At 42.7% G+C, this 60,948-nt stretch overlaps 2 protein-coding genes across 2 annotated transcripts in view; one reads left to right on the top strand and one right to left on the bottom strand.

Moving 5' to 3' along the window:
- Positions 1–9,744: 9,744 nt before the first annotated feature.
- On the bottom strand, positions 9,745–30,127 carry stard10.L (StAR related lipid transfer domain containing 10 L homeolog). Its single transcript, NM_001094732.2, is given in 6 exon segments — positions 9,745–10,259; positions 10,875–10,927; positions 11,340–11,457; positions 12,783–12,886; positions 15,193–15,340; positions 29,653–30,127. Coding segments are annotated over 6 exon segments (810 nt in total). The 5' UTR covers positions 29,812–30,127; the 3' UTR covers positions 9,745–10,031.
- Positions 30,128–50,188: 20,061 nt separating this feature from the next.
- The window catches only part of LOC108708782 (zinc finger protein 569-like), a 16,001-nt gene continuing 5,241 nt past the window's right edge, over positions 50,189–60,948 (top strand). Inside the window, exons 1-8 of the mRNA XM_041582760.1 lie at positions 50,189–50,345; positions 52,068–52,710; positions 54,742–54,868; positions 55,879–56,444; positions 56,798–56,873; positions 58,821–59,260; positions 60,685–60,718; positions 60,858–60,948. The exon at positions 60,858–60,948 is cut by the window's right edge and continues 361 nt beyond it. Coding sequence (XP_041438694.1) covers positions 52,081–52,710; positions 54,742–54,868; positions 55,879–56,444; positions 56,798–56,873; positions 58,821–59,260; positions 60,685–60,718; positions 60,858–60,948 — 1,964 coding nt within the window. The 5' untranslated portion in view covers positions 50,189–50,345; positions 52,068–52,080. The remainder of the gene's footprint in view (positions 50,346–52,067; positions 52,711–54,741; positions 54,869–55,878; positions 56,445–56,797; positions 56,874–58,820; positions 59,261–60,684; positions 60,719–60,857) is intronic.

Genomic DNA, 60,948 nt, shown 5'->3' with positions numbered 1-60,948 from the left:
ACCAATGGCCCATTCTCCAAGCTAATTTTCTTCCACTTCTCTCTCTTTCTTAGTACTTTTCTTTACATGATAAACTCTATTCTCCATCTATCTGGCCCCTTTCTTTCCATAAACAATTACAGAATGAAAATGAAATTGTTACAAATGCTTCGAAGCAGGAGGGCCCACTGTGCCAACCGGGAGTTTCCTTGGTATCCTGGTGGGCCAGTCCAACACTGAGGGGAAGATTTACATAGGGTCGAATATCGAGGGTTAATTAACCCTCGATATTCGACTGCCGAATGTAAATCCTTCGACTTCGAATATCAAAGTCGAAGGATTTACCGCAAATAGTTTGATCGAACGAAAAATTGTTCGATCGACCGATTAAATCCTTCAAAACATTTGATTCGAAGGATTTTAACCCATCGATCGAATGATTTTTCTTCAAACTAAAAATTGTTAGAAAGCCTATGGGGACCTTCCCCATAGGCTAACATGGCACCTCGGTAGGTTTTAGGTGGCGAAGTAGGGGGGGGATCGAAGTTTTTTTTAAAGAGACAATACTTCGACTATCGAATGGTCGAATAGTCAAATGATTTTTAGTTCGAATCGTTCGATTCGAAGTCGTAGTCGAAGGTCGAAGTAGCCAATTCGATGGTTGAAGTAGTCAAAAAAAACATTAGAAATTCAAAGCTTTTTTTATTCTATTCCTTCACTCTAGCTAAGTAAATGGGCCCCTGAATGTTAATATGAACCAATTCAGGCCTTTCCTATTCATATTCCAGTCTCTTATTCAAATCAATGCATGGTTGCTAGGGGAATTTGGACCCTAGCAACCAGATGGCTGAAATTGCAAACTGGAGAGCTGCTGAATATAAAGCTAAATAAGTCAAAAACTACAAATAATGAAAACCAATTGCAAATTGTCTCAGAATATCACTCTCTGCATCATACTAACAGTTAATTTAAAGGTGAACAACCCCTTTAACTACCATTAGTGATGGATGAATTTCTCCCATTTCGCTTCACCGAAAAATTAGCGAAACTAGAATTTTGACGCCGGTGTGAAAGTCAATGGGCGTCCGAATAGTGTTGACGTGCAACTGTTTTGAAGCGCGTCTAAATTTTTTTGACGCCGGCGAATTTTCGTGGAATCTAAAAAAAATCTAAAAAAAAAGTGTCAAAAAGTGGAAAATCGCCACAAATTTGCGTCTGGCTAATATTTTCGCCCATCACTAACTACCATATAATTATAGAACTACAGATTCTTGTTATTGGGTCAGATGCCCAGTGAGACCTGTTAAACCCTCTAAGGCACCCAGAGAAATTCAGCAAATGTAATTGTTTTCTATCAATCAGTGTGAAATGTACAAATAGATTCATAACTGATCCATTGTTTCTGCTGCATGAATAACTGGTTCCTCTAATTCACCACAGGAGGGCGCACTTGTCCCATCACTGCATTTCCCAGTTTGGAGCCATCACGGAGTTAAAAGCGACTGAATCATTGGTCCAAATGATTGGACTGAGATGAAATAACTGACTGATCCCATTTATAAATGATCTGTTACAGCTGTCAGCAAAGTTCTAGTTAGTTTAGTTAGTTGGCTCTGGTTTGAACTTATATAACATCCCATAGTAACCCACATACAGACAATACAGGGAGTTTGCTCTTCTGTTGCCTATAGCAGAATTTATTCCTTATTCTTTTAACTTCTGAATATTGTTTCTATATATCTGTAACCTTGTTATGAGCTAAGGGGCCCAGTCTGAAGGTCAGTTAGGGGGAGATTTGGGGTGAGTGTTTATTTGTGCCCTGGGTACCCCTGGAACTATAGCAGGGTGACTGTTACCCCAATGTTTCTATATATCTGTAACCTTGTTATGAGCTAAGGGGGCCCAGTCTGAAGGTCAGTTAGGGGGAGATTTGGGGTGAGGGCTTATTTGTACCCTGGGTCCCCTGGAACTATAGCAGGGTGACACCCCAATGTTTCTATATATCTGTAACCTTGTTATGAGCTAAGGGGGCCCAGTCTGAAGGTCAGTTAGGGGGAGATTTGGGGTGAGTGATTATTTGTACCCTGGGTACCCCTGGAACTATAGCAGGGTGACACCCCAATGTTTCTATATCTGTAACCTTGTTATGAGCTAAGGGGGCCCAGTCTGAAGGTCAGTTAGGGGGAGATTTGGGGTGAGTGCTTATTTGTGCCCTGGGTACGCCTGGAACTATAGCAGGGTGACACCCCAATGTTTCTATATATCTGTAACCTTGTTATGAGCTAAGGGGCCCAGTCTGAAGGTCAGTTAGGGGGAGATTTGGGGTGAGTGTTTATTTGTACCCTGGGTACCCCTGGAACTATAGCAGGGTGACTGTTACCTAATGTTTCTATATATCTGTAACCTTGTTATGAGCTAAGGGGGCCCAGTCTGAAGGTCAGTTAGGGGGAGATTTGGGGTGAGTGTTTATTTGTGCCCTGGGTACCTCTGGAACTATAGCAGGGTGACACCCCAATGTTTCTATATATGTGTAACCTTGTTACATATAAAGCAGTATGGTAGTACCGGTTGCCCAATGAGTTATATTTACTACTCTGTGTATCTTAATCTTTGGGATTTGGGTTTTATTGGACAGAACATTTAGTTGGTGACTAGTGAATCAATGTGACTCAGCAGCTGTAGCCTTGGGCTCTGTTTCTTGGAATTACAGGATCAGCCTGTGACTGATGCGCTGATTATAAATATACAACGTGTTTGGGTCAGGGACTCCCTGTTCCCAATATATTTCAGAATTTATTAATGGCTGCCCTTAAGAAGAATGAACATTTAAAGGGGAACTCTGCCCAATGAAAGTATAATTGTAAGCAACTTCTCAATATCCATTCATTACAGATTCCAAAGTTAGTTATTGAAAGCAGTGTCGGCCTGGTTATTTAGAAACTCTGCACTGCTGGTTCTTACTCCTGAAGCAATCTAGCAGATGTCAGCCCTGCATGCTTCTTCACCAGTCTGGCTCTTGTGCTACATTGTTTCAAGATTCAGAAGCACCAGTTGGACAGACAGTGAGGTTTGAGCAGGAGAAATCTCTGCAGAGGGACCTACGTCAGGGACCAGAACACCCGTCTCCACTCTGCTCACGTTTCCATGGGAACATGTTGTGACGCAGTTGCACACACTCTCCTTCTGGGCTCAAGGTCATATTTGATGTTTCCTTCTTTTCCCAAACATGGATCTTTTTAAATTCTCATTTAAAGCAGTTTTGGCGATGTGGCCCTAGGGTCCAATTGAGCTGAGCCTGTGGCTCTCACTCCTTGGGCTCAAATAATTCCAATGTAGATAAAGCTCCTGTGAATCAAGAGAGGCAAATAAAAAATTCATTTTGGGGAGGGGTGCTTATTATATGCAAAAACATGGAGGTAGTGGAGGCAGGGAAGGGCCTCCCAGTAGATATGTGCAGAGTTGTGGAGGCGGGGAAGGGCCTCCCAGTAGATAAGTGCAGAGTAATGGAGGCGGGGAAGGGCTTCTCAGTAGATAAAAGCAGAGTAGTGGAGGTGGGGAAGGGCCTCCCAGTAGATAAATGCAGAGTAGTGGAGGCAGTGAAGGGCCTCCCAGTAGACAAGTGCAGAGTAGTGGAGGTAGGGAAGGGCCTCCCAGCAGATAAGTGCAGAATAGTGGAGGAAGGGAAGGGCCTCCCAGTAGATAAATACAGAATAGTGGAGGCAGGGAAGGGCCTCCCAGTAGATAAGTGCAGAGTAGTGGAGGCGGGGAAGGGCCTCCCAGTAGATAAGTGCAGAGTAGTGGAGGCGGGGAAGGGCTTCTCAGTAGATAAGTGCAGAGTAGTGGAGGAAGGGAAGCGCATCCCAGTAGAAAAGTGCACAGTAGTGGAGGCGGGGTAGGACCTACCTCCCAGTAGATAAGTGCAGAGTAGTGGAGGAAGGGAAGCGCATCCCAGCAGAAAAGTACAGAGTAGTGGAGGTGGGGAAGGGCCTCCCAGTAGATAAGTGTAGAGTAGTGGAGGCAGTGAAGGGCCTCCCAGTAGACAAGTGCAGAGTAGTGGAGGTAGGGAAGGGCCTCCCAGTAGATAAGTGCAGAATAGTGGAGGAAGGGAAGGGCCTCCCAGTAGATAAATACAGAATAGTGGAGGCAGGGAAGGGCCTCCCAGTAGATAAGTGCAGAGTAGTGGAGGAAGGGAAGCGCATCCCAGTAGAAAAGTGCACAGTAGTGGAGGCGGGGTAGGACCTACCTCCCAGTAGATAAGTGCAGAGTAGTGGAGGAAGGGAAGCGCATCCCAGCAGAAAAGTACAGAGTAGTGGAGGTGGGGAAGGGCCTCCCAGTAGATAAGTGTAGAGTAGTGGAGGCAGTGAAGGGCCTCCCAGTAGACAAGTGCAGAGTAGTGGAGGTAGGGAAGGGCCTCCCAGTAGATAAGTGCAGAATAGTGGAGGAAGGGAAGGGCCTCCCAGTAGATAAATACAGAATAGTGGAGGCAGGGAAGGGCCTCCCAGTAGATAAGTGCAGAGTAGTGGAGGCGGGGAAGGGCTTCTCAGTAGATAAGTGCAGAGTAGTGGAGTAAGGGAAGCGCATCCCAGTAGATAAGTGCACAGTAGTGGAGGCGGGGTAGGACCTACCTCCCAGTAGATAAGTGCAGAGTAGTGGAGGAAGGGAAGGGCCTCCCAGTAGATAAGTGCAGAGTAGTGGAGTAAGGGAAGCGCATCCCAGTAGAAAAGTACAGAGTAGTGGAGGTGGGGAAGGGCCTCCCAGTAGATAAGTGTAGAGTAGTGGAGGCAGTGAAGGGCCTCCCAGTAGATAAGTGCAGAATAGTGGAGGAAGGGAAGGGCCTCCCAGTAGATAAGTGCAGAATAGTGGAGGAAGGGAAGGGCCTCCCAGTAGATAAGTGCAGAATAGTGGAGGAAGGGAAGGGCTTCTCAGTAGATAAGTGCAGAGTAGTGGAGTAAGGGAAGCGCATCCCAGTAGATAAGTGCACAGTAGTGGAGGCGGGGTAGGACCTACCTCCCAGTAGATAAGTGCAGAGTCGTGGAGGAAGGGAAGGGCCTCCCAGTAGATAAATGCAGAGTAGTGGAGGTGGGGAAGGGCATCCCAGTAGAAAAGTGCAGAGTAGTGGAGGCAGGGAAGGGCCTCCCAGTAGATAAATGCAGAGTAGTGGAGGTGGGGAAGGGCCTCCCAGTAGATAAGTGCAGAGTAGTGGAGGCAGGGAAGGGCCTCCCAGTAGATAAGTGCAGAGAAGTGGAGGAAGGGAAGGGCCTCCCAGTAGATAAATGCAGAATAGTGGAGGTGGGGGAAGGGCCTCCCAGTAGATAAGTGCAGCAGGTAATTACCTGGAGTGACCTGTGATGTCATGCCTGTAGACAAACAGGTGAATAACTGGCATCATAACTGGTCCTTCTACAAAATCACATTCTCTCGTTTCTATAGAAACCGCTCTCTCTCGGATCACGTTCATTGCAGACAAAAAATTTTTATTTGGCTCTGGCTCCGCCCAGCAACCAACCCAGTGCAACAAGGAGAAGAGATAACTTGCTGTGCACATTGCTTCCCAACAGGTATCAGTCTCCAGCCTGAGATCAACTACAAATCCCAGCATCCCCTTTATCTTCCTGCGCTTGTAATGCAGAGTGGTGTAAACTTCAGCTCCTGAGCTTCTCAAACTCACCTGATTGTCTGCTTACGATACATAGTAACAAAGTAACATATAGAGAACACAAGGAACAGCTGCTTTATACTGGGGTGTTGGGAGCCAATCAGAAACCGACAGTCCCTCTATTCATTCCTCCTGTTTCTTTTATATTCTGTCTCTTGTCTCATCCCTTCCTCTCTCCCTTCTGCGCCCCCTTTATCCTCCGTTTCTATTCTCACCCCTCATCCTCCCACCTCGTTCCCCCGTAAACCAGTCTGATCCCCTCTCCTGCTCCCCAAACCCCTCAGGAGAAACCATAAGGGTAGATAAGTGCAGAGTAGTGGAGGCAGGGAAGGCCTACAGTTGTGTATTTAGAAGTTATGGGGCTGAACGGCAATTTAAGATCTTCTAAACATTTTCCATAAATATAAACTGAAAGTGCTTATTGGTCATTACCCCACTTGGCCCCCCAAGCTCTGCCTCCTCTATAATTAGACCCAGCAGTCAGGCTGCAGGATTCTAACATTAGGGGAAACAATAAAACATAACGATCTACACTAGTAATTGACAGGCAAGGGGTTAGTTTGCCTTTGTGAAAAATCCAGTATCTGAGTGACCCCCCTCCCATCATGTGACAAACCTGCTGCTCCCCTCAAGAAATGTGGCTGCAGAGCTTTGGGTCCCTGAACCTGCAATACAGAGTCTCAGTCAGAAGGAGGAGCCCCTGTCCCATTGCACTGCTCTAGTTCTCTGTACTCATTACCACTATACTGTATCCCTCATGAATTCCTACTGCTGAGGTGACAGTGGGCAGAGCTAAGCCCACAAGCAGGAAGCAGACCAGTAACCGTTGCAGCTTTTAACTTGGATTCTATGTAATGGGGTCCTACATACAACATCAAACTCTGGGCCCTGAGAGTGCTAAGGAGAAATCTGCACTTTGGGGGCCAAATAAAATTTCCAGAGGCACCAAGTGAAGACATTACCTTGTTTGCAGTTGGTCTGCATGAGATGTAAAGTCAGCGTATAGAGAAGGCTGGTCCTTAACTGGATGATTTATTGACTGTGGCATTTTCTGCACTGGCACAAACACCACAGGAGATAAATATCCCCTATAATCTGTACAGAGAGAGGCACCGGCTGTGCCAAGTCTAAATGGAATATGAATAAGGGAGAGACTGATAACAACCCCCATCATTCTACTTCCCATGATCTGATTAACTGTAGCGCCGAGTCTGTCTGTATAACTGATCTGCTCCTCTACTGGCGCCAACTGGGCATCCATATAGGGGCCCTAATTATGCACCCCCATTTATCTGCCTGCAAAGGTCACCTGTCTGAACTAAGCCTATGAGTAAGTGTCCATGGTAGACACGAAACGCGTCAGGCCTGTTTTCTTAATTATGGACAATAAAATGTAAGCTTTTTTAACTCTTTTACAACCTGACTCTGGCATTACTAATTTGTGGGTCTAGGCTTGTGGCAGCCTCTTTTGAAGTTTTCCTGGTGTTTGACTCCCCTTGCTGAAGGTCTGGGGCGTGGGCAACCGGGTCCAACGATGATAGAGGAAAGCTCGTATAGAACGTTCTTAAATGTAGCAGATCCTGGTTAAATCATTGTGGTCATAAACTAACAGTTACACAAGCCTTTCATTATAATATCATATCTAACATACAGAAATAATGTCATTTATACAGGGAATAATATATAAGTAATAAGGTACCCACTGACTGCCAGCTGGTTCTGTGTTCTGTTCTGTGACCATATAAAGGCACAAGGCTGCAGGCAGTTATACAGAGAACTCTGAGTATCACTCATGTATTATAAGGGATAATGTACCCCCTACTGTAAATGATAAGGATATTAGAAGTCACTGAGGGGTTGTTCTGTGACCATATAAAGGCACAAGGCTGCAGGCTGAGTTATACAGGGAACTCTTGAGTATCACTCATGTATTATAAGGGATAATGTACCCCCTACTGTAAATGATAAGGATATTAGAAGTCACTGAGGGGTTGTTCTGTGACCATATAAAGGCACAAGGCTGCAGGCTGAGTTATACAGGGAACTCTTGAGTATCACTCATGTATTATAAGGGATAATGTACCCCCTACTGTAAATGATAAGGATATTAGAAGTCACTCAGGGGTTGTTCTGTGACCATATAAAGCCACAAGGCTGCAGGCTGAGTTATACAGTGAACTCTGAGTATCACTGGTATTATAAGGGATAATGTACCCCCTACTGTAAATGATAAGGATATTAGAAGTCAATGAGGGGTTCTGTGACCATATAAAGGCACAAGGCTGCAGGCTGAGTTATACAGGGAACTCTGAGTATCACTCATGTATTATAAGGGATAATGTACCCCCTACTCTAAATGATAAGGATATTAGAAGTCACTGAGGGGTTGTTCTGTGACCATATAAAGGCACAAGGCTGCAGGCTGAGTTATACAGGGAACTCTGAGTATCACTCATGTATTATAAGGGATAATGTACCCCTACTGTAAATGATAAGGATATTAGAAGTCACTGAGGGGTTGTTCTGTGACCATATAAAGGCACAAGGCTGTGACTCAAATCGATATTTTACAAGCAAAAAAAATACTAAACAGTGTTAGTGAAACAAGTTTATTAAACATCTTACTATGACAATGGTGGATTCACATATATATGAGAGTTCCTCATTAATGGCAGTATCATCTGACAGTGTAACCCTTCAAAACACGGTGCTTAAGAAATATCCATTGTTCCCCACGAATGGCAGTATTTAGTAGCAACAGAAGCGTCGCTGCTTAAAGAGATATGGCAATATAATCCAGTGACCTATGCAGGGCAAACATAAAATACACGTTTTCAATATTTTATACCAAAATAACTCCTTTTGTTCATTATATGGATGGGGGACATTATGATGGGTATGAGCTAAAATAACATGCGGCAGAGAAATGAGGGACTACAAAAAGGGAAAGTATCACTGTTTCACAGTCATAAAGAAAAAATGTAGCAGAGCTTCTCCAACAAGCGAAAATGAATAGAAATGATCGGTTATTGTGATTCTGATAACAGTATGTGACGTGTAGTACCAGCCTCCACCTGTAGTTGGCAGCTATTGCTTCTCCTAAATGCCACAAAACAACAGCTCTGCCTTCTTTTTTCATAAGATACTTTCCCTTTCAGTGGATCGAATTGTAGAGAAGGGGTGGCCCCAGCTGAAGCAGATACTTCTTATATGTTACAGGATTCACATTTTATTCACATGGAACATAAACCTTCTAGAAGCAACGTGTAGAGCTGGGCATTCTATTTATTGAAAGGCACCATTAGTTGAACAGAGAGTAGCAGAAAACTTAGTGTCCTGCCCTTCAGATCAGAGTAACAATGGACAATTAGCCCCTAGGGACAGCAGGTTGTTTTGGGTTGACCATAACTTTCAGTTGAGGGTCATCAAAGCTTCGATGAAATTATTATTATTATTATTAACATGTATTTATATAGCAATGATCCTTATTAATGACCTGTTTGGCCTTTAAACCATACATGTAGCAGTGATTCATGAAAACTGGATTATCAGGGCAATTATGGACTAAGCACCTCACTACATTTAACTGCAGGAAAAGCTGATGGGTAGGTAGGTCATCCTTGCTCTATAGGGTCTCCACCAATGCAATTAGCTTGCTAGTACTTTGAATCTTGTTGGGTGTTCATTCTTTTAATAACTGGCCTTAATGGACCCTGGACAAGTAGGAACCATCCAACTCAATTTTGGTGCCCCCTGACCAGTGCGTGTAACATTGACCAATTTAACACCCACAATGGAAAGCCAAGCTGCCAGAAGATCCAAACGGGACCTTTTGGTAGTTGACTTAAGAAGCAGCTATGAAGGATTCATCAACTCACCCAAGAGGGAACTCCAGCAATTCCATATGGAATCTAATACCAGAAGGTCAGCTAATTTTGGGCCCAAATAATGTCACATAGTGGTACATTTGATCTTTATTGCCCAAGGGTGACCAACTATGGGTACCAGAGCTGCCCTAATGTAAGACAGTACTCAAACACACCCCATGTGCTCATTCCCACTTCCCCAAGTATAAACATTTATAACTATTTCTATTAAGTTTTTTTTTCTGAAAAGATTGGACATACTTAACATACATTTTTTAAAAAATAGGCGGGAGGGTAGACATTCTTGGAGACCATAAAAGCCGCAAGGCAAAAGAGATTCATCACCTGTTCCCACCTTTCCCATTAAAGCAGCAGTGAGTGCAACAAATCCCGAATCCCAGTCCCCCTGCGCTGCATTGGGTCGTATCTTCCCCCCCTTTACAGTGTCCCTTTTTTATCATTGATCCCATTGTTTTCCAACTATAATGATCAGGACGACACCAACAAGAAGTTGAGAGTTGAGTGGACTTTCAGTTGACACTGTCCTCATCACTAGCATCTCCCCGGTCGTCTTTGGTCTCTGTGGCACTGCTCTCATCAATGTTCTCCAGAGAGTCGGCATGTTGTATGGTCACGTCCGCGAGGCTGATGGTGGGCAAGTTGCTCTGCTCTGGGTAAAGCCATGGCTTGTGGTGGGGATTATGTTTCTTCTTCCAATCAGGATACTTCACACATGCTTTGTACATTTTTTTCATGGCCTGCAGACAGAAAAATGTTTAGTTGAGTTTCCACAGGGGTCATTGTTAACTTGCCCTAAACTGCGCTTGCCCCAAGATAATATGCAGAACTGCAGCCATCTTCTTCATCTGGTTGAGGATGATAGTTCCTCCAGTTCTCCACCAGTCAATTGGGTTTATAGCTACACAAAAATTTCCTATATTTACTATAATTTCCTATATTTTACTGGTGGATTGTAAAGCACAAAAAGTTCAGGTCTGGCCTACCTTGATCTTAGGCGCATAAGAAAGGTGCCACATAGTTGAGCTTGAAGCCAACAGACTCTGGGTACCAAGACACTGCATGTTCTGTACATGCCAAGGTCATGAAATCTTTGTTATTACTGTACGGGTGGAACAACTACATGAGTAGAGATCATGAGGATACTTAAAGGGGAAATATATCCTCCAGTGGCCAAGCTTCTCAGCAGTGCCCATTTTCCCTATAGAGCTATGCAATACAGCTCCACAGTGGTGTTTGCTCTGGCTTGCTCTAATCTAATGTCCATATTATCACCAAACTGCTCTCTAAGCATAAAAAAGACCCTGGAGGTAGTGGGAGCTGCCATGTTGCTTATAGGAAAGTACGGTACTTACCTTGGGAGCTAAAAACTGTGACGACTTATTGACAACCCACTTGGGCAAGGATCCTAAAAATGGAGAAAGAAGAAGCATAAAATGATTTGGTTTCCTTTATAGAAATGCAATGACACACATACTACCACAACCTGATCACGTTGCTACTCGGGGTTCTGGTTCAACAAGGGCAGAGCACATACATTGTTGGATTCTAATTGGACCAGGAAAGCTGCTTGTAAACAGTTTTTTTTGCCTTTAATCAATGATACATTAACTGAAATACACTGCCCAGAGATCTGATATTTGTAGATTGCAAGATCTATTGACCAGGGCACTCTTTATAATCTCTATTAATCAGTATCTGTGTGTAATTCAGTTGTTTGATGTATATGATCTCCCCCTTTAAATCACTATTAAATCACTAGCTCACCTTTTAACACTTTGCAGCCCGTGTTTCTGAAGTCTACTAAGTATTTCACTTACCTCTGGGATCAACCTGTGCCAGGTAGATCAGGGTGGAGCTTTTTGGGCCTCCGCTCTGGATTAGGTACCCAGTCTGGATCGACACAGCTCTGACCAAGTCCTTTCTTGGAGGGTATTTCTATACAGAGAGCAATGGACAAATCAATACAGGATAACCAGTTACCTCTCTAGTATGTTATCCTTGGCTCTGAAATGCTGAGCTGTGATAGTGACTAGAACTGCCATAAAGCAAGGTATGATTGCAGTTCTAATGTGATGCACATTTGACTGTAATCTCACTGGAGCAGGAACTGATGAGAATGTGAGTGGGAGCTTAAATTGCAAGATAACTGGGGCAGGGGCTGATGGGAATGTGATAGGGAGCTTAGATTGTAAGCTCAATGGGGCAGGGACTGATGGGAATGTGATAGGGAACTTAGATTGTAAACTCACTGGGGCAGTGGCTGATGGGAACGTTATAGGGAGCTTAGATTGTAAACTCACTGGAGCAGGCACTGATATGAATTTGATAGGGAGCTTAGATTGCAAGCTCACTGTGGCAGGGGCTGATGGGAATGTGATAGGGACCTTAGTTTGTAAGCTCACTGGGACAGGGGCTGATGGGAATATTTACTGTATTGGAGGGTATTTCTATACAGAGAGCAATGGACAAATCAATACAGGATAACCAGTTACCTCTCTAGTATGTTATCCTTGGCTCTGAAATGCTGAGCTGTGATAGTGACTAGAACTGCCATAAAGCAAGGTAAGATTGCAGTTCTAATGTGATAGGCACTTTTGACTGTAATCTCACTGGAGCAGGGACTGATGAGAATGTGACAGGGACCTTAGATTGTAAACTCACTGGGGCAGGGACTAAGTAAATGATGTCTAATATCTGGTGCTATATAAATAAGGGATAATGATAATTCTGATGACAGTATCCATTAGTGCAACTGTAGTGCTACCCCCCCCCAAACACACACACGCTAATCTCATTGCACACGATTTCACTGCGTTGCAAAAAGATATTTTATATGATTTATTCTTGAGTCTGCCAGTTGGTGCCATGCTGTGAGTGTGCCCACGAGTATAAATCTGCATTATGGGCTGACCCACTTTTATTAATGGAGCTGCGGAGGCAGAATAATCTCAGCACCAGGCAAGGAATCTGGCAAGGAGCAGGGCATTGGGGCTACCTATTACGGCTCTGATTGTGCCTCTGCCCCTCACTGCTGGCGGGTTATTCAAACTGGCACCAAGTGGCACAGTAAGGGGGTAATTCATTACAAAGTGTTGCAGTGAGTTTAATGAAAGATCAATTAACTAAAGATAATTAGACATACAGGTTCATGGGGAGTGTGGGCACCCAGTCTGATGCCCAGGGGAGGGGGGTGCTGAATGCCCAGGGGAGGGGGTGCTGAATGCCCAGGGTACACACTGGCCCCTCGCTGGGTTACTCACCGCGTGCTTCACGGAATAGTTCATGATGATGTAATCGTTCCCGAATGGCAGCCAGGAGCGCAGTGTGATGACATCACGGTTCTTCAGGGGTTTGGGGCACTTCCCTGTTGGCAGAGACAAAGCTGTTGAAGTTCTGTATCGTTACAACTAAATGGTATAACTAGAAGGTACAGGGGCCCCAGCCAAGTATTTCTGATGTGGCCCCCATCCCCAATTTAGGAAGGACTATAGTGTTTCATCGTTCTTCATTCTGCTTGTGTCCTATTGGTCCTGCCAATGATTGACCTGGGAAGCCTGGAATTGTAGTTCAGCAGCATCACAGACTGAGCACCTTCTTTATTGTTATTCACTTGCTGGGGCACCAGGTGGGTTTGCAAATGGGAGTTATTTATAAATACGGGGCAAATGTGAACCTGGGCAGTAACCCATGGCAACCAATCAGATGATTGCTTTTAGTGTTCAACCTACAGCTGGCTGAAAAAAGCTAATCACTGATTGGTTGCTATGGATTATTGCCCAGGTGCAATTTTGCCCAGTGTTTATAAATGAGACCCACAAATCACAGTGAACCTTCCCAGTGTCGGACTGGGATACCAGGGGCCCACCAGAAAACCTTAGATTGTGGGCCCACGTTCCAAACTATTATACCTCCTCTCCTCACTCAACCTCTTTATTCTCCTAGTCTCCTTTCTCTACTAGGGATGTAGCGAACTGCCGATTTGGTGTTCGCGAACACCGGCAAAAAAAGCGAATGTTCGCGAACAGTTCGCGAAATTCGAACACCCGCTAAAATCGTTCGATCGAACGATCGAAGGATTTTAATCGTTCGATCGAAGGATTTTCATTCGAATCGAACGATCGAAGCCATTCGATCGAATGCTTTTCATTGGATCGAATGCTTACAATCGTTCGAACGAATGGAAATCGTTCGATTTTTAGCGGTCGAAGGAATTCGAATGGTCGAATGGTCGAACGATCGAACGCGAACTCAAACTGCGAACGTTCCCAAACGTTCGCGAACATTCGGCGGACGCGAACGGTCGAAGTTCGAGCGAACTAGTTCGCGGGCGAACAGTTCGCTACATCCCTATTCTCTACATACTATACTCTATCCCAGTGTTTTTCAACCTTTTTTGAGCCAAGGCACATTTCTTTCATTGAAAAAATCCCGCGGCACACCACCAGCTGAAAATGTGAAAAAAAGCTTATATTAACAATATAAGTGCTATTGTTAATGTAAGCTTTTTTTTAAACATTGATGCATGAGGCAGAAAGTTGTCAGTAAGAAAGTAGAAGGAAACATATATGAAAAGGCCAATTGAACTTTATTATATCATCTGCAGTCTTTTTACCTGATAAGATTTTCCAAAGCAGGGTAGCGCTGCCCTCTATTTAAGCTGGTTGGGGCAATAGTTCTCTCACGAACACAGAGATTAAATTATTTTGTTATTGTGTTTTTTTGTAATAACACTCCCCCAAATATTTTATAATTGCTGCCAAGACCGTTGGGGTTTTATAAATAAACAATACTGATAATCAAATCTCAAATCTAACTAACTAGATCTGGTGCTTCAGCTAGCAACTGTGCAAAGGGAGAAGCAGGTCACTTATTATTATTTTGTTATTACAAAAAAACACTAACAAAATAATTTAATCTCTGTGTTCGTGAGAGAATTCTCACATTCATCATTCAAGGCCAGGGTAAGCTTGCTATGCCGGGTACCCACGCTATTGCCCCTACCAGCTTAAATAGAGGGCAGCGCTACCCTGCTTTGGAAAATCTTATCAGGTAAAAGTTCAATTGGCCTTTCATATATGTTTCCTTCTACTTTCTTACTGACAACCTTCTGCCTCATGCATTGCAGCCAGACAGCTAGAAATATGGTTCTCCTTATTACAGCATGGCTAAGCCGCAGGGTCTGCTTCCTTAATATTTTGATAACAGCACTAGCCGTTCACCTGTCAGTCCGTGCACTTCTGCCTTCTGCCTTCACATCGAAGCTGCGCGCAGTGCAGCCAGCGACCTCCCTGATCAGCCAACCCAGGCACGGCTCTTCTGCCCGCTCAGGTCACGTGACGTCACGTGAAAGGTCCGCGCACTTCGGCCTTCAAATTGATAGCGGCACACCTAACATTAGTTTGCGGCACACCAGTGTGCCGCGGCACACAGGTTGAAAAACACTGCTCTATCCTTCCATTAATAAGCCTCTTTGTTGCCATGAAGAAATAGGGAATGACCATGAAATAGGCCAAATGGTTAGAAGCAAGAGGCTCCACAAACACCTGGGCCCACGGGGAGTTTTCCTGGTATCCCAATGGGCCAGTCCAACTCTGAACCTTCCCTCCTTATAATTTATGTTTTCTCCCTATTTATGTCTTTTCTCCCCCAACACAATAACCCCCAACTTACAGGCATAATATCCAATATCAGCATTGACGGTCAGTTTCCCAATATCGAAGGTCTCGATGACGTTGGAGTCCCATTTCTTGCGGTACTCTATATCATGCAGGACATCATACAGCACCTCTGCCGAGACCTCTTTGCACTCCATCTTGCACTGCGGGGACATCAGAGAGAGAACACACAGTTAGTGCCAGCCAGCAGCTGAGGGTTCTGGGAGTTGTAGTCCAGCTGACATGTAGGACTAGTTCTGCCATTTTGTACTACTGCCCCCTAGTGCTGATATCTTTGTGGTGCATCAATGAGCTTCCCTGCACCCATGTTACTTACAAATGCTGTTTGTTACTAATAATAAGTAAAGTAAGATAAGGGATTTACATGGTGACAAATAACCATATTTATACACCAATGTGCTATTTGCTTGTCCCTCGGTGCAGACTAGGTCCCATTGCATGTGCAGAAGTGATAGGGTTACTGTGTTACTCCCAGATAGTGGCACATAGAGAAATTCTCATCTCAGTCACATTCACTTTGTACCAAATCCCTTGTCAGCCAATGACAACTTGCTGGGCTGATTCTTCTGTACTACTACACTGTAAGTCCTGTTAACTCTGACTCCTCTATTTTATATACTGAGGAACAGGCCTGTATATTCAATATGATGAGCTGATCCTTCTGTACTATTACACTGTAAATCCTGTTAACCCAGTCTCTTCTATTTTATTTACTGAGTAACAGGGCTGTATATTCTATATAGTGGGCTGATCCTTCTGTACTACTACACTGTGAGTCCTGTTAACCTCGTATTTTATATACTGAGTAACAGGCCTGTATATTCTATATAGTGGGCTGATCCTTCTGTACTACTTCACTGTAAGTCCTGTTAACCCAGTCTCTTCTATTTTATATACTGAGGAGCAGGGCTGTATATTCTATATAGTGGGCCGATCCTTCTGTACTTCTACACTGTAAGTCCTGTTAACCCAGTCTCTTCTATTTTTTTTGACAAGCCCACTCCAATCAGCTGCAGCCGCAGGGTCTGCTTCCTCTATAGTTACGCCCCTGGCTGCAGAGCCTAACGGAAAGGGGTTGTAACGAATCCCCAGTAACCAAAATGATCCTATTTTTTAATGGAGCCCCACTTTCCCCCTGCATCATTTTATTATTGCTAAGCTCATACGAGATTGTTCTTTGCAGGTGAAGCAATCAGCTCCTTGTTTAGTATTTATGCCTTATTATTACTGTAATATATTTACAGATCGCGAATGTTGCGCCTGCCCCCTCTGAGCTGTACCCATGAAATGCTCTCCTCTTCCTTGGGGCGGGGCTTAATGCCTTTATAAGTCTTAAGGACAGGAATGGGTTCATGTCAATTTTGAGGGTAACCATTTTTGCAGAGCTGATAAGGGGACAGAGATCCTGGTATAACTGGGATATATTGGGGCCCTACCTGCACCCCCTGACAAGTAGCAGTTCAACAACAGCTAAAGGGCAAACACTCGGATAGATTTACTTTATTATTAACGGAGTCAGCAGTTTGTTTTGCCCCGGGCCCAGCCGCTGCTACAGAGACGGATACAATATCAGCGCTGGGGGCTACATTATTGCTCATTGCTTTGCATTATGTATGAGGAACTGTTTTCTTATCTGCCATGTTTGCTGTTTCTCTGCACCGCACTGGCCCCTCGGGGCCCATCACTAGCAAACAAAACACTTCTGTGTTCACTTTCCCACCAGCACTATATGTGGCGGATATATCCATGGGGTATATACAGTATTCTCTCTATAACCTGATTCTGTGGCGTTATACAGTAAATCCAGGTTAGAATAAGGAATATTCCCTATCGCGGTGAAACGGGGGCCCACGTATTGGTCAGACTCAGTACACAATACTATTCATAGCTTTCTGTTATGACAGTTTTTCTACTGACAGTGTGGGAGGAACTTCTGTTCCCAGGAGTCTGTGCGAGCCGGTAGGCGTCAGAGTCGGAGCCAGCAGTGCAATTAAAACAAGGCTCTGTATTGTCAGCAGCAGATGGCGTCCCCAAAATATCCGGCAACTGGCATTACAGACACGGCATAAACATCTCTAAATATAAACAGCAACGCCAGATATAACCCACCGGGGGAATTAACTAGTGCTATTAATTAGTGCAACAACTAGTAGTACTCAACCACCCAACCAACCAACTAACACATCCAGGGTAATGAGTCTGACAAGGGCACAGCACATGGGCATGCAGGGTGGCACCGTATTAATGATACACTCTAGTTATTCATATAGCACATAGTGCAGCCAATCACAGCATTAGATCCCTCCAAGGCCCAGGCCCATACCTCCCAACTGTCCTGTTTTTCTCAGGACAGTCCTGAAAGTAGGGATGCACCGAATCCACTATTTTGGATTCGGCCGAACCCCCGAATCCTTCACAAAAGATTCGGCCGAATACCGAAATGAATTGGAACCCTAATCTGCATATGCAAAAAAATTCAGATTCGGTTCGGCTGGGCAGAAGGATTCGGCCAAATCCGAATCCTGCTTAAAAAGGCCGAATCCTGGCCGAATCCTGGATTCGGTGCATCCCTACCTGAAAGTCTCTGATTGTTACTGAAATGTCCCGGGTTTCTCTTCGATCCCCTGCACCGAACAGTCAAAAATAGATACAAAGTTTCTAAAATGTAATTAAGTGAGAGTCTTTTTGGCAGAGAGATCAGAACACTCAGCACCTGCACTTGGATACTTTTGATACAATTTAGGATAAGCAAAGAAACAATTGTAACAATTTAAGATAAGCAGGTCTCGTGGGGAAACTGTAACTTGCCGCTTAAAGGGCAATTCACCTTCTTTACCAAAAATGTTATAACACATAAAACCTGACCCTAAAACTTCCAGAAATGTGTTAGGACTTTCCAAAACCTGTAAAATTTTGTAAAATGAATGTGGCCATAAAATGGGTGTAGTCACAATATTTTCGCTGCACAGATCTTTTTGTCCCTCTTTCCATTTTTGAAATATTGGGAGGTATGTAGACTGACCCAGCCAACAGCACCGCTTGTCTTACTCTTGCAACTATGTAGCAGAAGCCAAGATTCCGTTCCCCACAATCAGCTGCCTTCTGTTTCATTGTTTCAATAGTCAGAACCAGCAAGGCAGAGAACAACAAACATACACAAATACTTCAGTGTCCCTTTCAGTATCTAACCAGAATGAGTGTTTACGTGGGATTAGTTGATATTCTCAGATAATCGCCACGGGATTACACAGATACTGTAACAGTAATCCCAGGATTATACATAACTTGCACTAATGCAACAGCAGACTGAGCAGAAGCTCCGAGGTAGAACTGTCAGTGTTCTGCAACTGCCAACTCCTTCTCTACCCCGCCCCTCGGCCTAGGGATTGGTAACACTAGATAGGTACCGAGACATAGCTGTTTTTTGTATTGAAAACTTTACAAGAGAATATTGACAAGAGGAAAGTGTTGGAAAGGTTACTGTCTGCTCTCATTTCCCTACAGAAATAGGGATTGGTAGCACTAGATAGGTACCTAATATATAGAGACAAGAGGAAAGTGTTGGAAGGGTTACTGTCTGCTCTCTCTCATTTCCCTACAGAAATAGGGATTGGTAGCACTAGATAGGTACCTAATATATAGAGACAAGAGGAAAGTGTTGGAAGGGTTACTGTCTGCTCTCTCTCATTTCCCTACAGAAATAGGGATTGGTAGCACTAGATAGGTATCTAATATATAGAGACAAGAGGAAAGTGTTGTAAGGGTTACTGCCTGCTCTCTCTCATTTCCCTACAGAAATAGGGATTGGTAGCACTAGATAGGTACCTAATATATAGAGACAATAGGAAAGTGTTGGAAGGGTTACTGTCTGCTCTCTCTCATTTCTCTACAGAAATAGGGATTGGTAACACTAGATAGGTACCTGATATATAGAGACAAGAGGAAAGTGTTGGAAGGGTTACTGTCTGCTCTCTCTCATTTCCCTACAGAAATAGGGATTGGTAGCACTAGATAGGTACCTAATATATAGAGACAAGAGGAAAGTGTTGGAAGGGTTACTGCCTGCTCTCTCTCATTTCCCTACAGAAATAGGGATTGGTAACACTAGATAGGTACCTAATATATAGAGACAAGAGGAAAGTGTTGGAAGGGTTACTGCCTGCTCTCTCTCATTTCCCTACAGAAATAGGGATAGGGTAGCACTAGATAGGTACCTAATATATAGGGTAATGAGGGGAAGATATTAGAATAGTTACTGTTAAAGGGATAGGTTACTGCCATCAGTTAATAGTGCTGCTCCAGCAGAATACTGGCAGAAACCTTTGCATCAGAATCAGACAGGGCGACCCTTATTACACTATTAGAAAGCAATACAAAGCAGTTGCTGCTTATCAGCGTAACACCCTTTACTCAACTCCCCGCACCCCTTCCAGCCCAGTGCTAACAATACAAGATCCCGTGCATGAAGAGCAATTTATTTAGTGAACTTTCTTTGATGTGCACAGGGAGTGGGGCCAATGATAAATGTTCCTCCAGTAAGTACACAACTCCCAGCTATGCACAGAGTGACCCATGTCACATGCAGTTTCCAGTCCTGGGGGGAGATGACAAGGTGCAGACACATTTTGGGTGCAGTCTAAATGGAGAGGAGGTTTCGCACGTTGGGCTAAGGGGTCCCATTGGAAGGAACAGTAAAGGGTTATACAGTCTATTATTTCCTATGGAAATGTGGGGTCCTTGAGACCTTTTGGAGCCCCTCAAGTACACAGGAAAAGACTATGGATTTGGAATAATCAGACTCTTGGAACAGGGTGTATTCAGGGGTTGTGATCCTAGCATGCAATGTGGCAGCTCCAACACAAACAGTAAAAATCATTAGAAGGTCAGTCTGATTAAACATTTATGGAAAAATACATGGAGAGAAAATGCTGAATATATTATGGGTCATTGTTGACTTAATAACGCACTGGTCGGGCTCTGGGCCAGTCCCACGGTGAGCTCAGATGTTTGTACAGGGAGGATGGGAAATTCCTCTATATTAGTCAGGTAAGGGCCTATTGATCTGTCCTGGATCCTAAATGAACATTCCACATCCGCGTACCAAGGGACCCATTTGTTCCCACGGCAACTAGTTAGTTGTTTAATACTTAATCAAGCCAGAGCCTGGTTTTATCTCTCATATCTCTCGAAAGCTGTATGCACAATGCAGCCTCACAGTAAGAGAGAGGCAGCTGAGTGTGTGCCGAACCCTTGGGCTAATTACATTTGATAGGCTCAATAATGTTTTTTTTTTCAAAATCATGATTTCCAGCAAGTGGCACCCGAAAAGGAGCCTCAGAATAGGGGGAGCTTCCTATATGGTACATAAGATTTCAGATCCTAGCGCAGCTCTGCTGGACTCCAACTCCCAGCACTGCATATAAGCAACATCTAAAGACCCACACAGCTCAGCAGATATACGAGATGGGGGAAAGGGGCTGTATATAAAATAAAGTCACACTCAGTGGTCAGCAGTTCAACAAGGCTTTGTCCCTGTGGGCAAAAATGACTCTAAAGATCTTACAGTGCAGAGTAATTGCCTCCATGAGATCTCTTTTGTGGTTGCTGGGGTCACTGACCCTAACAGCCACCCAGCACTGCACACAAGGGTTTAGAAGAGATAAAAAAGCAAATTGAAGGGAACACATGTAAGTTCAGGACCCCACATATCCTCAGGGGAAATCCCTGCCCTCCTGACCTGTGCTGGATATAGATCTTTGTGTTGTGGGCGGGGGGCATCAGAATGAATGGCATGATGGGTAATATAACCCAGATATGGAGGACATAAAACTGCGACTATGATATTAGGGAAGACACATTTGTCCTAGGGCCCTGAATTCCAAAGGGGTCCCTTGTCCTCAGTAACATTACAAATGATAATAATTCACATTTTGTATTCACAGTATTACCCAATATGTGGCCTGACAGCTGCTGTAGATGTGCAACTCCCAACACCCACTGATAGACCAGACCCCCCCCCTTTACATGGGGAGGCAATCACGAGCCGTGCAACAATGGGACTCGCTGGGACACGTGAACTGCTGAGCAGGGAGAGAGCATGGTGGTGCTGATGCGGTTGCTAAGCAACAGGAAATGCTTTGAGCTGATGCCTCTTCACCAGATGAAACAAAAAAGATCCTCTCTGTAATGATGGGGGAGAGCGAAAGGGAGCAGGGGGCTATGCAGATCTGTTATAAATAATTTACCAGCAATATAAAGTCATCGGATTTTCTAGAATGTTCCCAGAGCATGAGCTCTGCAGAACAGAACCCGATTTTCTTACAGTTCAACTATTCAGTAAGGCACCTCCTGGGCATCCTGTGCTTAGCAGTCGTGCATTCTCCTATACACCAGTCTACAGACTGACATCCCTCATTTCTTAAAGGGGAAGTAGCGTATCATATGATCAAAGAGCAGGTTTTGGGCAAGGACCCGTGTTGCACAGGCAATAATGATGTTTCAGACCCACAACACTTCCCACTGGTGCTAATGGAAACAGATTCAGGGTGCAGAATGGGCTCTGGAAGGGGGCCCAGGCTGGAGGCTATTTACATTGCAATCTCAGGATTGATGCTTCTGATGCTTCCGCTGCGTGTGGGAAACTATAAAAACCTTGAGCTGCCTCTGCCATTAAATATTAAAGGGTTTTTGCACTGGAAGAACAGGAGTGCTGATATCACTAGGCCCTTTGGAACATCACTTCCTCCATCTCTATCACACATAGGGTTAATGGGGTAAATGTAAATGTTACCCATAGCATCATATTGTAGCACCCTGGTCCTTCCACCCAACACAGGGGCTCATTTGTCAGGAGTGAAAATAGAGTTCAGCTCAGGTTTCCAAGAGAGGAACTCTGTGTACTTTATAGTGGAATTTTAGGGGCATATATTTTGCCACTGTTTGATAAATCTGTCCCTACAGATGATAAACTAATGAACAGATTGATTTGCTGAACTCTATTTCCCCATTTGAGAAACATGACCCTGATACAATTAGCTACATTATAACTAAGCCACATTTATGATAGTGTAAGAGTGAGATTTTGGGCAGGGAGGTGAAAAGCTGACAGTTAAAGTGGCACATGAGAGTGGGATAATGTGTCAGTTGTAGTGGAGTTGTCGTGCAGAGAGTGGGGCAGTTAATGACTCTAATTAGTGGTTTCCATGGTGCTGCTGCCCTGGGGTCGGAGCAGTCACTATTGCTGCTGGAGGGGGCTGTGACGGCTTAATGGAGAAGATTAAACTATTACATTAACCCCTGAGGGATCTGAAATATTATATTGGTGACAAGTGCTGGTACCAGTCATCCCATTGACTCTCACAGAGGGCAGAGGAGGATGATGATGATGGCACCCATTGGTTTGACTATAATGTAAAATGCTCCTACTCCTACTGTTTAGGGGGCCCTCAAATGCTGCAGAGCCCAGAAAAGTAATAGTTATTTCTCTTCCAACCCAGCTAGGAGCGCAGATCATAACACAGTCCCACGTGTGCACCGCTTAACCGACTGCAGATATCAAATTAGCCACAGTGAGATCAACAAGCCTATATACTGTATATGACTCAGAGTTTCCGCTCTTTCCATTCACTGCTCATCTCTGTAGCACTGGGAAAGAATGAAACGCAGAAACATATTTTCACTTAATAAGGGTCTAAACATGGGATACAGGGTCCAGCACAGTGAGGGCTGATTTACATTGTAGCAGCAACTTAGTTGCAGGAATGTAGTTGCAAATATCTGAAACTTTCTTGAGCTTGGAGAAACAGGCTGCTTTCTGATTGATATTAGGAACTGTGGCATAACTAGAGGTTACTGGGCCCCAAAGCTGTATCATTGAAGGGCCCCATAAACTTTGGGAATAAATTCCACAGGCAAATAATGACAGTGTTCCCATCATTCAGTGGGGCAGCAAATAGCTGAGCAACAGCAGGACTGTGTAAGAGAGATGCCACATCATGAGAATGATCCACTAAAGGTGTGTTTGACACATTATTCCATGGTCTCATTGAGAGTGAAAAGGAATTAGGAAGGAATTAGCTCCAGGATCATTATATTAGTGATTGGGATAAATGAATGTTACTGGGCTGAAAAGGTGACTGTGCTGGATCAACAGGTTGTGCCGCCAGACAGCAAGTAATGGAACCAGTATATCATTATTAGCAAAGTCTGGTTCTGGCACAACTCAGAATGAAAGAGAGTCAACTATATTAGAAGTAGGACTGGGGTGGAACTGACTCTTGTGCAGCCGGTGCAGGGGGGTTGGGGTGGAACAGGCACATTCAATGTGTGATAAAAATGAATTACAGTTAAGAGGTTTTTGGTTCATTGCATACTGTAGCTTCCTGTACTGTCTTTACTGTATGTACTGAATTTACTGTATACACTATGTGTACTGTGTGCCTGTGTTTACTGTATTTACTGTATATACTGTATGTGCTGTATTTACTGAGTGTATTATATGTACTGTATACACTATACAGTATGTACTGAATTTGCTGTATACACTGTATGTGCTGTATTTACTGAGTGTACTATATGTACTGTCTTTACTGTATACACGGTATGTACTGAATTTACTGTATACACTATGTGTACTGTGTACCTGTGTTTACTGTATATGCTGTATATGCTGTATTTACTGAGTGTACTATATGTACTGTATACACTGTGTGTACTGTAATTACTGTATATACTGTATACACTGTACTGAATTTACTCTATAGACTTTGTGTACTGTATACCTGTGTACTCTACTGCCTGTACAGTATTTACCATATATTATATGTACTGTATACACCATACACTGCATGTACTGTAATTACTGTATGTACTATATGTACTGTATATACTATACACTGTTTGTACTGTAATTACTGTGTGTATGTTTTTTACAGTGTACTATATGTACTGCATACACTATACACTGCATGTACTGTATACACTGTGTGTACTGTAATTACTGTACATACAATATGTACTGCATGTCCATTTTTTACTGCATTTAATGTATGTCCTTTTTGGGCTGTATTTAAAGTATACATTTTATGTACTTTATTTACTGTGCATACAATAGGTACTGTATGCACCATACACTGTATGTACTGTATTTCCTATATGTACGCTATTTGATTTTTATACGGTATGTTCTGTATACTCCATCTCCGGCATTTACTGTATGTACTGTATTTACTGTATATTCTGTATTTACTGTGTGCCCCTGCCCTGAGATTGTGCTGAGGAATCCGCTGTCACATACAGAGACTGAGCCCCACAGTGTGACACAAAGACTGTAAATCCCTGCAGACTGATGGCAATGAGTGTGGCTGGGGGATCACTAGCTGATGTCACTCTCCTATCAGAATGGATCATTATTTGCCAAACACATCAAGAGATTCTGAGCCCACGCAGCTCCCTCCATCTCCAAAAATACCTTCTCATTCAGGAATCACCTCTCCCTGCCGAGCCCCTAATCTCTGAGCAACAGGGAGATGTCTCTCGGCTCTACAGCAACAATTCTATTAAAGGGGCATTGGGTAGGATTTACTTGGAGAATGGAAATGTGTTTTTATTCATCCTTATCTGTTATACAACTGACTCGCTCTGGGACTTGTGTTATTGTTATAATCCTACATCGACACACACACACGTTAGGGCCAATGTCATGAGGAGCCAATGAACCTGCATATTGAGGAGCAAGTGTTTCTCTTCCATGTTCCTGAGTCTCGCACCTGCAGCTACAGGAGAAAAGAACTAGATCTGAGGGCAGATTTGCCCTTTCCAGCAATGGTGAACTCAAATGTCACAAATAACTTCCTGCTCCAGCAGCCAATCAGATGGTGCCCCGAGCAATGTCACTGACACGGGACACAATGAGGCGGTATGGGGAGATACAATCTGGGGTGAGACAAAGGTGCAGTTCTTGTTGCCTCTCTCCTCTTGTCACATGGGACATTCTGTGTCCCCCCAATAGCTCAGGAATTAGCCACACTGCTGCCATATTGATTTCAACATGGCTGGGGTGACAATGGAGTGAGCAGTAGCTTAAAGGGGTTGTTCACCTTTAAATTACCTGTTAGTATGATATAGAGAGGGATTTTCTGAGACCATTTGCATTTGGTTTTCATTTTTTATTATTTTTGGTTTTTGACTTATTTAGCTTTTTATTCAGCAGCTCTCCAGTTTGCAATCTTAGCAATCTGGTTGCTAGGGTTCAAATTACCCTAGCAACCATGCACTGATTCGATTAAGAGACTAGAAAATAAATAGGAGAGGGGCTGAATAGAAAGATGAGGAATAAAAAGTAGCAATAGTAATACATGTTTAGTCTTACAGAGCATTTGTTTTTAGATGGGGTCAGTGACCCCCCCATTTGAAAGTTGGAAAGAAGAAGAAGGCAAATAACTGAAAAACTATATTAAAAAATATAATGAAGGCCAATTGAAAAGTTGCTTAGAATTGGCTATTCTATAACATACTAAAAGTTAACTTAAAGGTTAGCCACCCTTTTAACTCTCACTGTTATTCAGACTGGCTGTGGATTGGCAAATGGCAGTTTTGATTTTTGGGCCGCTAAATACTTGAAAATTGAATCCAGACGTGGGGCTAATTCACAGTGAAAATTCCCTCTGTTACAGATACAGCAGATAGTTCCAAGACAGAATTTGAAAGAAGCAGAAGCGTGAGATTAAAATATAATTGAGGAGTCGTGAAATGTAAGCTCTTTACCCAATATATTCCAGCACACGTTCACCAGCCGACCCCTCGCTGCTCATGTATGAGAAAGACCTTGTGCTGAACTTACTGGGTCGCTGAATAGATTAGAGGCAGCTCGTTGGGCCTTTACAAATAGAACCAATTCACTGATAACGTCTTTTAATCAGACGCTTTAATGCTGGAAAGTGACTCTTATTAGGGAGATTTCTCCAGCCGCAGTTTAACCCATCTGATATGCCCTTTACATGCCCTTTAACGGGAGAATATAAATGGAAATGTGAAGAACACTGTTTGGGTCTCCCCTGGAGTTAATATGGGGGCCCCTGTAATGCTGGGGCCACAGCAACAACTGAGTTATTCTAAATTGCTGGAATAGTCCCAGAGAACAGGGAGCAAGTTGTCAGGAACATGCTGCTCCGCTGGGTACAATGTCCAGTTTGTATGAAGAAGAATAAGAAGAACCGGTTCCACGTGAGATAGAAGCCGGCCTGGCAGGGACACAAAGGAAAGGCCCAAATAATGACTAATCCCACAGGTATTACAAATACACACAAAGGAGAAATTCAGGTGAAACTTCTGTAACACCCCCTCTCCCCTCTCCTAACCTGTAATACTGGAACCTTATCCCTCCCTCTATTCATCAGGCCTGGGGCCCTGGGGCAGAGCAAGGTAATAAACTACATTCATATAGATTTGACTAATTCTAGGATTATACACATATTAGTGCACCATCAGCAGTGAGAATGAGGGGCCAATTAGTGGGGTGTGTGTGTCTATATGTGGGGATGTTAATGGGGATGTTCACCTTCCAAACACTTTTTTCAGTTCAATAGGTTTCAGAGTGTTCTCCAGAAATAAAGACTTTCTTTCAATCAACCTCTATTTACTGCTGTTTTTCCAAAATCTAAGTTTAAAGTGTAATGTTCCTGTCTGTGCTGTTTGAGTCTGACGGCTCAGTAATTCAGGTGCAGACTGTTACAGTTTTGCAACATTTAGTTAATTCATTTCTCAGTAGGATCTATGGGGAATAGAAGTACAACTATTGTATCAATTCTAACAGCTGCCTGTAATTCTGAAACCCAGAGATTTTTCTCAGCAGGGACAAAGATAAGAAATGTATAAACCAAATGTATCAATTTAGAGCATTTTAGAGGGTCAGCGACCCCTTGAGCTGCTTTATAAGGTGATACATGAAACGTTACACTTCAATATCAAAAAAACAGTCACACATAGAAAATAGAAAGTAATTGGTAAAAGTCTTTGTTTTGGATGAACTGTCTGAAAAAAGTGTTGGAAGGTGAATCGTTTATATTCTTTTACAATGCATCAGATAGAATAAAGTAGGATCTGGGGCCCTGGTGCAGTTGCACCCCCTGCCCCCCAATGTTATGTCACTTTGGACAGTGATCCAAATGGTATTTGTCATATGTGTAGTTGTGTAACACTAAGTCTGACTGTCACCCAATGTTTCTATATATCTGTAACTTTGTTATGAGCTAAGGGGGCCCAGTCTGAAGTCCAGTTAGGGGGAGATTTGGGGTGAGTGGTTATTTGTGTCCTGGGTACCCCTGGAACTATAGCAGGGTGACACCCCAATGTTTATATATATCTGTAACCTTGTTATGAGCTAAGGGGGCCCAGTCTGAAGGCCAGTTAGGGGGAGATTTGGGGTGAGTGTTTATTTGTACCCTGGGTACCCCTGGAACTATAGCAGGGTGACACCCCAATGTTTCTATATATCTGTAACCTTGTTATGAGCTAAGGGGCCCAGTCTGAAGGTCAGTTAGGGGGAGATTTGGGGTGAGTGCTTATTTGTACCCTGGGTACCCCTGGAACTTTATCAGGGTGACTGTTACCCCAATGTTTCTATATATCTGTAACCTTGTTATGAGCTAAGGGGACCCAGTCTGAAGGCCAGTTAGGGGGAGATTTTGGTTGGGTGATTATTTGTGCCCTGGGTACCCCTGGAACTATAGCAGGGTGACTGTTACCCCAATGTTTCTATATATCTGTAACCTTGTTATGAGCTAAGGGGGCCCAGTCTGAAGGTCAGTTAGGGGGAGATTTGGGGTGAGTGCTTATTTGTGCCCTGGGTACCCTTGGAACTATAGCAGGGTGACACCACAATGTTTCTATATATCTGTAACCACAGTGGCGTAACTACTGGGGGAGCAGGGGGTGCGATTAGACCAGGGCCCGCACCCCCTCAGGGCCCCCCGGCAGCTCGAGCGCCACTGAGTTCTTCGGGCGATTCCAGGCGTACGGAGGGGCGGGGCCCGGCTGCACTTCCCGTGCCAGTGCCGGCCCCCTCTAGTTATGTTACTGTGTAACCTTGTTATGAGCTAAGGGGGCCCAGCCTGAAGTGACTAAATATAGGGGTACCTTTGGGCACTATCAGCCCTTGGATTCTAGGTACCCCATTTAGCATGCTGTGTGCACACAATTGCTATTAGATTTATGATAATGTTACAAAGGGCAATGATGAGTATTTTCTCCATATCATTGCTGGTGAAATACAGACATTTAGCTCAGTGATAGTTATGCAGACCCTGATGGAGCACTGGGAGGTCAGACAATTATCAGTAGGAAATGAGCATTTCAGAGAAATAAATTGCTTGACCCTCAAGTGCACCAGAAAGGCCCAAGCAAATACAATTCAGGGCAGTGGAGGGGCAATTGCACACCCAAGTACCACTGCTCTTGTGGAGCTAAAATAAAAATTAAAATAAAGTTTCTACTAACATTGATCCCCCAGGCTGCAGACTCCCTGATACAAAGTAAAATGAGTTGGTGTGAGTGATCACTAATCTTCACCTGCTTCAGAACTACATGTCCCAGCATCCTCCAAAACTCACACACACACATATTTTATATATATAATTGATATGGACATTAAATGTTTAGCTGAGGCAGAATTATATTGCTGTTCTCACTAACTGAAACACAAATTCCACCTGCCTATATCAAAATGCAAGCTCTGCAGGTCAGGGCTAGGCTAATTGTGATAATTATTTGTAATAATGATACATACATAACAGGAAGAGGGAACTCCTGGGGGTTTCCATAACAATTGGGTGGATAATCTCAGATGTATTGTATGGTTGTTTCAGGTATACTGTAAGTACTAAATTGACCATGGTGTGTGTGAATGTTATATGGACCTTAGACTGTAAGCTCACTGGGGAAGGTACTGATAAGAATGTAATAGGGACCTTAGATTGTAAGCTCATTGGGGCAGCAGCTGATGGGAATATGATAGGGACCTTAGATTGTAAAATCATTGGGGCAACGGCTGATGGGAATATTATAGGGGCCTTAGATTGTAAACTCACTGAGGCAGGGACTGATGGGAATGTGATAGGGGCCTTAGATTGTAAGGTCACTGGGACAAGGGCTGATGGGAATATTTACTGTATTGGGGTTCCACGTGATGTTTGTATAATATGTTGTACAAGTGGGAGCAGTTCCCATCCCATGGGGGTCGCAGACTGATTTATATGGCTGAATTCCCAATGTATTTGCTATAGGACATTTATTGAATTGAGGCGTCCCAGATGGACTTTACCGGGGTCTCACACTAGTACATGACACAATTTGGGGTTCCATCGGAATGATATGGGGGCTGATCAGGCAGCAGTAAAGTAGATACAAATGTAACTATGAGCAGGTGTAGCAGTAGGTCGGGGATACAGCGGTTCCTTACCCTGATCTTGTGCAGAGCTCTCTCCTCCTCCAGGATCTGGATCCACACGGTGACCCCGGATTTGCTGTAAGTCATGGTCCAACCGGCGTCAGAGTAGCACTCGCTCCTGAAGTTCTGGAAGTCCCGATCGTCAGGGATCTGCACGGAGTCGCGGGACATGGCGCAAAGGCTGACAGTGAGGACTGACAGTGAGGGATGACAGTGAGGGATGACAGTGAGGCAACAGCAGAAGACTGGGAGAAGTGGCAGTGCCCGGGATCGGGAGGGAACGAGTCTCACACACACGGATGTTCCGATCAGTCTCACCGACACTGGGGCCTCCCTGCGACACACATATGGCAGCTCCCCCAGGCCAATAATCCGGTTCTACCAGCCGAGCAGGTACATCTGGAACGTCTCCGACCCCTCCGGCTATAGGAGCTTCTGAATCACCGGTGTCCCCTGCGCTAATGAACAGGGACAATCCCTCTGCCTCAATCTGCTCCGAGTGTTAGTGACTCTGTGTGATAGTGTGTGTGTTAGTGTGTGTGTTAGTGTGTGTCTTTGCAGCTGAGTGGAGGGGTCACTGGTGTGTGTTTAAAAGGGGCTCAGTGTGAGTGATCAGATCTGTGAGTAGACACTGACTGGACATGATATATTTATGTACATCCACCCACTTACTGCGCAGCGCAAAGTACACACCCCCTGTACACACCACTGTCCCTGGGTCTTATACCCTGCCAGATTCACTAAATGTGCCTGTACCAACCTACTGGGTAACCCCTAACTGTCAATTTACCTGTAAGTAACATCCAGAGTAACCCCTTAATTCAAATTTGTAAGTATTTGCCTGGGTAACTCCTAACTGTCAATTTACCTATTACATCCAGAGTAACCCCCTTAATTCCATCCTGCAAGTAATACCCTGGATAACCCCTAACTGTCAATTTACCTGTAAGTAACATCAAGAGTACCGGTAACCCCTTAATTCAATTTTGCAAGTATTAGCCTGGGTAACTCCCAACTGTCAATTTACCTATTACATCCAAAGTAACCCCATAATTCCATCCTGATAGTAATATCTTGGGTATCCCCTAACTGTCAATTTACCTGTAATTAACATCCAGATTAACCCCGTAATTCAATCCTGCCAGTAATATCTTGGGTATCCTCTAACTGTCAATTTATCTTTTAGTAACATCTAGAGTAACCCCCTAATTCAATCAATTCAATCAACTGGAAGAATAGACTAAGATATTGAAGAGGCAGAGTGAGGTGAGAATATAATTGTGACAGTGGCCTGGGGGCTAAGGTTTTCTTGTGGCCCCCCTGGGATCCCAATCTGACACTGCATTACTGAACTAGGGGTAAGTAGAAGAGTATGATTGGTAAATTCATCCCGTTTTGCAAAAAAACAAAGAATTACTCACAGATTTGCTTCCCACCATTACCCAATGAAGGAATGAGAGTTTTGGGAGTGATCACTGGGCTTTTCAGCTGGATCAAGGTATAATGACATTATGTGGAGTGACCTACCTCAGGGGCAGAACTAGGTGAGAATAGGGCCCCAGGGCCCAATTTTTTCTACCCCCACCCTATTGCTATTTCTTTCATTGGGGGATCATTTCCCAGTATTCACCGCCAGCTGCCGTAGTCTTGCATCAACGGACAGGGACATCTCATTGCTGATTGGTTGCTATGGGTTACTAGAAATGTTTCACTTGCTAGTACATAATCCCCTTATATTGAGAACTAGTTGGAGAAAGCTCTTTTGCCAAGGACCATTGGTTTAGAGACTTCAGTGCTGGTATTAGGCTTATGGCACCCAAAATGTTTTATCTGCAGGGGCAGAGAAGTGTCCCATAACACCCCCACAAAGCAATATCATTTAAAGGGAAACTGCTGCATAAAAAAACATTTTGTCTACATAAGTTTCCTTGATTTACAGCTCAGAGAGCTTTGTTTGCTGACAGCTCAGATACTGCCCATGAACAGATGCTGGGCAATAAAGCTTTATCTTAAGCCGCCCATACATGGCTGGTAACAGCTGCCTACTGGGCCCCTTCAGATCTTATTGGCTTGTGTATTGGGCCAATCTGACCAATATCATGGGGGAAATCAACCAGAGTGAATGGTGGGAGGAAGATGCATGGCAGTTGCGCGTGGACAGTAGCATTTATCTGCTGTTTGTGCCCATAGCCTTATACTCCTAAAAATATGCCTTCAAATGTTATCTTTGTGCAGCATTAAAGGAGTTGTTCACCTTTAAATTAACTGTTAGTATGACGTAGAGAGGGATATTCTGAGACAATTTGCAATTGGTTTTCATTTTTAATTATTTGTTGTTTTTTAAATTATTTAGCTTTTTATTCAGCATCTCTCCAGTTTGCAATGTCAGCAATCTGTTTGCTAGGGTCCAAATTACCCTAGCAACCATGCATTGATTTGCATGAGAATATCTAATATAATTAGGGGAGGGTCGGAACAGAAAGATGAGTAATAAAAAGTAGCAATAACAATAAATGTGTAGCTTTAGAGAGGATTTGATTTTAGAGGGGGTCAGTGACCCCCTTTTGAAAGCTAGAAAGAGCCAGGAGAAGAAGGCAAATAATTCATAAACTATGAAAAATAAATAATGAAGACCAATTGAAAAGTTGCTTAGAATTGGCCATTCTATAACATACTAAAAGTTAACATGAAGGTAAACCACCCCTTTAAATGAAACGCCCCCCAAAACCTCACTAGCACCAACCAGCAGTCCCACTTCTGCCGGCAGCTACTGTAGGTCTTATTCAGTCAAGGTGGAGGGTTATTCCATTCAGGGAGGGAGTCACTGTTCTATTTCCATAGGATTAATATTTAACTATTAAATTAAGGATTAATATTCTAATATTCACTGATGTCCTGCTCCCTGGGGATCATAGAATCAGAACACAGAGCCTTGATTTATACCCATAATCCCCCTGGCCTGTCTGATGGCTGCAGCATTGGGATGGGACTATTAAGGCAAAGTCACACTGAGAAACACGGGGGGCACTACTGGGAGTAGCGGGGTGCAGACTGAAGGAGATTATAGACAGCAGAGGCAGAGAAATATTTGGGAGGATGGGGGTTGCCCAGGAACATCTCATAGGATGTCATTGCTGAACTCACTGGTCCTGGGCTTGTGCTCATGTCAGTGTGGCTAGTGCCATGTTCCAAGACTACTCAGCTACACAGTCACAGTGCCACATACACATAGTTCCAGCAATGGGTGAAGGCAATTCATAATTGCACCAATTTCACACTGTAATCAGATGCAAACCAGGGAATTCTAGTTATCACTACAATTTTATGCATCAGGGGAGCATCAATATATGGGGTGGCTTTATCTTCCAATCATCACTATCATCACTCACCAGGATAACCAGTGTCTGACACCCGTACTAACAGGCTTATTGACTTATGCGCCTATTCCTTAACTCAGTGATCCCCAACCAGTAGCTCATGAGTAACATGTTGCTCTCCAACCCCTTGGATGTTGCTCCCAGTGGCCTCAAAGCAGGTGCTTGTTTTTGAATTCCAGGCTTGGAGGCAAGTTTTGGTTGTATAAAAACCAGGTGCCCTGCCAAACAGAGTCTCAGTGTAGGTTGACAATCCACATAGGGTCTACCAATAGCCAATCACAGCACTTATTTGGCACCGCAAGAACATTTTTCATGCTACTGTTGCTCCCCAACTCCTTTTACTGCTGAATGTTGCTCACGGCTTCTAAAGTTTGGGGTCCCTGCCCTAACTCTCTGGAGAAGTTCAGACCCCCATCCCCTAAATCTCTGGAACGGTTCAGAGACCCCCATCCCCTAACTCTCTGGAGCAGTTCAGACCCCCATCCCCTAACTCTCTGGAGCGGTTCAGAGACCCCCATCCCCTAACTCTCTCTGGAGCAGTTCAGACCCCCATCCCCTAACTCTCTGGAGCGGTTCAGAGACCCCCATCCCCTAACTCTCTGGAGCAGTTCAGACCCCCATCCTCTAACTCTCTGGAGCGGTTCAGAGACCCCCATCCCCTAACTCTCTGGAGCAGTTCAGACCCCCATCCCCTAACTCTCTGGAGCGGTTCAGAGACCCCCATCCCCTAACTCTCTGGAGCAGTTCAGACCCCCATCCCCTAACTCTCTGGAGCGGTTCAGAGACCCCCATCCCCTAACTCTCTGGAGCGGTTCAGAGACCCCCATCCCCTAACTCTCTGGAGCAGTTCAGACCCCCATCCCCTAACTCTCTGGAGCGGTTCAGAGACCCCATCCCCTAACTCTCTGGAGCAGTTCAGACCCCCATCCCCTAACTCTCTGGAGCAGTTCAGAGACCCCCATCCCCTAACTCTCTCTGGAGCAGTTCAGGCCCCCATCCCCTAAGTTCAAAGGAGCGGTTCAGAGACCACCATCCTCTAACTCTCTTTAGCAGTTCAGACCCCCATCCCCTAACTCTCTGGAGCGGTTCAGAGACCCCCATCCCCTAACTCTCTGGAGCGGTTCAGAGACCCCCATCCCCTAACTCTCTGGAGCAGTTCAGAGACCCCCATCCCCTAACTCTCTGCAGAAGTTCAGACCCCCGTACCCTATCTGAGCATGAGGGGGGCTGCACTGCTCAGTAGGATTTTCTTACCTGCCCCATAAATACAGCTGGTTTTTGGGCATTCACTGGCCAATAAGCTTCAGACTTAGGCTAGAGGGGTTGAAGGGCATAGGGCGAGGTTACATTAGTGTTTGGGGGAAGCTGAAAGAAAGGCAAATAAATATTTGGACAGAGAAGGGTTTGTTTCCTACTAGAGAAGCTTTGGGTAATGGGAGTCAGTAGAAGTGACATGTCTGTGCCACTTACAGTAAGTACCCGGTGCCGGGGAGCAGATTTGTTGGTGCTTCTGTTGCTTTACAGACCTGCACCCTCATTTTGTCACACAGGAGCCCCCCCACGTGCTGATTGTGATTTATCACCCCCCCCCCCAGTCAGGAAGGTACATGAGCGTCACTATCTGACCCACCCACTGTATCCGTCACTTACAGGCTCTTTCACTGACACCATGTTGTCTTATTACACACACTATGGCTTATTATACACACTATGGCTTATTACACACACTATGGCTTATTATACACACTATGGCTTATTATACACACTATGGCTTATTACACACACTATGGCTTATTATACACACTATGGCTTATTATACACACTATGGCTTATTACACACACTATGGCTTATTATACACACTATGGCTTACTATACACACTATGGCTTATTACACACACTATGGCTTATTTTACACACTATGGCTTATTATACACACTATGGCTTATTATACACACTATGCCTTAATATACACACTATGACTTATTATACACACAATGACTTATTATACACAATATGCCTTAATATACACACTATGCCTTATTATACACACTATGACTTATTATACACACTATGACTTATTATACACAATATGCCTTAATATACACACTATGCCTTATTATACACAATATGCCTTAATATACACACTATGCCTTATTATACACACACACTATGCCTTATTATACACACTATGACTTATTATACACACTATGCCTTATTATACACAATATGCCTTAATATACACACTATGCCTTATTATACACACTATGGCTTATTATACACACTATGACTTATTATACACACTATGACTTATTATACACAATATGCCTTAATATACACACTATGCCTTATTATACACAATATGCCTTAATATACACACTATGCCTTATTATACACACTATGGCTTATTATACACACTATGACTTATTATACACACTATGACTTATTATACACAATATGCCTTAATATACACACTATGCCTTATTATACACACTATGGCTTATTATACACACTATGACTTATTATACACACTATGCCTTATTATACACACTATGCCTTAATATACACTCTATGTCTTATTATACACACTATGTCTTATTATACACACTATGTCTTATTATACACACTATGCCTTATTATACACACTATGTCTTATTATACACACTACGCCTTATTATACACACACTATGTCGTATTATACACACACTATGCCTTATTATACACACTATGCCTTAATATACACTCTATGTCTTATTATACACACTATGTCTTATTATACACACACTATGCCTTATTATACACACTATGTCTTATTATACACACTATGTCGTATTATACACACACTATGTCGTATTATACACACACTATGCCTTATTATACACACTATGCCTTATTATACACACTATGCCTTATTATACACACTATGTCTTATTATACACACTATGACTTATTATACACAATATGCCTTAATATACACACTATGCCTTATTATACACACTATGGCTTATTATACACACTATGACTTATTATACACACTATGCCTTATTATACACACTATGCCTTAATATACACTCTATGTCTTATTATACACACTATGTCTTATTATACACACTATGACTTATTATACACAATATGCCTTAATATACACACACACTATGCCTCATTATACACACTATGTCTTATTATACACACTATGTCTTATTATACACACTATGCCTTATTATACACACTATGTCTTATTATACACACTACGCCTTATTATACACACACTATGTCGTATTATACACACACTATGCCTTATTATACACACTATGCCTTAATATACACTCTATGTCTTATTATACACACTATGTCTTATTATACACACACTATGCCTTATTATACACACTATGTCTTATTATACACACTATGTCGTATTATACACACACTATGTCGTATTATACACACACTATGCCTTATTATACACACTATGCCTTATTATACACACTATGCCTTATTATACACACTATGTCTTATTATACACACTATGACTTATTATACACAATATGCCTTAATATACACACTATGCCTTATTATACACACTATGGCTTATTATACACACTATGACTTATTATACACACTATGCCTTATTATACACACTATGCCTTAATATACACTCTATGTCTTATTATACACACTATGTCTTATTATACACACTATGTCTTATTATACACACTATGACTTATTATACACAATATGCCTTAATATACACACACACTATGCCTCATTATACACACTATGACTTATTATACACACTATGCCTCATTATACACACTATGACTTATTATACACACTATGCCTTAATATACACACTATGCCTTATTATACACACTATGGCTTATTATACACACTATGACTTATTATACACACTATGCCTTATTATACACACTATGCCTTAATATACACTCTATGTCTTATTATACACACTATGTCTTATTATACACACTATGTCTTATTATACACACTATGTCTTATTATACACACACACTATGCCTTATTATACACACTATGTCTTATTATACACAAGTGGGGGTCATTTATCAACACTGGGCAAATTTGCCCATGGGCAGTAACCCATGACAACCAATCAAAATGCTGCATTCATTGTTCTACTTGCAGCTGGCTTTAAAAAGCTAATCACTGATTGGTTGCTATAGGTAACTGCCCATGGGCAAATTTGCCCAGTGTTGATAAATGAGCCACACTATGTCTTATTATACACATTCTGACACAATAATATGCCACAATAATATCCCCTTCCCTACTGTAGTTGCTGTGTGACAGTGTCTGTAATTTAGAGCTTGCCTTGTATGGGGCAATAAACATAAATCGGAAGAAACAGCATTCTACATATTCTGTAGCACTGTACAATAATGGCTCCCGGGGGGAACTTGTGTATCATTTAGAGTTTTCAAACAGGGGTGTTAGTTTTGCTCTAAGGAAGGAGGATTATGCCAGAAGCTAGGCCAGGAGGTAGGGATTAAAGGGTTGTTCCCCTTAACTTAGTTAATTAACTGTTAGTATGATGTAGAGAGTGATATTTTGAGACAATTTGTAATTGGTTTCAATTTCTATTATTTGGGGTTTTAATTATTTAGCTTTTTATTCAGCAGCTCTCCAGTTTGTAATGTCAGCAATCTGGTTGCTAGGGTAATTTGGACACTGACTGTTAGTATGATGTAGAGAGTGATATTCTGAGACAATTTGCAATTGGTTTTCATTTTTTATTATTTTTGGTTTTTGAGTTATTTAGCTTTTGATTCATCAGCTCTCCAGTTTTCAATTTCAGCTGTCTGATTCCTAGGGTCCAAATTACCATAGTAACCATGCACTGATTTAAATAAGAGACTGGAATATGAATAGGAGAGGCCTGAATAGAAAGATGAGTCATAAAATGTAGCAGTAGCAATACATGTTTAGCTTTTGTTTTTATGGTGTCAGTGACCCCCATTAGAAAGATGGAAACAATCAGAAGGAGAAGGCAAATAATTCAAAAACTGCAAAAAAGAAAACATGAAGGCCAATTGAAAAGTTGTTTAGAGTTAGTCATTCTGTAACCTACTAAAAGTTAACTTAAAGGTGCACCATCCCTTTAAGGAAGGAGGGTTAGACCAGGAAGAAAGGGTTAAGGATTGAGGGCTCAGCCAAAAGGAAAGGGTTAAGGAAGGAGAGCTCTGTTGGAGGAAAGGGTTAAAAAACAAGGGTGAATGAAGGAGGGCTTGGCCTTCCCCTGCAGGCTTCTTCCCTGTTCCTCACTGTCAGGCTGTTTGCTTAAGGTGGCAGTTGCTATTAAGCACCTGTGTATCCGGGTCGCTATCTATCAAGTTAAGTGGCGGGTCAGGACCCAGTAGTTCTACCTGCCCGATTCTTCTGCTCCATTGCTTGGGGGCTCCACACTCACTATATACCGTGTAACCCGCCGAGCAGCATACAGACCCCCAACCAGTAAATATTTATATATATATTCTAATTCTCACTGGGTTTAAAGTTTTGCTATTGTCTGTCCTTTACTATTCTCTCTCTGCACTGCTGGTACCGACTCCTGAAACAATGTAACATAGCTGGGATCTGGGGTGAGGGGGGCCCTTGAGTAAGTCATCTGACACCACTGATTATACATTCAGGCAAGTAGTGTTCTGTTTTTGACTATTTCCCTGCAGGTTGGACCCAGGTTAAAATATGGTTTTGAGGGATAAAAGATGGTGGGAGTTGTAGCTCAACAACATCAGTATTAAATCTAAAAGAATCCCCCAAGGTGAATCCCAGATGATCTTTATTCCTGCCACTAAAACTGGAAGGATTAAAGGCAGTCTGTCTGTCACAGAACAACTAAACAGCCGTCTGTCCTCTCTCCTGATGTTTCATTTAAGTGTCAGATCATGAGGCCAAAAATGACACAATAATAATAATAATCTCCCTATGTAACATAACAGCAAGATGCCTGGGATAGGGCTGGGGAGCTGCATTCTTATTGCTCAGGTCTCTTGCCTCTCTAATAAGGGTTTTGATCATCTACTTTAGAAAGCTAGGGGGCACAGTAGGAGAGTTTTGTGTAGGGTTTAGTTCCCCTTTAAGTTACATGGGAGTATTACTGGAGGTTTTAGGGTCAGGTTTTATGTGTTATTACAGTTTTGCTAATGAAGATGAATTGCCTGGTTACAGTTTCCCCAACAGACTTGCTTATCTTAAATTGTTACAGTTGCTTCTTTGCTTTTCTTAAATTGTTACAATTGTATCTAAGTGCAGGTGCTGAGTGTTCTGGGCTCTCTGCCATAAGCCTCTTACTTAATTAAATTTTAGAAACTTTTTATCTTTTTCTGGCTGTTCAGTGCAGGAAATTAAAGAGAAAGTCGGGACATTTCAGTAACAATCTGGGACTGCGGTTGAGCTGTCAAAATCAGGACTGTCCCACGAATAAACGGCACAGTTGTGAGGTATGTGTTTGGGCCTCTGGGTACTTGGAATGCCAGAACTTATTTTGAATCCTAGTCCAGACCTGATTGGGTGTGTATTTGTGGACTGGGTATGATTGGATTGGTGAAGCCCTAAATCAATACAACAAATAAATGAAGCTATTTCTATTCAGCGTGCAGGACACCAGTGCAGCCAGTGAGGGTGAGGAGCAGTGACCGTGAGCTCAGCAAATATTTTGTTTCCTAGGAAATCAAGGGCTTTTGTGCAGTTTGGCAATAGGAACAGGGGAGTCATTCTCTATTATTGTAGGGATGCACCAAATCCAATATTTTAGGATCCTTTGTGAAAGATTCAGCCAAATACCAAACTGAATCCAAACCCTAAACGAGGGGGAAAGAGAACTGGGTGCACAGTGCATGGTTAAAAAATGTTTTAACCCTTTCCCTGCCAGCCGTTTTGTCCTAGATGCGAACATCTACTGCCAAGCAGTTTTTAGATATTTTGCACTCTTTCACTTTAAGGGCCTTTCCTGGGGTGGTCTTTTAGTTAACCCAGGAAAACAATATATTGTTTTTTTCAGGACAACCTGAACTTTCACAATATGCAAGAATTTTGGTGTAATTCTACTTCTCTAAAAAAATATTGGATTCTAAGTGTCAAATAAAATGAAAAAAATCATGTTGCACGAAGAACAATCACATATATCAGAAACATCATTCATTTTACGTACGAGAACACAGCTGATTTAGAAAGGTCTATGTCTCCTGAACGCGACAATACCAAATATATATAGTTTTATGGAGATTTCTCACTTGTATAGCTCAAATCTACAAGCAGTACACAACCAAATTTCCAAAGCAACACTCCCCAAACGGCATACTTTTGATTTCAAGGCCAAACATTCCACTAACAGTAGGTTTACCCAAGAAAACTACCCATTACTAGAAAGAACAGATTCTGGTGAATCAAAAATGGGTAGAAATATCTTTGTACTCCAAACCACCAAGTTGCAATTGTTTCCTAAAGTTATAGTGTTTTATAGAAATTGGTGAATTTTTTGAAAAATGACCTCAAAGCTTCCACTCTACAGCAACATATCTCCCACACATCATTAGGTATCAATGTAAAACACCCCAAATATAAAATCCTGGGTCCACTGAACAGTTTGATGCCCAATATGAATAGATGTACCCAAGCACGTGGCATAGGAGGCCCAAAAGGAAGACCCCCGTTTGTTCTGTAATTTCAGATACTGCAAAATCAACACATTTACATCGTTTTGGGGGCGGCAAAGGTAGAAAACAGTACGTTCACCCCAGAAAACCATATATTTTCGGAAAGTACACATTCCCCTGAATCTAAATTGGGTATGCATGTCTTTCTACGCCAAAGTACCAAGCCGCAAATCATTCCTAAATTTGGTGATTTTGGGACATTTCCAAAAATGACTTCAAAATTTCGACCCTGCAGCATCGTATTACCCACATACTTTTAGGTATCAAGACAAATCACCCCAAATATGAAAGCCTGGGGTCTCTGAACAGTTTGATGCCCAATATGTATAGGTGTACCCAAGCACGTGGCGTATAGGGGCCCCAAAACGAAGACCCCCATATGGTCTGTCATTTCAGGTACTGCAAAATCAACACATTTACATTGTTTTGAGGGGGGCAAATGTAGAAAAAGTAAGTTCACCCCAGAAAACCATATATTTTCGGAAAGTACACATTCCCACGGATCTAAATTGGGTATGCATGTCTTTGTACTCCAAAGTACCAAGCCGCAAACCATTCCTAAATTTGGTGATTTTGGGGACATTTCCAAAAATGACTTCAAAATTTCGACCCTGCAGCATCGTATTACCCACATACTTTTAGGTATCAAGACAAATCACCCCAAATTGAAAGCCTGGGTCCCTCTGAACAGTTTGATGCCCAATATGTATAGGTGTACCCAAGCATGTGGCATATAGGGGCCCTAAAAGGAAGACCCCCATATAGTCTGACATTTCAGGTACTGCAAAATCAACACATTTACATTGTTTTGGGGGGGCAAAAGTAGAAAACAGTAAGTTCACCCCAGAAAACCATATATTTTCGGAAAGTACACATTCCCACGAATTCAAATTGGGTATGCATGTCTTTCTACGCCAAAGTACCAAGCCGCAAATCATTCCTAAATTTGGTGATTTTGGTGACATTTCCAAAAATCACCTCAAAAAATCTACCCTGCAGCATCGTATTACCCACATACTTTTAGGTATCAAAAAGAAATCACCCCAAATATGAAAGCCTAGGGTCCTCTGAACAGTTTGATGCCCAATATTGTATAGGTGTACCCAAGCACGTGGCATACAGGGGCCCCAAAAGGAAGACCCCATATAGTCTGTCATTTCAGGTACTGCAAAATCAACACATTTACATCGTTAGGGGGGGGCAAAAGTAGAAAACAGTAAGTTCACCCCAGAAAACCATATATTTTCGGAAAGTACACATTCCCAACGAATCCAAATTGGGTATGCATGTCTTTCTACGCCAAAGTACCAAGCCGCAAACCATTCCTAAATTTGGTGGCTTTAGGTGACATTTCCAAAAATCACCTCAAAATATCTACCCTGCAGCATCGTATTACCCACATACTTTTAGGTATCAAGACAAATCACCCCAAATATGAAAGCCTAGGGTCCTCTGAACAGTTTGATGCCCGATATGTATAGGTGTACCCAAGCACGTGGCATACAGGGGCCCCAAAAGGAAGACCCCCATATAGTCTGTCATTTCAGGTACTGCAAAATCAACACATTTACATCGATTTGGGGGGGCAAAAAGTAGAAAACAGTAAGTTCACCCCAGAAAACCATATATTTCGGAAAGTACACATTCCAACGAATCCAAATTGGGTATGCATGTCTTTCTACGCCAAAGTACCAAGCCGCAAATCATTCCTAAATTTGGTGATTTAGGTGACATTTCCAAAAATCACCTCAAAATATCTACCCTGCAGCATCTTATTACACACATACTTTAGGTTCAAGACAAATCACCCCAAATATGAAACCCTAGGGTCCTCTGAACAGTTTGATGCCCAATATGTATAGGTGTACCCAAGCATGTGGCATATAGGGGCCCTAAAATGAAGACCCCCATAAAAGTCTGTCATTTCAGGTACTGCAAAATCAACACATTTACATCGATTTGGGGGGGGGCAAAAGTAGAAAAACAGTAAGTTCACCCCAGAAAAACCATATATTTTCGGAAAGTACAAATTCCAACGAATCCAAATTGGGTAGGGCATGTCTTTCTACGCCAAAGTACCAAGCCGCAAATCATTCCTAAATTTGGGTGATTTAAGGTGACATTTCCAAAAATCACCTCAAAATATCTACTCTGCAGCATCGTATTACCCACATACTTTTTAGGTATCAAGAGAAATCATCCCAAATATGAAAGCCTAGGGTCCTTCTGAACAGTTTGAATGCCCAATTGTATAGGTGTACCCAAGCACGTGGCATATAGGGGCCCTAAAAGGAAGACCCCCCCTTGTATGTTCTGTCATTTCAGGTACTTGCAAAATCAACACATTTACATCGTTTTGGGGGGGCAAAGGTAGCAAAAAGTAAGTTCACCCCAGAAAACCATAATATTTTTGGAAAGTACACACATTCCACGAATCTTAAATTGGGTATGCATGTCTTTCTACTACAAAGTAACCCAAGCGCAAACCATTCCTAAATTTGGTGATTTTGGGGACATTTCAAAAATGACTTCAAAAATTTCGCCCCTGCAGCATCGTATTACCACATACTTTTAGGTATCAAGACAAATAAACCCCAAATATGAAAGCCTGGGGTCCTCTGAACAGTTTGATGCCCAATATGTATAGGTGTACCCAAGCACGTGGCGTATAGGGGCCCCAAAACGAAGACCCCCATATGGTCTGTCATTTCAGGTACTGCAAAATCAACACATTTACATTGTTTTGAGGGGGGCAAATGTAAGAAAAAAGTAAGTTCACCCCAGAAAACCATATATTTTCGGAAAGTACACATTCCCACGGATCTAAATTGGGTATGCATGTCTTTGAAATTTCCAAAGTACCAAGCCGGCAAACCATTCCTAAATTTTGGTGATTTTGGGGACATTTCAAAAAGACTTCAAAATTTCGCCCTGCAGCAATCGTATTACCCACATACTTTTAGGTATCAAGACAAATCACCCCCAAATATGAAAGCCTGGGGTCCTCTGAACAGTTTTGGATGCCCAATATGTATAGGTGTACCCAAGCACGTGGCGTATAGGGGCCCCAAAACGAAGACCCCCATATGGTCTGTCATTTCAGGTACTGCAAAATCAACACATTTACATTGTTTTTGAGGGGGAAAATGTAGAAAAAAGTAAGTTCACCCCAGAAAACCATATATTTTCGGAAGTACACATTCCCACGGATCTAAATTGGGTATGCATGTCTTTGTACTCCAAAGTACCAAGCCGCAAACCCATTCCTAAATTTGGTGATTTGGGGACATTTCCAAAAATGACTTCAAAATTTTCGACCCTGCAGCATTGTATTACCCACATACTTTTAGGTATCAAGACAAATCACCCCAAATATGAAAGCCTGGGGTCCTCTGAACATTTTGATCCCCAATATGTATAGGTGTACCCAAGCACGTGGCGTATAGGGGCCCCAAAACAAAGACCCCATTATGGTCTGTCTTTTTCAGGTACTGCAAAATCACACATTTAATTGTTTTGGGGGGGGCAAAGGTAGAAAAAAGTGCGTTCACCCCATAAAACCATATATTTTTGGAAAGTACACATTCCTGCGAATCCAAATTGGGTATGCATGTCTTTGTACTCCAAAGTACCAAGTCGCAAGCTTTCCTAAATTTTGGCGATAAAAGCAACTGTTTTTACATTTCTGAAAAATCGCCTAAAAATTTTTGCAATTGGCCGCATTTATCTCACCCAATTTCTTACATACAATTGTAAAACACCATAAATATTGATCCCAAGGTCTACTGAACAGTTTGATGCCCAATATGCATAGATATCCCAAAGGCAGCTGGCATGTGCGGACCCAAAATAAAAATAGTGAATATGAGTTTTTCCGCTGCCCATTCGCCTTCTGTAACATAGACCCTTGACTTCATATTATTTGCTCAAGACCCTCCTAACAGCAATGACCCCCCAAAACCAATACATTTTTGGAAAAGTACACATTCTGCCGTTTCCCAACAAAGATAACGACGTCTTTCTACACGAAACTACCAAACTGCAAAGCTTTTTTTAAACATATAGGTTTTTACAACATTTCTAAAATTCGCCTAAAAATGTTGCAGTTTGCCGCATTTATCGGACACAATGTTTTACGTACAAAGAAAAATCTCTCTAAATATGGACGTCAGAGGTCTAATAAAATAGTTTGATGCCCAATATGTATAGATTTACCAAAGTATGTGTTTGTGTATGGACCCAAATGAAAAACGTAACTATGAATTTTCACGCTAGCCACTAAGCTGCAGAAAAGAGAACCCTAACTGTACGTTATGTGCCGTAAGACCCCCAAACTGTAAAAAGACCCCAGAAACCCATTATATTTTTGGAAAGCACATATTTTGGCGGATCAAACTAAGTAAAATCTATCTTTCTATACCAAAGCACCAAACAGCAAAACGATACTAAAGATACATAGGGAACAATAATGCAGGGATAAAATTGCAATAAAACCACAAAAATAGCGTAAATTCAAATGAAATAACAAAATAATTGTTCTGAACAGTGTAATTAGTGGCCGAAATCGATTATCCAATAGTCACGCTGCCAAAATAACACGTTTTTAGGCAAAAAAACAAAAGATAACAGTATAATGAATTCGTAAAAAAAAAAAAACACCTGTTTGTGTATACATATTTGTGCACTAATAAAAAGTTATCTGAGTGTGCAAAAAACATGTAAATAATTTGTAAATAAGTGTAAATAACTGTACAAAAGGGACCAAGTGTGCTAAAATTAAAAAAAAAAATTTAAAAAAATTCCAATCTTTACTAAAATGCATAAATGTACTGTAAGTATGTGTAGGTGCAGGTAAGTGTGTAAAAAAACGTGCACTTACCGTTTTTGGAGCAGGAGAATCGCTGTCTTCTTTGGAGGAGTCCTGGCAGCTGTCTGCAGAGTTGCTGCGCAGAGGAAGTGCGTGGGCGGCTCTGCAGGCAGGAAAAAAGGTGAGTGTAGTAGCAGACGCTCCATGCGATGCGTCTGCAAACTTTGAAGTCGGATCTGCGACAATCGAGTTCGCAGATCCGACTTGACAGCCCCCCAGCCTCGTTCGCTAGGGGGCTGTCTTCTCTCCCCACTCTCTGCGGAGGCGGCAAAAGCCGCCGAAGCAGAGAGAGCGCTCAGCTGCTAAAGAACGTACAATGTACGTTCTTGGCAGCCTGAGCATTTGCCTGCCAGCACGTACGCCGTACGTGCTTGGCAAGGCAAAGGGTTAATTCCTTGTTTGTATGACAAAAAGTCATGTGATTTTTTTGGTTCGGATTCAGTTTTACCAGGCACTTTATCTGGCTGAATCCAAATCCGGGATTCGGTGCCTCCCTACTCTTATGAGATTTTTATCACTTTCCCCCACTGGCACAGAACAAGCTGGGCAACTCCATACTGGCATGGGGGGGGTCTGTATGGGACCTGTTATCCAGAATGCTTGGACCTGGGGCTTTCCGGAAAACAAATCTTTCCATAATTTGGATCTTCATACCTTAAGTCAACTAGAAAATCATATAAACATTAAATAAAGCCAATAGGCTGGTTTTGCTTCCAATAAGGATTAATTATATCTTAGTTGGGATCAAGTACAAGTTACTGTTTTATTATTACACAGAAAAGGAAATCAGGTTTAAACAATGGCATTATTTGATTATAACAGAGTCTATGGGAGACGGCCTTTCTGTAATTTGGATCTTCATCCCTTAAGTCTACTAGAAAATCATATAAACATTACATAAACCCAATAGGCTGGTTTTGCCTCCAATAAGGATTAATTATATCTTAGTTGGGATTAAGTACAAGCGACTGTTTTATTATTACACAGAAAAAGGAAATAATTTTTTAAAATTTGGATTATTATTAGTCTGTGGGAGACAGTCTTTCTGTAATTCTGGCCTTTATGGATAACAGGATTCATACCTGTAAAATTGCAGTTACCTGCTCTATATAATGGTAACTGCCCCTTTAATGCCAGGCTCTGAAATAACCAGTGCAGCAAGAGACCCGGGTATCATTGTTCGGCTTGGAATAAAGATGTTATTCTCATAACAATGAGTTCTCTCTCTATGGAACAAAACCCCAAAGGAGGTGGCTGTATTTTTAGCTCTTTAGAACTTTCCCTTTAATCAGCAGTTGTGGATTTGCTTTTATCTTTATCTCTGCCGACAAGTGCCGCACAAATGACAGTTATTATAGGCGACTCCCAGCAATTGTTCCTATTGGGCAGATGTGGAATTTGTACTCAGAATGGGCTGCGGGGAATCAGTGACAGGTGGGAATGGAATCACGTGAGTACAGAGAGTGCGGGGAATGGGGCAAATAGGGCCCAGGATTGGCACCGGGACAGGCGGAGGAATCTGTGGCCTTTAAATACAGCCTGAAAGAAACAGAGCTTGCACTTAGTCACACTGCTCAACAGCTGCTCGACTACAAATCCCAGCAGCGTTTGACATTTTATCAAAGCATGCTGGGAACTATAGTCCAGCAACACCAACGTTCCATCCTTAAAGGGTTAGTTAACTCTTAGCATGTTATAGAATGGCCAATTTTAAGCAACTGTTCAGTTGGTCTTCATTATTTATTTTTTTATAGTTTTTTTTTCACTATTTGCCTCCTTCTACTGACTCTTCCCAGCTTTCAAATGGGGGGTCATTGACCCCATCAAAAAAACAAATGCTCTGTAAGGCTACTCATTTATTGTTATTGTTACTTTTTATTACTCATCTTTCTAGTCATGCCTCTCCTATTCATATTCCAATCTCTTTTTCAAATCACTGTATGGTTGCTAAGGTCATTGCAAACTGGAGAGCTGCTGAATAAAAAGCTTAATAACTTAAAAGCCACAAATAAAAAATTAAAACCAAATACAAATTGTCTTAGAATATCACTCTCTGCATCATACTAACAGTTAATTTATAGGTGAACAACCCCTTTAACGCAATGTTGCTCATAAAAACTTCTCCCCAGCTCTTCAGAGCCACTGGATCCATTCAAAAACAGGGATTCAAAATAGTCCCTGGCATTTCAAGTACACAGTGGCCCAAACACCCCCCCACACACACACACACACACACACACACACACAGGCCCAATAAATACTGTCTTTCTGTGGCATTTGCCAAAATCTACAGGTTATCAGGAGGGACTTTGTTTAGCCGCTCAGTTATTTGATTTACATAACTGCAACTGTGAAACTTGAAAGGGGGAAATGTTTTAAAGCAAATGGTTAAGAAACATTTTAAAAAGGGAAGTGTTACAAAAGTTTTTGTGAAAGTCATCGGTATTGTAGTCAAAAATAGCCTATGTGTGCCCTCTAGTGGTCACACGATTAGAGCAACATTAACTGATTCTACCTGCAGCCTGGTGCCGCTTTATATTGTCACAGAACCCCTCAGTGACTTCTAATATCCTTATCATTTACAGTAGGAGGTACATTATCCCTTATAATACATGAGTGATACTCAGAGTTCCCTGTATAACTCAGCCTGCAGCCTTGTGCCTTTATATGGTCACAGAACAACCCCTCAGTGACTTCTAATATCCTTATCATTTACAGTAGGGGGTACATTATCCCTTATAATACATGAGTGATACTCAGAGTTCCCTGTATAACTCAGCCTGCAGCCTTGTGTCTTTATATGGTCACAGAACAACCCCTCAATAACTTCTAATATCCTTCTCATTTACAGTAGGGGGTACATTATCCCTTATAATACATGAGTGATACTCAGAGTTCCCTGTGTAACTCAGCCTGCGGCCTTGTGCCTTTATATGGTCACAGAACAACTCCTCAGTGACTTCTAATATCCTTATCATTTACAGTAGGAGGTACATAATCCCTTATAATACATGAGTGATACTCAGAGTTCCCTGTGTAACTCAGCCTGCGGCCTTGTGCCTTTATATGGTCACAGAACAACTCCTCAGTGACTTCTAATATCCTTATCATTTACAGTAGGGGGTACATTATCCCTTATAATACATGAGTGATACTCAGAGTTCCCTGTATAACTCAGCCTGCAGCCTTGTGCCTTTTATATGGTCACAGAACAACTCCTCAGTGACTTCTAATATCCTTATCATTTACAGTAGGGGTACATTATCCCTTATAATACATGAGTGATACTCAGAGTTCCTGTATAACTCAGCCTGCAGCCTTGTGCCTTTATATGGTCACAGAACAACCCCTCAGTGACTTCTAATATCCTTATCATTTACAGTAGGGGTACATTATCCCTTATAATACATGAGTAATACTCAGAGTTCCCTGTATAACTCAGCCTGCAGCCTTGTGCCTTTATATGGTCACAGAACAACCCCTCAGTGACTTCTAATATCCTTATCATTTACAGTAGGGGGTACATTATCCCTTATAATACATAAGTGATACTCAGAGTTCCCCGTATAACTCAGCCTGCAGCCTTGTGCCTTTATATGGTCACAGAACAACCCCTCAGTGACTTCTAATATCCTTATCATTTACAGTAGGGGGTACATTATTATAATACATGAGTGATACTCAGTTCCTTTTTTTTTTATTTGCAAGCTTGATACAACAATAATAAACAATAGCAAACAGTTCTATGGTACAGTGGTCTTTCTGTCAAGGCCATAATTGGAAGCTCATATCAGTTTGACAACCAGGGTTGTGGTAACCTAGGGTTGCCACCTTTTCGCCCGGTGCAATCACGGCAGGGGGCAGGGCCATGCTGTGGTGGAGGGTGGGCCATTAAACTCAGGCTCAGTCTCAGACACAGACAGGGTTGCCAGGTTGGCGATTTTCCAGCCAAATTGGGCTATTAATTTAAAGCCTAGATGGGTTTTGAAAGTACAAACTAGCCAAGGTACGGATTTGGGCTACTTTTGGGGCCTTTGGCTGGTTTGTACTTTGGAAACCAGCCAAACCACCTTTTCTGGAAAAGAACACCGGCCTTCCTATATATTTTTCTTTTTTCCCTTTTAATAACATTAGGATCAACCATCATTTTTACTGGCCATGTGGCAACTCTACTCTTGGCTGGTTTTGAAAATTAGACCTGACAAGAGGTAAATCCCTAAAGAAACCCAGAATTGAGTAAAAGGAGGGAGAAAGGATCATTAGTGGTAATACATTATATGAGTCACAACAGGCTTCTGTACTGACAATGTAAAGTGGGTTCTCAGACTGCAGCTGTGACCCTGCTAAACCGTAAAGCAAGGTCGTACTAATGACAGTCAGGGAAGAGAGACAGGAGCAGCCAGAAATGTATCCCCCAGACTGGAGTCTCCCCTGACTTTGTCTGAAGGAAAGGCTTTGGTTTAGTTGCACACACTCAATATAATGCCAGTGCGCAGAATACACAGGGATCATGGGAACCTTCCTCATGCGCGGAACTGTTTATGTCGTATCCAGTTTCCCAGGGACGCGTTTAGAGGAAACACACCTGCAGCGAGACATTCTGGGAATAGTAGTTTTCCCTTTCCCCCATTGGTTAATGGCCGGAAGAGGGCGGAGCTTAGAGCCCCGGTCAGGCCGCAGCTGGAAGCGGCTTGTCACCGGGCAGAGTGCAGAAGCTGAGACGGAGCAGGAGGGCCGCGCACCCCCTTCCTTAGGCCCTGGAGGGGGGCTTGAAGGTACAGGAGTGCCGCAGGGGAGGGGGAGCGGCCTGTCATTTTTATATCCGCGGGGCCCTAGGATTTCTGTGTATAATTATATTATATTCTGCTGTATGATGTAAATACTGGGCCACTAATGCTCCTCTATGAGCTTGGGCTTCACACATTATACTGTATATTCCTGTGTGTCTGGATATTCATATTTATATAATACACACAGGGGACACATCTGTTTATATATATTTATATACTGCACTGAATATTTACAGTGTGTCCAGGCAGAAGATCCTGTGTGTCTGTATACAATAAATATATACATAAATACACACACACATCTATATATATATATATATATATATATATACAACACTGTGTGTCTGTATACATACATATACATATATTTTATTATTAACATGTATTTATATAGCACCAGCATATTTTGCAGCGGTGTAAAGCAAATGTGATTATACAATTAAATCACATGAATTATATACATAGAACATGGAGTTACATACATCACAACCAATACTGGAACAAAAGGCGAGGAAGGCCCTGTGCAAAAGAGCTTACAATCTAAAGGGAAGGGAATAAGACACAAGGTGTGGGCAGGATCAAATTAAGTGAGTGAGAGATGTAGTACTGTATGTGGTGTTGTGTTTGTTAGTTAAGCAGAGTGAGGGTAGGCTTCTCGAAAGAAGTACGTTTTAAGAGATCTTTTCAAAGCAGGAAGGTTGGGAGAAAGTCAGACAGACCATGGGAGAGAGTTCCAGAGGAGGGGAGCAGCCCTTGCAAAGTCTTGAATGTGAGCATGTGAGGAGGTAATGAGAGAAGAGTTGAGGAGCAGGTCAGTAGAGGAGCATAGTAAGTGGTATACATAAATACAGATGGGACACACACACACACACACACACACACACACACACACACACACACACACACACACACACACCACACAACACACACACACACACACACACAACACACACACACACACACACACACACACACACACACACACACACACACACACACACACACACACACACACACACACACACTTGTTTGTTTTTGCTCCTGACGAAGATCCCTGTGGGGGATCGAAACGTTGAGGCTTAATAATAAAACATTTTTTGTTTTTTCACTAAAACCCTGTGAGTGCCGCAATCCTTTTTCACTGCTTATTTCCCATGCTGGCACCCAGGTATTAATTTTGTCTACGGAGTGCACCATTCCTTTGGTTATAAATATATATATATACACATATATCATTGGTCACAAACCGCACTCCAAGGAATTCATATGCGAAAAATATTTATTTCAACGTTTCGCGCCTCTACTGGAGCCGTCTTCAGGAAGTCTTCTTGAAGACGGCTCGAATAGAGGAGCTGAAATAAATATTTTTCTTTTTTTCGCATATGAAGTCCTTGGAGTGCGGTTTGTGACCAACGATATTGCAAAACATTAAACCTGCACCTAGGCATTGGCTGTTTTTGTTTTGAGTGCACTCACATTGGAGTGTTTAAAAAAAAAAAAAAAAAAAAATATATATATATATATATATATATATTATATATATGCATATATATATATATATATATATAATATATATATATATTGTAGTGCATATTTACAGAGAGCCCAGGCAGAAGATCCTGTATAGGCTGCAATAAGGGAGAGACTACGGACCAATGAGTGTTTCCATACATGGAACATGAGCTGACACTTATTTTAACCCTTCAGGGGCAGAGGAGCCATGGAGCACATGACTATGGGAGCTGAGGGTATAAAGGTGGAGGCTGCAGACATTACCCTGGATCAGGTGACAGCCGCCATACAATTGCAGGAGCAGCTGAAGGTGGAGCCGCACATAGATGGGGCAGTTCTGGCTGGTACAATGGACTGTTTAGTCGACTACAATTTAGGGACCCAACTAACAGTGGAACAAGAGATCCAGATTGGGGACGGTCCTTCTCCCTGCCTCCAGTATGACATGAACTGCCTGACTAAAAAGCCCCCCAAGCCTCGGCAGAGGAAGCCCTCAGGGGAGGGACCGTTTAGTTGTGGGCAGTGCAGTAAAAGCTTTGGGCGTAGCATGGACTTGGCCAGACACCAAAAGGCTCACAAGGGTGAGAGGAGCTTCCTGTGTAACATTTGTGGGAAGAACTTCCGTCGGCACACGTCCCTTCTGATCCACGCACGGATCCACACTGGGGAGAGACCCTATCAGTGCACTGTGTGTGGCAAGAGCTTTGTACAGCGCCAGCACCTCACCACCCACCTGAGAACTCACACCGGGGAGAAACCCTTCCAGTGCATCGAGTGTGGCAAAGGCTTCCGCTGGAGATCAGAGCTCCTGAAACATCAGAAGAACCACACAGACAAGGTAACCCCACTGAGTGCCTGCACCTTATCTCTCCCTGTGTTATCACCTCGCCCTTTGCCCTTTACAGGAGACTTGGTTGGTTCCCTGGTGGGGGGATAATAGCTGTTACCACCATAGAATGGTGCCTGTTTTTTGTCAAAATCTCACATACACATAGTTACATAGTAAGTTAGGTTGAAAAATGACACACGTCCATCAAGTTCAACCTTAAGTCTATATATAACCTGCCTAACTGCCAGTTGATCCAGAGGAAGGCAACAAACCCATATGAAGCCTCTCCAATTTGCCTCAGAGGGGAAAATGCCTTCCCAAGATACAATGAGACCAGTCCCTGGATCAACTTGTACTATGAGCTATCTCCCATATCCCTGTATTCCCTCACTTGCTAAACACCATCCAAGCCCTTCTTATACCTATCTAATGTATCAGCCTAACAACTGACACTGGGCAGCTGTTTAACATAGGGAAGGTAGGGGTTTTAAGGGGGGGGGGCAGCTTGTTAAGCTATTGCTTAAAGGGGAACTATCGTGAAAATTAAAATGTAATATTTGCTTCAGCAAAGTAAGAAACTTTCTAAATACAATCAATTAAATATTCTGCAGTGTTTCTGAAATAATCAAGTTTATCTTCACTATCCCTCTCTCATCATCTGTTTCTCTTCATTGTGTCTTCATGCAGCAGTTGGGTGTCAGATGAATGATCCAATATATCTTATAGGGGGGCTTCCTTTCCTAGCAGATGTATTAGAGCTCACTCAAATAACTGATTCCAGTACAAATAAAATCTAACAAAATAACTGCCTTTTGCACAAATCCTGCAAGTAGAGAGACGTCATGTCTGGTGAGTTTAATAGAGTGAGCTCTAATACATCTTCTAGGCAAAAGAAGCCCCCCTATAAGATATATTGGATCTAACTGTCAATGAATATCTGACACCCAACTGCTGCATGAAGACAGAATGAAGAGAAACAGATGCTGAGAGAGGGTTAGTGAAGATAAACTTGATTATTTCAGAAACAATAAATCATTGGAAAAGAGGAGAGCACTTCAAACGCAGATTAACTGTTTGTGGTTGGTGTTTATTTTAAACTACTATACACGACATGTTTCGGGCTCTTAGTGCCCTTTCTCAAGTGCAACAAACACAGATACACAGTAGCATTTTGTACACACCCATTCCACCCCATACTTAATGTCCAATCAGGGATGTTATGTAAATTGTAACTTGTAACAATGTCCAGCTTTTGTGTCCACATGTGATTAAAGTGAAATCAATAAAAAACTCGGTGTCCTTTAAGTCTTTAGATACTAAGTGTACAAAATGTCCATTGGAAACACTGTATCCTAATGTGCAGGAAATCAATAACCTGTTAAAAACAAACAAAAAAGAACGAAACAACCTCTTGGAACCTAGTGGTACTACCTATTAAAGGTCTACCATATGTTAATACACTAACACAACTGTTACTTGTAGAGGGAAAAAAAGGCAAAAACATTCAAAATTAATTCAAAGAGATTCGTTTTGCAGTTATTGTAGCAATAAATTTTCATAAATTGTATTTTCAAACTATTTTCATTATTCAAGGTCTGCAAAGTAATGAATAAATTATTAATATCACAAGTAAGGTTTCAAACTCCGAGAATCATTTTAGCCATCAGGGAAAAGTGTGTCAAGTTTCTCGATCCATTTACCTTCTTTTTGTAAAAGTCTTTTGATTCTATTATCACGTCGCCTATCAACGGCTGCTTCATCAAGAACGCACCAGCGTTCAGAAACAACGCAGAATATTTAATTGATTGTATTTAGAAAGTTTCTTATTTCAGTATGATGAAGCTTATAATGAATGTCTAGTGACTTGGATTACAGGGATCTAGACATTGTCCAATAAGGCCATGACAAGTAACTGGAAGTGAAAATCACTGTTTGTCAATCATGTGTCATACGGTAGCTCCCTATACTCTAGACATTGTCTCCTCTTGCTGCACCTCCCTATACTCAGGAATGGTGGGTTCTCACTTTGTGACTTTGCAGGCCTCGGCGGCATTTGATGATCTGGCTTCCTCTTTCTCCAAAGAAGAATGGATGGAGCTGGAGGAATGGCAGAAAGAGCTGTACAGGAACGTCATGAAGGAGACCTCAGAGACATTAATATCACTCGGTGAGGAGGGTTATTATTTTTTACAATTTTATCATTTGCCTTCAAAAAGTCACACCAAGGGACTTAGGAGACATAGCGGATAAATCTTTACCATTGAAAAAATGCTATTTCCTCCTGGTTTCCAAACTGTGGTTTTGCTCTCCGTTACTGAGACACTGATTGATCCATTGAGTAGACTTTTAAACATAGCCACTTGTTCCTGTGTTGGGGGAGATAGGGCTGCTAGAATTATGCTTTTCTGTAGTTTAAAGGAATTAAAAGAACACCTGGGTAAATTAGGCTTTGCAAAATAAAAAATGTAATGTATAAAGGCTGGAGTGACTGGATGTTTAACATAATAGCCAGAACACTACTTCCTGCTTTTCAGCTCTCTTGTTTCAGGCAGTAACCAATCACTGACTTGAGGGAGGGCCATATGGGTTATTGCTGTTGCTTTTGAATCGGAGCTGAATGCTGAGGATTAATTGCAAACTCACTTAACAGTTATGTCCCATGTGGCCCCCCCTTTTAGTCACTGACTAACTCAGAGTTAGAGAGCTGAAAAGCAGGAAATAGTGTTCTGTTCTGTTATTTTACACATCCAGTCACTCCAGCCTTAACATTTTTTGCCTAACTATATTGAAAATATTTTTTTATTTTGCACATCTATTTACCCAGTTTTTATATTTATACTGAACAATTCCTTTAAGGAATGTGTATAAGAAACGGATCCGCACACACGCTGATTAATGCAGTCGGGGAATATCCCCTTTTATTCAGCCAACAAACATCATCAACATGATGTTTGGTTGCTGAATAAAAGGGGATATTCCCCGACTGCATTAATCAGCGTGTGTGCGGATCCGTTTCTTATACACGTTGGTTGCTAAGGGACCCGGCCGAGTCAACGGAAGGAACGCACCACCAATTGCAGGATTGGTGAACTACAGGTGTGCGGTAGGAGAATTACATTGCAATTCCTTTAAGGGGCATCAATAGCAATTTTATAAATTCATTGCTATGTGTTCCAGGGGAAGGCCTGGTGGAGAAAGCCATTGTAGAACCAGCTGCCAGCCTAGCGATTGACTGCACCAGTAACCTGCCATTTTGCCCAGGAGCTGTAACTTGCACTGGTCAGTTGGACGGAGGAATCGGGCAGCTGAATCAGCCAATGGGCACAGCGGAGGGGAAGGACGTGGCTTTCACAGAGGGTTCAGATAAAATCCGAATCAAGTTCTTGGATGACGTCCCTAAGACAGACCGGGTCCACGCTTGTGCAGAGTGTGACAAAGTCTTTTACAACAAGCGGATGCTCAAGACCCATTTACGGGCTCACCTGGGGGACAGGTCCTATATTTGCAACGTGTGTGGAAAGTGCTTCCGCCGTCATACCTCCCTGCTTATCCACGAGCGCATCCACACAGGCGAGCGTCCCTACCAATGTCCACAGTGCGGGAAGAGCTTTGTTCAACGGCAGCACCTTAACACCCACCAGAAAACTCACACCGGGGAGAAGCCCTTTCACTGCACAGAATGTGGCAAAGGTTTTCGCTGGCGGTCTGAGCTGGCCAAGCACCAGAAGGTCCACGAAGAGGAGGTAAGTCCTTGTATATGTCATCTGAAGCATCAGGAAATATTTCCTACATCAGTTAATTCAGCCTTTTCTATTACACTCAGACCCATATTACTTAAAAACTTCTAATATCATGAAAAAAAAAAAAAAATCTAGTCAATTATAAAATTGCTCCAAAGGGCAATTACATTATGGTGTTTATATATGGGGCGGAGATAATGTCCCCTTTAATTTAACCTCATTGGTTAATTTTTCCCTGCCATTTCCCAGTTTTGGGCCAATCCATGAGTTAATCTCAGTTTGTTCCAGGCAATGATTGACAGTGTTATGTACTACTGCTGTGTATGAATGATAATGTCTATTTGTGTGGGACTCAGGTGACAGACAGCTCGGCCAAGGATGACAGGGGTGTTTCGAATATTGGCGAGAAAGATGGCGGTTCCATCAGCGCAGGTGAGGGGGCCAAGTCTCTCCTTTGTCATCTGATAAGTACATCTTGCCTGCGGACCACCTTCTGGCTGAGGATGGTGGGAATTTTAACCTGTAAGAAGATAAACATTGTTATCGTACAGGGTAACTAAATTCTAAAAAAGGAACTGATTTATCATTTACACCTTGTGATTGACACTAGGCATTGTATTAAAGGGAAATAGACTTAAAATGAAAAGGAGTCCCATTCTCAGGGCCGCGTGTTATACTGTATATTGCTTTTGTCTAGCAGAGCTTGTTGTAACAATTGGGATAGGGGCCCTTCTATATAGTCTCACCTTTCTTAAATGGATAGTTCACAGTTTTAGCAGTTGTCTGGTTTCTAGGCTCTAACTTATCATAGCAACCATGCAGTGGCTGGAAGATAAGTAGTAGAGGCCTGAAAGTACAAAAAAGTAACAATGTAGCCTCAACAAGGCAGTTGTTTTTTGGATAGTGGGGTCAGTGACTCCAATTTGAAAGTAGTAGCAGCTGAGAATCCCAACAAATCCACTGCCAGCCCTGCCATTGGTCATGTTTGCAGAGTTCAGTGGCATCATTAGCATTCTCAGGTGTCACACGGAAAATCCCTGCTGCAAAGGTTTCTCCACTAAGATGGCTAATTCCAACCCCTTTCCCCTCAAATATCTAATTGAGCCCTAATTCTCTAAAGGTGCAAGTTCATGGGTCTGTCAGTTTTGGGAGCATAGTCTCCTAAATAATGCAGCACACTCGGGCTCATTTATAAACACTGGGCAAATTTGCTCCTGGGCAGTAAGTAACCCATGGCCATCAATCAGTGTTTAACCTGCAGCTGGCTGAAAAAAGCTAATCACTGATTGGTTGCTATAGGTTACTGCCCAGGTGCAAATTTGCCCAGTGTTGATAACTGAGCCCCACTGATTTATAAGAAAGGAGGGCAGATTGCTTCAGTCGCTGCGTATCGGAGTTGGGCCAAATTGCAGTCATTATTTAACATGTTGCATGAGACCCTACTCCTATAGCCAGTGAATGGCAGATAAAGGCACTTGATTCCTCTGCTCCTTTTAAGGGCACAATTCCTTGCTCATGTCATACGGAGGATCCTATATACACAGTTAAGTTTGGGGGGAACCAGGTAAATGTTACAACAAGCTCTTTTATGCAAGAGGACAGTAGATTCCAACTCATGGCCCGTTCATTAGCTAAAAGTACCAGCCAGTGTCTATAAAATGTCTTTTCTTTTTGGTGGGGTGGCTATACAGTGTAACCATCCATTTGAGGAAGCAACCATGAAGGGCCAGGGGGGCAAATGACTCTTCAGAATGATTTAAAGTCTTACCTAGGAGACTAGTGGGTAGCCATTTGGTATTGCTGTGATACAATGTAACACCCATAATAACAGCACTAAGGCTATAAATTTAGGACTCTTGCATAAAAAAAAAACATTTTTTTAAAATTACCTTTTATAGAACCTGGCTTGGAATACAAGTATCTAAATAGATTTGGCCTCTTTTTCATTTCCAGGTTAGTTCCCCTTTAATACTCTTAAACTGCACAGCCTGCATCACTGAAATGCCAGCAACAGTATTTGGGTAAGTGACCGGAACAACATGAAGTACTCGCCCGCTGAAATGCTGTTCATGTCCCTTCTGTAGGGCAGCAGTGCATTGCAAGTGTCAGACATCCCGTCAGCTTCCCTAAATGCTCTAGTATGTGTGTGCAGCACAGTATTCCTTCCCCAGTAAATAGGGACTATGGTGGCCAGAGGGAGCCATTACGAAGAAGATAATGTACTTTCCCCCAAACCATTCTTTTTATTGTTTTGATTGGTGGATAGGGCTGCGCTGCACTGAGTTGGTTTCGCAGGGGTCCCTACCATCTCCTTTATCTGACAGACGTAACGAGGGACATTGTTATACTTTTAATGATTTGCATTCTCTCTCTCTGTAGGAAGTGCACATTCAGAACCTCAGGCCGGAGATTCCCAGAATAAAGAAGGCGGCTCCAAGAAACCAGCTGGTGCTATTGCACATCCCCGCAATCAAAAATCTGACAAAGCACACGCGTGTGCCGAGTGTGGGAAGATCTTCTACAATAAGCGGACGTTGAAGTCACACTTGAGGTCTCATCTGGGGGAGAGGTCGTACATCTGCAACGTGTGCGGCAAGTGTTTCCGTAGACACACGGCTCTGCTCATACACGAGCGCATTCATACGGGCGAGCGGCCCTACAAGTGTGTGCAGTGTGGGAAGAGCTTTGTTCAACAGCAGCACCTCACCACCCATCAGAGGACTCACACCGGCATCAAACCCTTTCCCTGTGACGTCTGTGGGAACAGCTATCGCTGGAGGTCAGAATTGGCCAAACATCAGAAGATCCACGAGGAAGAGGTAAGAGCTCAGCCAACTGTACAGAGAATCTTCAGAGTAGATCTGGTTTAGAGAGATTTTACTCAAGCTTCACACACAGGTCCATGCAGGAAAAAGGGACATGGTGCGGCCACAGAGCAGTTGTTCCCAAACTCTGGAGCTGGCCCTGTTTAAAGATTGGAGCAGAGGGGGCTCAGCTTGAAGGACCGTTAGCATGAGAATTTAGAGACACCTGAAAGTATAGCTTGATGTCAGATGGGGGTGAGATTTGGGGTGAATATGTATTTATTATGCTAGATAATCTTGGAGCTACGGCTCAGTGTATCTGTACTCATTTTATGAGCTAAGGGGGAGCCCTGGACGAAGTTTGGATCTTTACTTGAGGCTTGAACTGACACATTTTGCAACCTTTGCTGTAGAGGGAAAAGAAAGATGTGACCATAGAGGGAAGTGTGAGAGGTGTGGGCAGAAGAGGAGACAGAGGTGTTGGAAGAAGAAGGGACAGAGGTGTGTGGGCAGAAGAAGGGACACAGGTGTGGGCAGTAGAGGGGACAGAGGTGTGTGGGCAGAAGAGGGGACAGTAGCTTGTGAGCAACATGTTACTCTCCAACCCCTTGGATGTTGCTCTCAGGATCCTCAAAGCAGCTGCTTAAAGCTTGAACGCAAGTTTTAATTGCATAAAAACTAAGTATATTGCCAAGTAGAGGCTCCTGTAGGCTGCCAGTCCACATAGCGGCAACCAAATAGCCAATTACAGCCCTTATTTGGCACCCTAAGGGACTTTTTCATGCTTGTGTTGCTCCCCAACTCTTTTTACATTTGAATGTGGCTCACAGGTAAAAAAAAGTTGGGGACCCCAGTTGTAGACATAGGCCCTATACAACTGGGTCCAACTATAGTGACTGTGAGCTTTATGGGAGTTATTAGGGGAATAGCAACCATGGGAGTTCATTAGAGACACTGAGTGGTGGGAGTATTTAGGAGCAGTGGAAAGTAGTGATCAGTGAATCTGTTAGGGCTCGTCACTAATTATACAGCAGAAAATGAGGTTTGTTCTGTAATATAAGCTGATGCTACAGGTTTGCTGATTATTCAATTCTGATGCTAATTGCACTGGTTTCTGTGCTGCCATGTAGTAATTATCTGTATTAATTACTAATCAGCCTTATATTGTGACATTTCTATTCTATGTGTACTGTATATTGTGAGTGGCTCCCTAAGCTCAGTAAGTGACAGCAGCACAGAGCATGTGCAGTGAATCAGCAGAAAAGAAGATGGGGAGCTACTGGGGCATCTTTAGAGACACAGATCTTTACTGCTAAAGGATTGTGGTTGCCTTGGGCTGGTACAGAAACCTAAAATATAATGTACAACTTTCTAGCTACTACTTCAGTTAGGCTTTAGTTCACCTTTAAACCTTGACTCATCATTTTTCTGTTTTGTAGAAGTCTGGAAATGGCTCTGAGGACGGGCAGAAAGGTGAGCTCTCGGTTGATTGGCATGTTGTGGAAAAGGCACACGGATGCCAGGGTAACAGTATCAGATCTAGAGAACAATCTCCATGTTCTTCCTTCCAGTCCAGTGACTGGAGCATTAACCCCGTTCTTGTCTGTTACAGAGACCTCCGTTAGGAAGAGGTGTCTCAGGCGAGTGGAGAGAGGCACTTTGGAAAGGGGCAAAGCGCTGGGGAAGCGGGCGAGACTGCTCTT

This window comes from Xenopus laevis, chromosome 2L, assembly GCF_017654675.1.
Source record: "Xenopus laevis strain J_2021 chromosome 2L, Xenopus_laevis_v10.1, whole genome shotgun sequence".
NCBI lineage: Eukaryota > Metazoa > Chordata > Amphibia > Anura > Pipidae > Xenopus > Xenopus laevis.
This window is presented reverse-complemented; position numbering and strand designations above follow the sequence as displayed.